At 40.5% G+C, this 54,478-nt stretch overlaps 2 protein-coding genes across 7 annotated transcripts; both read left to right on the top strand.

Moving 5' to 3' along the window:
* Positions 1-1,256: 1,256 nt before the first annotated feature.
* Positions 1,257-17,832, top strand: TMEM129 (transmembrane protein 129, E3 ubiquitin ligase). 3 transcript variants are annotated; one of them, XR_012587026.1, is made up of 7 exons: positions 1,257-1,591; positions 2,251-2,725; positions 5,194-5,353; positions 10,250-10,509; positions 14,946-15,118; positions 17,219-17,335; positions 17,791-17,832. XR_012587026.1 is itself a non-coding variant. In XM_074587364.1 (4 exons), exons 1-4 carry the CDS (start codon positions 1,387-1,389, stop codon positions 10,496-10,498), a joined length of 1,089 nt encoding a protein of 362 aa, XP_074443465.1. In that variant the 5' UTR covers positions 1,257-1,386; the 3' UTR covers positions 10,499-14,527. The 3 variants fall into 3 exon arrangements, 1 of the variants encoding a protein (XP_074443465.1); XR_012587027.1 differs by lacking the exon at positions 14,946-15,118; XM_074587364.1 differs by lacking the exons at positions 14,946-15,118; positions 17,219-17,335; positions 17,791-17,832 and having other exon boundaries at positions 10,250-14,527.
* Positions 17,833-27,211: 9,379 nt separating this feature from the next.
* On the top strand, positions 27,212-52,341 carry SLBP (stem-loop histone mRNA binding protein). 4 transcript variants are annotated; one of them, XM_074587363.1, is made up of 12 exons: positions 27,212-27,402; positions 28,287-31,512; positions 33,737-33,860; positions 34,762-34,915; positions 37,358-37,489; positions 39,986-40,090; positions 40,616-40,675; positions 40,920-41,051; positions 41,721-41,870; positions 43,225-43,309; positions 44,048-44,155; positions 51,815-52,341. In XM_074587363.1, the coding sequence occupies exons 6-12, from the start codon at positions 40,059-40,061 to the stop codon at positions 51,956-51,958; spliced, it is 711 nt and encodes a 236-aa protein (XP_074443464.1). In that variant the 5' UTR covers positions 27,212-27,402; positions 28,287-31,512; positions 33,737-33,860; positions 34,762-34,915; positions 37,358-37,489; positions 39,986-40,058; the 3' UTR covers positions 51,959-52,341. The 4 variants fall into 4 exon arrangements, with proteins under 4 accessions (XP_074443464.1, XP_074443461.1, XP_074443463.1 ...); XM_074587360.1 differs by lacking the exons at positions 27,212-27,402; positions 28,287-31,512; positions 51,815-52,341 and adding exons at positions 32,121-33,278; positions 36,358-36,424 and having other exon boundaries at positions 33,465-33,860; positions 44,048-45,043; XM_074587362.1 differs by lacking the exons at positions 27,212-27,402; positions 28,287-31,512; positions 51,815-52,341 and adding an exon at positions 32,121-33,278 and having other exon boundaries at positions 33,465-33,860; positions 34,601-36,424; positions 44,048-45,043.
* The last annotated feature ends 2,137 nt before the right edge of the window (positions 52,342-54,478 follow it).

Below are 54,478 nucleotides of genomic sequence, written 5' to 3'. Positions count from 1 at the left end.
GTTGATACCATTAGGACTCTTTAAAGGAAACGAAAGCTGCTGGTAGAGAACTTAGTGCAGAATCAGATCCAAAGCTGGCAAGCTTTTGGAAGAAGAAGGTCCACATTTAAATTCATGTTTCATTCAGAGCTCTGTGTTGCTAAATAAATCCACATGAACTTCCATGATCTTCAGGACTTTTGCATAACTGTCCCGTGTAGCTGTTGGAGCATTTTGCATCTCTTCCCCCTTCGCAACAGAAACTCATCAGTGCCCTGTAGTCCCAAATACATCCACATCTCAGTTATTCTGCTTCAACAATCTTCTGAATAAAACCACAGAAAGAAAACTTGCTGCTTCACAACCTGATTTTTATTATTGAACTCCACAGTCCATTCCGCAAATTAAAACAGTCCTTACAGTTGAGTCATTAGACAGCAACAATGAAATGATTGTTAAAAGAATAAACTTGCAAACAATGATGTCTTTTAGAATGAAATATGATGCCTGTAATCCGAGCATAATTTTACTGATGCCTCTGTCTTACTGAAGAGTCACTAAACCACCATGAATTCCTGATCTCCATCAACAACAGTGACACATCGGCCATCTGCCAGCATGAGATCTCACATTCCAGGGGCAGCATTTCCTATTTACTCAGCTCCCCATCGGTAGCCGCAGACACATTGTGCATTGCTTTTTCTGCCGCGCTTCTCCAACTGTGCGATTTCCCCTTTCTCTAAAACAGACAAATATTGCAGTTTAGGGTTATTACAGGGTGCAAACAGGTGTTTTGTTGCATTCTGAGAGAAATGGCAATTGTTGTGGCTGTTATTTGTATTTCAGTAGTAACCGGAGATCCCAGTCCGGCCTCTCTCTTTGCTGTGCTTGCGAGTGTACAAAGATATCTGATAATCTGACTCATTTTAAGGCCTTTTAAGACCATACCTCCCTGTCTTGACCATTCTTTGAAGAAAATACTACATAGAATACACCAGGAAAAACAAAGTTTTTTCAGACCCTGAAGCACCACAGGCCATTTCCCTGCTTCAGAAGGATGCCGCCCTCGCCCAACAGAGCCCTTTTAAGTTCGGAATGTTTATTTCGCCAGGCCTTCTACAAGTTTATGAAGCGTGAGGCCACGGGGAGGGTCGGTTACCGGCAGACACCAGCCCTGGCCGGCTCTGGGGAGCCAGGGGCTGAGTCAGCTATTCGGTAGCCAGCTGGAGCGCGGCGCTGGCCACCGCGGGATGGCAGGGCCGCCGCTTTGCACTGAGAGCGCCGCGCCTCCACCCCGCCGCCGGCTCCGCCCCAGCGGAACCGCCCCGCCCGGGAACTACCGCTCCCAGGGAGCCGCGGGTCGGGCCGTGCCGCGGCGGGAGCGGGCCGTGCCCGGCGGGGCGCAGCATGGAGAGCCCGGCGGTGACCTTCACGCTGGCCTACCTGGTGTTCGCCGTCTGCTTCGTCTTCCCCCCCGACGAGGTGCGCTCGGCCGGGCTGACGGTGCAGAGCCTGCTGGCCGCCTGGCTGGGCAGCGAGGACGCGGCCTTCGTGCAGTATCACCTGCGGCGCAGCACCGGCACGCTGCTGGCCCACTCCCTCCTGCCCCTGGGTGAGCCCCGGACGGCGGGAGGGCTCGCGGGGGGGAGGGTCGCCACGGGCGAGTCACCGCCGGGGGGATTGGGGGGGGATGGCAGCCCTCAGCCTGGCGGGTGTGAAAGGCAAACCCGCCGCCGGGGTGACCCTCGGCTGGGCGGGAGCAAAGGGGGTTTCTCGCCCGTGGCCGTGGGTCAGGGGTACGCAGGTGTAGGGGAATCAGGTGGTGCGATACATCTTGGAAATAGAGTGTTTTAGTATCGCTGAAGCTTCTTTGGAGCGTGCGCCCTGAGCTTTGTAACTAGTTGGCCGCATCTACAATGCATGCAATCACATGCAATTACAAAGGAAGGGCATTTTATTTAACCAGAGAATTCAAATCAGCTTCGTTCAGCCATATAATTGTGCTAAAAGCAAGTGTCATCTTACAGGTAATTTTATTTAACTTGCAATGCATATCAGCTTCATTTAGCTACATAATTCTGTTAAAAATCAGTGGCAGGTAAGAATTTACCTCAGATTGCTTAGGACAAGAGGTTTGAATTTGAGTTACCATCTGGAAGTACGATAGCTCTCCAGGAGGTGAGCTCACTACTTAGATAACTATATGAGTCAGGGGTATGTGTTTATGCATGTACTTAATTGCTTCCTGAAAGTGAGTCTTTTTCCTTGCAGGTTATTACCTTGGTATGTGCTTTGCTGCACCTGAAAAACATCTTTGTTTTTTCTACCTGGCTTCAAAAGGATGGAAAACTTTCTTCTTCTTTGCTGTTCTCTTGCCAGCAGTCACCAGTGCCCTGGCATATTACTGGTCACGGAAAGGTTGGAATAATCATCCGTTAGCCCGAACGCTTGCTCTTCATGCTCTCCCGCAGTCGGGTTGGAGGGCAGTAGCTTCTTCCATCAACATGGAATTTAGGAGAATCGACAAATTTGCTACCGGAGCCCCAGGAGCAAGGGTGATTGTTACGGACACGTGGGTGATTAAAGTGACCACCTACTGTTTACATGTTGCCCAGCAGCAGGACATTCATTTGACGGTGACAGACTCCAGACAGCATGAACTCACCCCAGACTCGAATGTGCCTGTGCAGTTCCTCACCATCCGTGTTGCCAGTATTAATCCCTACGTAAAGGCATTTGATATCCGGTAAAACAACTACCCTGTTGTGTTGTATATACTGTTTGATGATGCTAATAGAGTGCTTTTATGGCAGCTCTGAAGACTCTTTGGGTCTTGTCCCTTCCTTTTTTCTCCCTGCCTGGTGTTCAGGGATGCTGTATGCACTGTTCAGCCGTGCAGTGCAGTGGAGAAAGGTTGTTTAGAAAGATTCATACACCTACAGTATTGAATGCGCAGTGGTTAAACAGAGGGACTGCCCTCTTTGATCCATTCTTAGGAAGAAGATTGTGCTGGATGCAGAAAAAAGTAACTGGAGAAACTTAGGTGAAAGATAGAGAACAGGAATGAAAGGGAGAATCTTTGGTCTTCCAAATTTTGGGGGAGGAGAAATAGTTATTTTTCTAAAACTGGCTGTTGTTCACCCATGACTTTTTTTTTTTTTCCCCCCCGTCTTCTGCTCAAGGCTCATAATTTTGTCACTGCTCAGAAGAGTTCTCACTGAGCTACTGCAAGCTAACTGCCCTTAAACCAAGGAAGTAATTTTGGTCCATTTTTGATTTGTGTGGCTTTGTAGCAGTAAATCATAGCAAATGTGCTGTGAACTGTTAGGGCTTGTTTTCCAAGGGCCCATGCTATTTTTTTCAGCAGTCTTTCTGTGTAGCTAGGCAAAAGTACAAGTTCTGCAGAAACCTGTGACACTGATTAGAATGGTGCTAAAGTCTTTTTTGTTGTTGTGTCATTAAAAGGAGTACACAAAGCCATGCTAGTGCTTCTAAAACTGTGTATTTGAAAAGGCATTTGAGAAGGTCTATCTGCTGCACATTTGTATGTCAGCAGCATTTATTTACTAGGTAGTTAAAAGCAGGCAGATCACCATACTGGTAGGTGAGCAGAGGGGTCCTGGCAAGCATGAAGAAGGCATAGAGGTGATTGTGTTAGATATCCAGGTGAACAGAGCTTAGAACAAGAGGTTAATTAAGGTAAGCGTGACAATCCTAAGAAAAGAGGAGACTTTTATAGACAGACCTGTGAGAGTGGTGACCAAATAAGTATTAAAAAACTAATGATTTTCTTCTGTAATTGCCTCAGTGACAGAGTGATAAAACTACATCCCCAGCTGAGAAAATCATGGCTTGTTTGGGAATTCCTTTTAGGGGGAAAAAAATCCAAACCCCAAAATTTTATTTTGTGGCTAAACTGAACATCACTGAGAAGAGTTTTTAAAAGTTCTTTTAATAAGATGTGTCAGAAATAACAAATCTCTGCTAAATACAGGATTTAAGAAAAGGGCCATAGGACAAAATTCCCCTATTACCCTATTAAGGATGTAGGATCATTGTATATATCCAGAATCAGAATTATGAGTAGTTTCTGGTAGAAAAATGCTTTTGTGTAGGTAGGCCACATTTCCCTGTGTGTTGAAGGTGAATTTTTCTTCTGGATACAAAGGTTGCTGTTACTTGCACAGATAGTATCTCTTAGCAAACAGCCTTATCCTATAATAGTTAAAACAATGGAGACCACTAGGAGCTAAAGCTAAGCCAGCGTTTCATCGCACTGGGCTCCAGGAAGTCAGCAAGTGGTAGGAAGAATGAGGAATTTCAGGGCGATGTTCCCAGGGCTTCTCCATGAAAGCTGTTTAATGAGTGGAAACATCAAGCTGGGGAGCTCTGAATCTATGGTTCAGAACTGTTATGGTAGAAAGGGGTAACAGCAGTAATGTGTCACTACAGGATCTGCACAGGGTCTCATGTGCCACTTGAGGTCTGTGGGCCTGACCTAGAGAGACTTACTTTAGCAGAAACAACCTAGTGTGAAACACAGCTTGTTACAGCCTTAAATCAAAGTGTAAGTCCCATTCAGCAGCTGTTTGTAACCTTTGTGAAATCTCATGTTTTATCTAAAATTGTATCATAAAATCACAGAAATTGATACTGATTGACATTCTTCTAATATTTATATGTACTATATCACCATGTGCTACATGCCACATGATATAATTCTAATTTCTGTCCTCAGGAATTTATAAACTAGAACTTAGATATGGTGTAAGTAAATAGGCACTAAAAAGGTGGACAGAAATTGTGCATGCAGTAATTAATGTATTAAGTTATTAATTATTATGTATTACTGTATGAAGTTACTAAGTTAATGCATTATTTATGTACCTGTATTGCTTTTGTTCATGCTGATAACTTTGAAAGCATTCCATTATTTTTGTGTGATGTTTCAGCTACTCTTTGGCATATCCTGTCGTCAATCTGACACAGAAATGGAGGGCAGCGTTTTCCGTTATCTAAGTTGTGTCAAAACCAACAACAACTAAAGAGCAAAAGAAAACTAAATGCTCAGTGTGTATTTATTCTGACTAGTATGTATCAACCTAAATAAGTTCTCTGTGAATTCACTTCTCTGGTGTTAACCTCTGCAACGTGCTACCAAGGTATTTGAATGCATAATCAAGGTAACATTTTGTTCTATCTTTTCTTCTCCAGGTTGAACTCCACAGAGTATGGGGAGCTCCGAGAAAAGCTCCGTGCTCCCATCAGCAATGCAGCTAATGTTGTGATCCATCAAAGCCTTAGTGATTTATTTCTAGAAACCTTTACATCTCTGGTGGAAATTAACCAGACATATTCTGTTCCAAGCACTCAGGTAAGAATTTCTATCCACTGTAATAATTGTTTTTTCAATATAGGTGAGCCTGTGATTACTGTGTAATTGATAACTGTTCGCTTAGGGCTGTCACAGGCAAATGATTAAGAGAAGTCATCATTGCGAGGTTAACCAAAAGGTTTTATTAAACACTGATAAAACAATGATAGAATGAAGATTAACTGATAATTATTAAACAGTAAGTAAACAGTATTCAAACAGTAATTAAATGGTAATTACATGGCAGTCAAACACTCTACTACTTACTGCACTTATAATGATTAAGCTAGTTTGTATACAGTATGCTTTAGATCTAATATAAAATGTCACTTATCTCACTGTAGATAATAGATGCAGGGTGGGCACAGCCATCACACTCCACCCTGCGACTACACTTTACTTCACAGAGTGGTGGTACGGTCACCTCTTGCCTCTGTGTTATAAATAGGAGGCTGTAATGGCATCATGTTGTCTACTGCAGGATTAAATGATAAATCCAAAATTTAAAAGGTTAATTATAAGATAGTTCCACACAATGAGATATACTGATCAGGCAAAAAGCAAACTTGAATATATAAAAAGACAATAATAGCAATACAAGCTACCAGAAGGGCAAACATTATTACTACAGGATGTAACATGGCATTCAATACAGCTGTTTCTGTTGGAGACCACCCTAATAGAGTTTCCCACTAATGGTGGTCCCGATCCTTCTTCACTCTTCCTAGTGTACGGTGTATTTCTTCTCCATCGTGATGTACAGTTATTAATGTGGTTTTGCTTTGTTGTTGTACTTTTTGTAATAAGGCCCGTAAGTCTTTATGTTTCAGTAGCTTCTGAAACAGTATCGAGTTCATTCTGCTGCGGGAAGGGTGAAAGGTCTTTATATGGTTTAGACTGGATATTGGGAAAAAATTTTACACTGAAAGGGTTATTAAGCATTGGAACAGGCTGCTCAGGGAAGTGGTTGAGGCACCATCCCTGGAGGTATTTAAAGGATGGGTAGACGTAGTGCTTAGTGGTATGGTTTAGTGATGGTTTTTGTCAGTGATAGGTTGATGGTTGGACTGGATGATCTGAAAGGTCCCTTCCAACCTAGGCAATTCTATGATTCTGTGATAGGGTGTCGTTTTCCTTTAACAGTGCCTATGAGGTCACTGGAGCTCTGTAATTAAAATCTCATCCAGTAATGCTTACAAAGTTACAAACTCATACATTTGATTGATTGGACACATTATGAGTAAAACTTCTATCAACGAGTCTTCACAAAGTGTTCTTATACAGATTAGCGCACATGGACAGTTGTACCCTTTTCAGGGACCATGATGGGTTAAATATGACTGTTCTGTACCTTTAATAGCATAGGGTCCAATCACAGAAATATGTAGCTCGGTCGGTTGTGGGACTAACAGAGTAGAGAGTAGGTTGATAGGTAGTAGGAGGTAGTTGTTGGTGTAGTGTGAGGTCTGTAACCAGATGTTACTGTGACCTTTAAGGATAGTCCACTTTCACGCTCTCTCCTTTTATCTGTCCACAGGCACACTGCTTCTATAGTTGTGTCATTAAAGAGGAAACTAAGTATACAATCTGGGCGTGAGGCACAGCCTAATCTGCTTTTTCATCGAGTTTGATTTATCTTCCTGACCATCATGTAGGTGTTTGCCTTTGAATAATTTATCACATTACATTCAGGAGAGCTTCTGTCACCTGGTGTAGCAGAAGTAAGGTGACTCTTACTTGCTTTTACAATTGTGTGATTACAAGTGATGGTCATTATTAGGTTTTGTGTTGGGTCTTCCAATATTCCTGTACTTCCATCAATTTTAAACACGTGTGATGCAGAATGTATTACAGTTACTGTATTGATTAGCACAAGTAAAAGAAGTGAGGACCACCACTGTGTGCTTGGCTTGTCGAGGCGTAAATCGAATCTGGTCCATGTTTGTGATGATTACTGCTGCGAGAAGGATGAGTATTTCTCTGATGATCAATCAGAGCCGCTGCTGAAAGACCAGCAAAATAAAACCAGACCTGGTATTCCTTAAAGGAGACCAGGCTTTTGTAGTAGATATTGCAGTTAGGTGTGAGAACAAACTAACATCTCTGGTGGACGCAGCAGCTGAGAAAGTAAGTTAAAAAAAAAAAAAAAAATTGACACATTGAAGATAAAATCCAGGAACTGACAAATGCCACTTCTGTCATGTTTATAGGATTTCCTTTAGGAGCATGTGGTAAGTGGTATGAAGGCAATTATGAGTTGTTAAAACAACTAGGGCGCTCTCAGGTGCTATTTAGTTCAGTAGATACTTTACATATATTTGTTGGCCAGATACAGTCTGTTTTAAAATCCTTATGTATTAATGATTTGTAATTGTTAGAACTAACGAATTGTCAATTGATTGTGCATGAATGGATTGAACAGTAATTATTAAACAATTATTATTAACCAGTAATCGAACAGTAGTTAAACAGCAATCAAACACTCTACTACTTACTGCATTTCTAATAGCTAAGCTAGCTTGTATACGATATGCTTTATATCTGATATAAAATGTCACTTACCTCACTGCAGAAAACAGATTCCAGGTAAGGGATCTCTAGACCTTGAGGAGTAATCATGTAAGGTATCCTACCCAAGGGGAGATCACTGCCGTGCAGGAGAGCTCAACAGGCCTGGGGGGGACTAGAATATTTATAGCATAAAGTGCTTGACTCACAGTCAGACTCCCCTTTGGTGAGGGTGTGCAGCTGTAGCGGTTTTAGTTTTGCTAAGTTCTATCTCAGGCTGGCATCGTTAGCTCCTGATAAGACATAGCCTGAATTCTTTAACTTCCTGAGCAGGTATGGCTTCGCACAGTTTCTCAAGGTCTGCCCAGCAGGGGTGACTCCAGTCAGGCCTCCTCATCAGTGATGCCTGGACCAAAGTGCTGTTTGCTTAGTCAGGGTGGGCGCAGCCGTCCCAAGGGCTCACCTTCCATTTCAGTAAATACGTAATAAATGTGGTTCTGGCTGTTTCTTCTGTTTCTTCTATGAGGAAACAAACTGTATTGTGAGCATTACGTTTTTGAGACATGAGAAACAGCACAGTGGAAGAAAGTCCCCTATACTAATTTCCATAAAAAACTATGTTTGAAAACATCTGGAAATGATGAGGTTGCATTTCCAGAAAGTTTCTGGGGACCTAGAGTCACAGCTGTTGTTAGTGTTCTTTGGGCAGTTTGCTCCATTACAGCTTGCTTTTCTAGACAGCCAGGTTTTGCTGGATCTTCTGCTGAAATAAATTCATGATTCTTAATTGGGGCTTGTTTTAATTGTAAATAACACCCTGGAGTCCTTCCTTCAGTAATATTCTCAGAGACCTAGTCATTACTGTACTTGCGCTGCAATCAGAAGTGTGACTGGAGCACTGTTCAATGTACCAGAGGTAACTAATTAAACTAGTTCTGGTGACCTTGCAGTGAGTCTGTGTCAGATGTCCCAGCTAATGGGGTGAGTACTTGATATCTTTGGTAGTGTCGTGCAGCTTAGATGCTGTATTCACTGTTCGGTTACGTGAACTAGCTAAAATAAAATTGGATCAGGTAAGTCTGCATATAATGTGTTTGTGCATTCTGATTGCAGTGTATAGCAAAAATAGATGTTCAAAATAAAGAGCAGATACTGTACATTTGAGAGATTTGCTTTCTTGCAGGACTTTTATTTTGTGACATACTTAAGTGTCAGCTAAGTTACTGAATTTTGGTTTGACATTGAGTAATAAATAACACCAGAAATTATGATATGGACATTAAAAATACAACATGGGATTTTTCCCTATTCTGAAGCTCCATGAATAAGCTGAAAAAGTTAGCAAACCTTTCTGTGCTAGAATTTTTCCTGCCTAAAAACTACAATAAGCCCTAATTTCACAAGTTAAAGCTGATACAGCTTCTGAAAGAGGCAGCCCTGCTTCCTGCACTCTCCTCATCCCCTCGTTGACACAAGATTTTGTCTGTGGTGAAGCTAGTTGGCGGAAATAATCGAGGTGAAAAGAGGCAAAGAAAGATGACTAGTTTTCATCTGGATCCGCTCCACAGTCAAGCCACCAGTGTGGGTGAACAAACGCTTGAAGGGAAGAGACACTGGAGGTGGGAACTAGAGACGACCAAGCAGAGCTGCTTTCTGTCACACCGGTAGCAGTATGAATAGGATTCCGGTGTCCCAGCCTGTCCAGTGTGCTGTCTTTTGAACTTTGTCAAGCTCTTGGAGAGCTTTGGCTAGAAGACACGTGGAAAATGCTAATTATTATTAGTTGTAAAACAATTCATAGCAACACGTTCTCCCTGTATGCAACTGCAAGTTCATGTGGCATAATTAACGGTGGGGAAATACCAATTATTCCAAAGATTCCAAGAAAAATTAAGTAAATTTCTGGTCCTTCAAGATGAGTGCCCATTGTGTTCAATAGAGCCCTGATTTCCGCTGTTATTTGTGTCTCCTACTTACAAAGATAGTGTAACAAGTGGTAAGAACTGTTTGCGTTGTTTATTTTCCTTACTTTATATTGGTATGGTTTTTTGTAAAATAGTATGTCTGAATGATAAAGATGGCTGCTTGTTTACCTTGCTCTGGCTGCTGTGCTCTGCAAACGGGTGGAGCTCTTCAGACAGAGAAAGAAGGTTTATTTTCAGTCATTTTTGTTTAATCAGTCTTGTGTAGCAGTTCTGGGCTTTCTGTTTAAAGAGATACTTTGTTGTCATTCATTAGAGGGTGTTCTAATAGAATATGGCTCTGGAGATTGAAAGTATTTGCTGGCTCTGGTGGGGCAGTTCTGCCTCAAAATTTTCTAGAAGCCTTTGAAGAGCAATAACAGAAACCATTCTGTGCAGTTCATAGTTTTGACATTTTCTCCTTTAGGAGCTGGAGCCGTGCATAGGGTGTATGCAGACTATCGCTAACATCAAGCTCATCAAGAACTGCCAGGAGCCAAACGAAGGGGAGTGCCAGCAATGCTACTGTCGTCCCATGTGGTGCCTCACCTGCATGGGCAAATGGTTTGCCAGCCGACAGGATCAGCAGCACCCAGAGACCTGGCTCTCAAGCCAAGTGCCTTGTCCAACTTGCCGAGCCAAATTTTGCATTTTAGATGTTTGCATAATACGATGAATAACACTTGGGTATGTTTTAACTTTTTAAATTTGAGTGTATTTCGTAATGGGTTTGGTTAAAAGGTCTGTTCAATTCGTTTGAGACTTCACGTTCTACAGGGGTGCAAAATCCAAAGCTTTCTTTTACAGTGTTGAAAACAGATGTAAATCTTTTCAGTTCCTGTCCACTTTTACTAGTATCTTTGGCGTCTATTCACCAGATGTCAGTTTCTGGATTATTATTTTTTAATACATGTTGTGCTGTCCTATGTCTTGAATGGAATAAGTGTATCCCTCTCTATTTGCAGTACTATTCTCTTTTCAAGTTCTAACGTAGGTTAAATTTTTAAATTTAACTTGGGTTTTGATTCTTGAGTAAAGGGCTAACTAAGAAAATGACTTTGATTAGACTTCATTGATACTTTTGCTCTTCTTTAATCCATTTGTAAATTTCTTACTAATCTTTGCAAGTGTTCACCAAAAAGTAGACCAGTTGTGTTCCTTCTGCTGATCCCTTCCACTTAGAAATGGGATCAGTTTCTGTAGGCTAAGGAATTTAATACTGAAGATGTACAACTCCCATAGGGACCTTTTATTCCATTAATCTGCCTTTAGCTTATTTTTTTTATGGATGTATTTATTTCAAACAACAGAAGGATTCAGAAACATACCCCATTTACCTACACTGCTGATGCTATGCATCATTAAATCTGTTGGGTTTCCAGGACCTATGTTGCTTAGGGTTTCGATGTTCTTTAGGTGCTGGATTATTTTTTATACATTTGAAAGGAGTGCAGCAAGCATGTGAACTGTCTAAATACTCTGCAAGAATGCTCAGCCATTTCAAAGCCTGTGAGCGTTTTCTGAGGGGTAACCTTTCCCCTGACAGAGATGCCAGTATCACAGAGGTACAAGTTGCCATGTTAGAGTGATCATCATTAATGAAAGTTCTTCAGGCTTGTGATTCGAAGACTGATCATAAGCAGTATTTGCTGTTTTAATATTCATAGGGTATTGATGCACACTTCTTGACCTCATCTGCATCAGAATGATTTGTAAATTAAAGCATTTTCCATACATTTAAGAGACCTAAGTGTAGTGCTTAGTTTTCTAGGTGTCCATGACACCCTACAATGGACGATTATTTGGACTACTGCCTGGTGGAAAGCCTTGAGCTGCTGGAGAACGTATGTTTGGGTTCTTACACTGACCTGTGCAATGCAGGTGCTGAGATGTGGGTATTTGCCTGCTTGGGTTGTCCATCTTTAGAGGGGTATTAACCCCAGGCAGACAGGTGGGTCAAATAAGGAGAGAAAGGAAGATTGTAATGCTTTGATGTAGGAGAATAAAAGCTCTAATGCCTCCCACCTGTATGATCAGAAGGATCTTATCAGTAAATCACTTGCATAGATGACATGCCAATGGTTAACTGAAAATGTCTTGATTACCATGACAGGCAGAACTGCTTTGAGACAGAATAGGTGGCAGGATGTTAAAACCAGTAAAATACTGGAATCACAACCATGAAAGATTCCACTAGTCTCAGCCTAGCTACAGGTTGAGTGGTGAAAGCACTGAACTGCACATAGAGCCAGCCAGCCAGGAAATGGTTACGAATGTCACTGCAAGCCGTATTTTGGAGAGGGATATGGAACTGAGAACAGATTTGACAGCATTATTTGAGAACTAACATATATGCTACATTGTTGGTGTTGGGTTATTTGTTTGGGCTTTTTTCATAACATGCACTTACTAAAGTCCAAACTATTTGGACAAAAGTCCAAATTGCTTGAGCATATCTCAGTTGTTACATATACAACATTTACTATGCAATTATCTGTACTACCTATTAATAAGGGTGATTATTCTGTTTTTCGTTACCTATTGTCTCTTTCCCGAAGAGATCTTAAGTGGCCTGTCCCTCTTCATCTGAATAGGATTAAATTGAGTTCATGAGTTTCAGTCAGATTTGTTGACAAGTCTGAAAATTAATAAAAATTCAAGGAGCTGATCAGTGATTGAATTTAAAATATTTTCCAGTACTTCTGTGGGAAAGCTATTTGGATGTTTGAAATGGTCTCTGCAGAGTTTTTTAACCTTTGGAAGATTCTTACAGGGCTGGGTGGTGTCATCTGACATGCACCTCCTCATTACACAGCAGCCTTTACAAATAAGTATTTTGTACCATTTACTTCTGGGAAGTTTACATAATGTGGCACAGATACAAGGGATGTGGTCCCTGAAATAGTTGCAGAAGAGAGGGTAGGATTTTGGAGTTGTGGTTTTGCTACTGACAGTCATTCAACTTTTTTCCTGTTGTGAATAAAAATATTTATTGTAAAGATGTGTGAAGTTAAAATCCTAAAGGCCTTGAGAAACTTAGGTAATAGATACATGTAGTAGCAAATGGTTTTATACAAGAAAAACAGGTCAGTTGCCAATAGTATCTCATGTAATAAGAGCTTTAATTTCCTAACTGCTTGTGCAGTGGGGTTGTTATTTATCTACTTGGAATTGATTGGAAGCTTTCATTTCAGTGGAACTTTGCTGTTATTCATCTTACTTCTTTTGTCAATAAAACAGTATGACAAAGTAACAGTTATAAATGTATAATACTTTTGCATCTTTTAATGGTAGTGCTCTATGCACAGAAGTGCCTCTTAGAAAACTTAGTAATAATTACCAAAATAAAATTATGATTTATGTTAATAATAGTTTCTGGCTTAAATTCCTTAAACAACCATTTATTTTCAAAGTTTAAATTCTTAAAGTAATCTGGCATGCCTCCAAAGTTTGTAAGCTTCTTAAAGGCCGTGTTAGAGAACCAACTTGTTAAAAATCCGTATGACATATTCTTACAGACAGCAGAAGGAGAAACCATGACCTCTCCCTGCACAGTCATTTGATATCTTCTTTGTCTTGAATAAATCACTGAACATGAAAATAATAGAGTACAAAAATAGGCATTTGTCTTCGTGATAGCTTCAGGTCATCATCCGAAGAACCGCGTTCACGTATAGGGCTGTTTCTAGAGAAGATCTCTGTTTGCAGTAGAAAGAAATACATTGCCTCCCACCCAACCTTGATATGTTTCTTAAACATAAGGGTAGGGCTTAGAATCAGTCTTTTTACAGCACTTTACTTCGTTAATTTTTTTTCTTAGAAATGTGATGCGCTAAAATATTTACTTAAAGAATTTTCTTGAATTATTAGTGATTTAGTGTTACTTTTTTCAGCTGTGTGTATGCTTTTCCACATCACTCATTTCTGGGTAGGCAATGTTAGTAATCTGAGGTACATTCTTTAAGTGTAACGTCATTACAATAAGACAATCTATATGTGGGTGCACAGTGTCCGTGTAAATACTCCATAGGTATGTATGTGTGTACAACCCATATTTCCCTCTGTGCTGCATCTGAATAGTTGTTTCCGAAAACATGGGCTGTGACTATATGATTTATTTCCACGGCTGTGTTATGTCTGTAATTGTAGCATTCCAGAAAATATTGGCAAAATATGTTATCTGTTGATATTTTAGGTTAACATAGTTTGCTAACCCAAAAAAGGCATTTTATCCAAGCAGGACATATTTTGAATCCGTTATATGAATGCAGTTGTTTACCATGAGGCTCGCCATTAGCTTGAAACCAAAATACCAGGTTACTATGTGATCTCTTCAGTATGATTATTTTTATTGTGTTGAAACTTGGTAGACTGCAGCTGTGTACCATTCTAGTCAGGCTAAACCTCCGTAAGACATAACTGACTGAAGTTCTGAGGGCCATTTCTTAAGAAATGTTAACTTTGAGGTATTTGAGGAGTTGAGATATATTCAAGGTCTTACATGTGTTACAAAACATTTTCTTCCAAAGATATACCACAGGGTTTGTTATTTGTTTTTTTGTTTTTTTTTTTTTTACCTAGGTGGCTTAGCTATTTTAAAACAGTAGTATTTGGATAGCCTTTAAGGAAAAGGCTTAATGAATACATGTAGTTAATCTTAAAACTCTTTGAAGAGCTGAATAAAAATACAGTTGGTTTTATGTAAGACTTCTGGTTTTCATTTTAAAGTTGTGTTTACCAGTTAAGACTTGGCAGGGGTAGAAATCAGCCTGACTTACCCTTATACAGCGTTCTAACTGAGAACGTGTGAACACAAAGAGGGCTTAAGTTCTCCTGAAGGTGCACCTGGTAATTCCTTCTTTGATGAATTTTCCTACTCTAACCTGAATGCAGAGGGCTGCATAAATGAAAGGAGGTATGTAAAAAATATGTATGTATCGCAGGGGAAAAAACCCAAACAAGCAAACAACAACTGCTTTTCATAGCTAGCAGGGGGGAAGGAGCGACAGTGGATGTCATGAAATCAGCACGGGCGGCGACTAGAAATTTGATTTTCCAGGGGAGACATTGTAATGACGAGGTGCCCTGTATAAACCAGATTTTTTTGTTGTGGCATTGCTTAGGTATGTTCACAAGCGCAGGAAACTGAGGAAGGTCGTGCATTCCCGTAACGGTATGAAACGTGGGACACGTTCCTCTGGAGCGCACCAGCCCCCTCTGCCAAGCTAACGTCGCTCACCACGTCTCGCAGACGACGAGCTTGGCCAAGCCCGAATGAGGGAGGCTGATGCCTGAGGTAACGCTAACGCTCCCGTGCCGGGGTCGGGCTGTCGCCGGCGGAGCGGGCATGTGGCGAGGGGGAGGCCGTGAGGGCAGCCGCCCCCTGCCGCCTCACGGCAGCGCGTTCCGCAGGATGCGACGCCTTCCCCCCGCCCTCCCTCACCGGCTTTTTAGCAGGAGCGACATCTTTTACCCGCCGCCGCCATGCTAAACTAACGCTCTGGCCCCACGGTCCTCTCCCGGCGGCGGCACCATGACGCCTCCTCACGGGTCTTTCTGCGCATGCGCAGCGGCCGCGCAGAGCACCCCCCCCCGGGCAGGGACGCCGCGCATGCGCGCTGCTTCCGGTGCCGCCCCCTTCCGGGAGGAAGGGTGGTGCCTGCGCGCTGCCTGGCGCCGCACGGCGGGCGCAGCCATGTTGGGTGGCGGCGGCGGCGGAGGTGCTGGTCGCCTCAGCCATGTTGGGCGGGCAGCGGGGCCTGCCGCGCCACGGCGGCGGGCAGCGCAGGTGGGAGATGCGGCGGAGGGCCGGGGTGGCTGAGGAGAGGATGGGGTGTTGCTCCCTCTGTAGAGCTGCCGGTGCTCTGGGGTGTGTGTGGGTGGGTGGGTGGGCGGGGGGTGTGGCGCTGTCTGCCCTCGCTGAGGGCGTCTCCTTGGCGAATGAGGCGGCTCCGCTGTTTTCTGGCAGCGGGGAGTTGGCCTGGGAGTGAGAGGTACGGCGGCGGTGTGTGGGCCCGAGTGGGGTGCCGTGGGTCCGGCTGGGGGCCTAGGGCCTGCCTTGGGACTGGCGCTGGAGCGGGCGGGGAGTGCAAAGCACCGGAGGTAGCGAAACACCGCAATGTCTCTAAAAGACATAATTTTCGGTTCGCATTTTTCCCTAGACTTTCAAATAGCGTTGTACCGAAGGCATGCTAGGTGTTGTGCTTCCTTCCTCCCCCCCCCGCCACTTTTCTTTCAGATCTTTAAATTGAATAATTGTTGTTGAGAGTGGTTAGAGAAGGGTTTTATCCATTCACTGCCTTTGCGAAAAACGAATGTGTTGAAAGCATCCTTTTGCCTAGATCCGTGACTCGTAGTAAGCTATTTGTGGTGTGCGTTAGTAACTTCTAGCCCTCTGGGAGCAGGGAACTCCCAAAGCCAGTCAGGGTGGAGGAGGAAGGGAAAGAAAACATAGGTTGTTAATCCAGGATTAAAATAACAAGAACCTTCATTCCTTTTCCCTTCTTGACTTAAAAAGTGCAGAGACCTCACACATACAGAACAGTATGTTTACTGTTTACCCACACATACAGAACAGTATATTTACTCTGGATTCTGCAGTATAGCATTCTCTCAGGCAGGTTGTGGCTGAACTGCAGGTGTGGTCCTTAGCCCAGAAGCCAGGTCTGATGTTAGTAGACGCTGTGACAGTGTTTTGTTTAATAAGCTATTATTTAAGATGTCAAAGCCACCAGAACCAAGGAGGAAAATGTAGGTAACTCTTAATCCTTAAGCAGTTTCTGGCTGCCCTTCCAGCATGTTGTAAGCGCCCCACTCTGGCTCCTTTTTCCATGCTTACTTGTGAGGACTTCACTGTGTCTGGTAAAGAATTTCCTGTGTAAAAGTGTATTCCGCATAAACGTTTGACCTACTTCTCCTTAGACGTGCTGTTTTCCTGCATTGAAGTGATGTTTCTGTATTTGCCTCTTCCACGAGTTTAGTGCTGGATAGAATAGTATATAAATGTCAAGTAATGCATTGCTGACAGAGGATCTATGAGTGTTGGCACATGTCAGCAGTTCCATAAACACTGTCTTCAGTTAGTTTTTTTTATTCCTTTTTTTTGCAAATAGAGAAGGGATATACTTTTGGTTGTCTAAATATTAACAGTTTATTTTAAAATCCTGATGTCTTAATTGCATTATTCAAAGACCATTTCTCAGCAATTGTGTTGTCTACTACCTTTCTTAAGTTAGTGTTGCCTGAATGAGTAAGTTGATGCAAATCAAATGTCTATGCCAAATTGTCATTTTGTAGATATAAATGATAATACTCAGATTTTCCGTATTTGTTTTGTATAGGCAATGTTCAGTGGCTGCCAGTGACTTGATTTCTGATGAAAATTCTTGTTTTCTAGTTCTGTGCAACATCCACATTGCTGGCATCAAGAACAGGAATGCAGAAGCTGGAATGATTCGGATTCTTTGGCTTTTGACGAGTATCAGTGTAGACATTTAGACCAATGGCTGGACAGGTACGGAATAAATGTGAAGTTATTTAAATCTTCACTTTGCTCCACTCTTTTATTTCAGAATCCAAAACCTTGGATGTGATTAAATTAAATGTTTTCTAATAATGCAGTGGCACAGGGTTAGCAAATGATACCTGCATTATGCCAGAGTAGACCATTCAGTTTGTCTAACTGAAATACATGCCATAATATTAGCAAGTAGCAAGTATTCTATATGAAAGAGAGAAATGGTATATAGTGATGCAGTAGTTTAAGCCCTTTATTGATGAAATCTTCCATATTAGTATAAAACTGCATTGAAGCAATATGCTGTTAATTTTTATGCTTTGCTTACGCATCTTTGTGTGTAAGTGTGGGCAAACCGTGTTTGTCTCTTCACTTGACAGTGCACTCGGTATATTCAGCTGTAGTACAGTTTTTAGTAAATACTCTTCTTTTTTTTTTTTTTTTTTTTGTAGTCCAGTACCAAGTGCAATTTGAGATGAGATCAAATTTTATAGGTAGGTGTATTCCAGGAGTATTTTGCTTTGCTTTTGGATATCCTAGACTAAAGACCTCAGCTGGAGGAAGTGGTTGGGATTAATGTCTGCCAGGAAGTGTAAAAAGTGGTGAATGCTTGGATATGCGCAGAAAACTGTGTAGGATGTAAGTTAGAAGCGGTGAAATATTTTACTGAGGGCACGCAAAAACATTACGTATATGTTTCTGAGTATTACATTATATGAAGGGGATTGTAATTTCTGATAGGGTGTTAATATTGCTTCAGTTAATAAATGAATCTTTTGAAGATTCAGGAAAAATCTTGTATTCAGGAGTGTTTTCTATGTCTTTGATGCTATCATAAAAAATAGTAACAGTATGTTATTGTTGTGAGTCAAACTGGATGTGCTAGCAGCATTTTGTGTTTCTATTTTGCTGAGTAGATACATTTCTTTATGGTGTGGAATCTTTACGTCATGTGTTAAAATAACATTGGCAGCATGGGTAGTAGTTTTCATCTGTGGATGTGAAACTGTTTAGGGAAAGTAAGACCATAAGCTAAATCTACTTCTGTATTGCTTATGCTAAATGTTGAGGCATTAACATTGAAAGAAGTGGACAGACTGAAAGGAGAAGTTTTCAGCGCTTCAGAATATTCCAGCATTCTACAGTTTTCATTTATTATATTTTTTTAAGTTAATGAGGAACCTGGTAAGTGTTTCTTCACTCAAGAGAACATCAGTGATCCAACTGTTACTTAAGTAAGAGCTTCCTGGCTCCCTTTTTGGCTTTACACAGCAGAGTTTACATTCTTGAAATTGTATGTTGTGATATGATGGTGTCTGACAAAATATTAGTTCTGCTAATGTGGTGGACATTTTTCTATTTCTTAAGCATCTCCTCTGTCCTTTACAAAGTCCTTAGCTGATGACAAAAAGCAGTGAATAGACTGATGATTTTGATCTCAAGTAATTTGTGTTGTTTGATGGAATGGCAGTATTGAGAAGGTCCTCAAGTAGTAGAGAAAAGCATTTGAATTGGCTGAGCTGGGAGTATTTTAAGAGATGGTCAGGTCTATGTTCTGACATCTGACTGACTTCATGACCTTTTTGTTTCCCTGCAAAGTAAAACTGATAATCTTACATCGCTGCTGAAGGTGACTTGAGCTGAAATGTTTTAATTTGTTTGACTTTCAACTGAAACAGAGTAGTGACATGCCCATGGTGTTACAGTTGCGTAGCAGTTTTTGTCCACTATTGAAGTTTCTGTTCATTAAATACGCTATGAGCATCAATTGTTCATATCAAGTTCTTGTTATTTTCTAGCTCTACACCACCAGAATATTCTAGGTCTCTTTCTAGTTGCCCTGACTGGGAAGGTGGAATTGAAGAAGGCAAAACAATGAGGACATCAAATAAAAATATGATGAAGTAGGTATTGAATAATTCTTAACTATTGCTGCATTAGTTTTAGCAATAGCCATCTGATGATCTCCAACTACTTTACATGCATGAATGAAGATTTGAAACACGGCCAGGCTTTTTTATATCAAGCCTGAAGGAAGCCTTAAGGAGAGAGTAGCACTGAGAAGTCAGCTTGTATGATCTATCATTTCATATTCTTGTCTTTTTAAGCTTAAATTGCATATTCATTGCAACTTTCCATAAAAGAAAATACTAGATAGTGAAAGGAAAAATATATAGAGAGAAATGTCTGTTAGATCATTCAAGCTAGCTTCCTTTATGTTATCCATCTTCGCTTTATTGAGTTTAAGCTCTTTCATATTTATATTAGGAGGGTGTTACACATATATGCAATAATCCCGTATCATTTGATTTGCTTGCTGTACGACTAGCTATAAGCTTCTACTAAGGCAGCTCTAGCACCAGTACCCTCGGGTGTATGTTTACTTGTTACAAACCTAAGCAGTTGCATTAACTTGCAAAACCTACTCTTTTTGTTGTAGTGATTCATTTGGTTAGCACAGCTTTCACTTCTGTAAACTACTGAAGTAGGAATTGTGCTGCCTATGTAAGAACACATGCAGTTTTAGAGTATGTGTTTATATAACTTGTAAAGCCATTAAGGTTCTTTTTAACTTAATTCTAATTTTTATTTCTAAGTTCTGTTTCAAGTGCTTCTGCTAATCCAGCTGAAAGGGAAACAGATGAAGTGGTCCTGAGGAGAAGACAAAAACAGATCAATTTTGGAAAGAATACCCTTGCGTATGACAGATACATTAAAGAAGTTCCAAAGTAAGTTACGCTCTGTTCCACATTTCCAAATAAACTCTTATGTGTTCCTGACATGTCTATAGATTAGTGCACAGCTTTAGTTTTCTTAAAATTATATGAACAGTAAGTGAAGAAAACTTAAATCAATTGATTTTTATCAAAGATAGGCCAGGTATTTTCTGCATATAAAAGATTTTAGTTAGGGATAATTTAAAGCTAAATGTTCCCTTTGTGTATTGCTGTTGCTAGTAGCAAATATACTTTAGATAAATTCTGTATTAATCAGCTCCCAGTGACACTTCTGGTGACTGTGTTGCCAGGCCAGTGTGAAGTTAATTGATACCAGAAAATGACAGCTTTGAATGAGGACCGAATAAAGCCTTGCATTTAAGTATTGGTAAGGGAAACCAGTCTTCAGTGATTAATCAGTAACTAACAAATCAAAATCTGGATTTCTGGCTTCCTCTGTCGTTCTGCTTTGAGCTGCAGAGGCTGTGAATTGTGGCACTTAAATCAAGATTTCTTAGCCAGCCCTCTCTGCTTACTACAGAGCCGTCAAGATTCAGAAGCTAGTCTGTACTAATGTGTGGATGTTGGTTTTTTGTGTGTTCTTGGTTTTTTGTTTTGAGGGTTATTTTTTAGAGGTGTTTTTCTAAATATGGCTCACTACTTCTAGTTACCAGCTTTCTCTGTATTCTACCTGTAAGAGTCTGTTGTGGAAAATTGCCAGCCAAGTGCAGTGGACACTGCAAGCTTGTTGTTGAGCAAAACTTGAAAGATTAGACTAGATGACTAAAAATCAACAACAGATATAGTAATTGATCACGGATATCACACAATATCATGATCACATCTTCAGTGGCACTTTTTTCTTCAAAGAGTTTTGAATTGCTTTGTGAATTGTAATTTTGCTTGCCACTTTGTCATCAGTGGTAGGACTGCAGTGAGCCTTACAGTGGTGCCTGGGACTTGTGTAGCTGTGCTGTGATCAGTTAAATCATAGGTGGAGAATAAAAAAGGATGAGAAGAATGTTCAGAAAAAAAACATGGGATAAACTTTATAAATGAAAAAAAAGTGTTCTGGGTGGCATTTTAATTAGGTAGTTTATAATACTTAGCAGGGGTCTGTTTATCTTATAAAAAAGTGTTATGGCTTAAGTACACTGATCTGTGAAGCTGGTAGGGGGAACCACTTGAGACCAAGGTACTTTGTGTGATTTAAAACATTACTGTAATAGGCTTTCACCTCCCCAGGCTTAAAGCAGACTCCAGTATGGTAGGACTATAAACAGGATTATTTTGTACTGAAGGTACAGTTTGTGTGAGCTTTCCAGTAATCTGTGGTGGGCAGGTTCTGGATTTGGGTTACTGTCTGAGAAATGGCACTTACAGCCATTGGGTGGTCCCAGACAGCATTGTTATAGTGTCTGCCCAGTGTAGATTCGGTGAAAAGGCATATCATTTACATTTTACACAGAGAGTGGGGTTACTTCATTTTCTATACTTCCAAAAGATGAATGCTGTTTTGAATTACAGCAGTCACCATTGTAATAATGCTGGGACAACGGTGGAATGAAAGTTCACTGAAGATATTTGTGGGTTGACCCCTGCCAGCAGCCAAGTACCCACACAGCTGGGTCCCCTCTCCCTGGTGGAATGGGGAAAAAATAGCAAGAGCAAAAGTGAGCAAACTGGTGGATTGAGATAAGGGCAGTTTAGTAGGTGAAGGAAAGAAAGCCGGGGCGGAAAGCAAGTGATGCAAATGCAGTTGCTCACTAGCTTCCACAAGGAAACTGGTGGCCTGACAGTCTCTGAGCAGTGGCCACTTTGGAGGACACCTCCCCTACTTCCTCTGCCCTGTTTTTTATTGCTGAGCATGACATTATATGGTGTAGAATATGTCTTTGGGTAATTTGAGTCAGCTGTCCAACCTCAACTTAGTTCACCCTCAACTTAGTGGATGCAGGAGGGGGTGGGGCAGAGCAGGTTCAGCAACTGTTCAGCAATAGCCAGAAATTAGCGTATCATCAACACTGTTTAGCCATAAATCCAAAATACAGCACTACAGGGACTGCTATGAAGGAAGTTAACTCCATCCCAGCCAGACTCGCTGCAATACTAAATACAAAGAAACTGCACCCAGCCCAGAAAAACTGAGATAGAAGTAGCTGGAGGCTGGGATACTATTGAAGGGGTATGAGTTATGCTTCTTCTGTTTTGTATTTATCCACGGGCAGTAGGGATCTGCTTTTGGCAGCTGTAAGAGTGCTGGACTGGATAAACCTCTAGTCTTACTCAGCATGTTATTGCTAGTTGTTTCTTGTGTGGCCTGTTTTTGACAATGTTTTAGAATACATGCACTTCAGTTACTTGTTTAAAAATATGAGAATTTTATTAGGCCACTGATGCCTGTGTGATCTGAGAGACTGGGGATTTCTTTTTAAGAACAAAAATCGTGTTCTGAAATAATAAATGTTACTGCGTATTTACAGGAATCAGCGTATACCAGGAGTTCATCCTAGAACTCCCAACAAATTCAAGAAGTACAGTCGTAGATCCTGGGACCAGCAGATCAGGCTGTGGAAGATAGCACTGCATGCCTGGGATCCTCCTACTGAAGAAGCCTGGGATCTGCAGCCAGTGTGTGTATGGGTGAATTAAGCCAGCATGTCTCTTGCTTCACAGGAGGACTCTATTTCCTTTAGAGCATTCCTAACAGAGCAACAGACGTGATCAGGCTCAGAAATTCTCCTTGAATGCCTTGTTTTCCGTTTGAATTCTGTTAGTCTTCAAGTTATTCCCATTATTTAGCTTAAATTAATTTCCAATAAGGTGCTTTGGGGAGGAAGACATTTGGTCTGTCTATAGCAGTACGCTCTCTTTCCCTCTGTTTACACTGGTGAGCACAAGGTGAAATTATTTCTCTAGAAAGGGATAGGCATAAGCAGAAATTCAGTGATTACTGTGTCCCTGATAACCTTTCTGTCTTTCCTTTTTCTGATGTCAGTGGAACAACCTTTCTCCTGCAGTAACCATATGTTAGAGGGTTTGAGAAGTGTAAGAATGTGAGATTTCTGTGCTCTCTGCAGGAGAGTGGCAACTGTAGTCAAGATGGATTTTTTTTTTTTTAAATATCTTTTCAGAACTTTGAATTTCTGTAATAAAGCTAGCTCCACTAACTGACACCACCTAATACTTTATAAGGTCTGGACTAGTCAATTGGGAGGTAAAGAGTAGAAATCTACTAGCTCTTTAACTGCATTGTGTGAACAGTTTTAGCTGTGTTGTAACTGATCTATGGTGGAAGTTGCAGTTGTTTGCACTATTTGGATGTCATATGAGATGAACTATTAATTATTACTGCAGCTTAACTGTCTTCTGCTTGGAGTGGTAAGCTAGATGGGTAGTATTTTAAATCCTTTTTTTTCTTTTATTTTCTGTTTTTAGTAGTACAGAACCGTCAGGCAGTTCCCAAGAATGGTTCTGCAAAGATCAGGATGATTCTGGCTCCCTTGTGTTTGATGAAAAGCAGAAGAGAAATGAGTGCGAAGATGAATGCAGGCTGACTGACTACACGCCGGAGAGGTATGAGATAAAACGTCTCTGGCTAAGTTACTGAAATAATTCAATACACATTGATGCTGTCGGGTTTTTTTTAGGAAATGTTTAGTGAGGGAGTACAGTTAACACTCAGACTTGGAGTTTGGCACTTTTGCTGTTGAATATAATCCATTACTGGTACAGAGCATTGAATGTGGAAGAATCACCAGCATTACAGAGTCATATGATTAACAGCAGAAAAAAACAGTGTTTTTTCAGCTTCTCTGTTTATACAGTGGAGTACTGAGGTTTCTTTAACCACTGTTGGCAAGTGCTGAAAATAGGATACTTTTTTTAGAAGCATCCTTAATTAACAGTATTACTCCTGTGCAGAACAGCAGGGAGACTAACAGTGAAGCACCTCATGCACTTCCCTGTTTACTGAGGTGTCTTAATCTGGGGATATGTGTGTGGAGCTGAAAATGGTTCTGCTACCAAGTTTCTTGTGCAATTGTGCCTGGGTTTGCTTTCAAAATACAGTGGAGTTGTTACCAAAATTTGAGTCGTTTTCCTCTGTTGTGACTGAAGAATCATACCTCAAAAAGTCTTCTGTGTAGCATGGGACGTTATTTTGCAGAACTCTGATAAGCATTTAAACACAGATAAAAAATGTGTGTGTAAAATCTATGTCTTATTTTTGCAGTCCCTGTTCTCCCGATTCTTCTCCAGTCTGGAAACGCAGAAAAAGAAACAATTCTGACTCCTCTGTGGTTTCAAACAGCAAAAACCATTATGTACATATGTACCACACACTGGAAAGGTATGAAATGATTCTCCATATGGAGACTCATTGATACTGTGAATTGACTTTTGGAATATGACTGTATTTATCCCTCCATTTGTTAATAGCTTTAATTTTATATGAATCTATGTTCAATTTAGTGAGGAAAGGAAGTCATGCCAGAATAATTGTATTGTATGATAGCAAATATTTACAGTGGTCCATTGTAAAGGTGAAGAAACTTCAGTGTCAGAAGATACAACGTAAGTTATTTTTTGTGTGTAGAATTAGGCAACACTAATGTGTTGTTCTTGGTTTCTCATGGAACCTGGTTTCTGCTTCAGAGGTTGTAATTCTGAAATTATGATAGTTATTTCCCATACCTTTTACATGCCTTGCATTCTGCTTTTTGGCATACAGGATATGTGCAAGTTGATGAATTTTACGGTAAAGGAATGGAGCCCAACGTGTACTCCTAAGTCTGTCAGTGAATACTGAAACTCAGTGCCTGTTTAATTATTGCTGTGTTACATTTGCTACGGGTATTACAGAGAATATGTACTCATGAAGGGATGTGAAAGAAGCTTTGTGTATTTTGATTAAGCTTTTTCCTGCCTTATGAAGGATGGCATGGAAGAAGTTAAAAAATGGATAATAGAAGGGTAGATTTTTTCAGGCTAACACCTTCTTTATTCTAAGTTGTTCAGGAATGAAACTACTTCTCTAGCAATTGGTTTTAATCATATTTCTTTTTTTCCTCTTTCCTAGCTGCTGCATAAGAAGTCTTCCTATAAGTGGGAAATAATAGGCTATGTAGAGGAGAGCATGGTTTAACCCTATACAAAGTTTTGTCAGAATCGCAGAAAAACTGGAACAATGATTTAAGTTTTTTGGGGTTTAGTAGAATTCTCATACTAACCTTAGTAAAAATGTTTATAAAGGTGTGGCTTTTTTCTCTCTATTTAGCCCCCTTATCTTCAGAAGAATTAAGAGGAACTGTGAGACAGAAGTCCATGGTTTCAGACCTTTTCACTTTCTTTCTAGTCTTACTGAATCAGGACATCAAGAGGCATTTTCAAAGTGCTCAGAGTGGGAAGCCTTTGGTGAAAATGATGAAGTAATGACAGTACAACATGGTATAGAAATAACAAGGTAAATACCATAATGATTATGATGTTCTTTCTGTTTTTTGCTTGTGCTGTGTGTTTAATACTACTTTTTTTTTTTTTCTCCTTACACTTCCTCCAACGTGTGGTATGTTTGGTTGTTATTTTTGTTCTTTGAATTCACTTGGCTTTTCCAGTCTGACTCTCCATGTATTGCTTTTTGCTGCTTCTGCCATTAAGTAATGCTGGAAGATGCTGAGCCCCTTAAACCTTCTTTGTCTTATGGAAAGCAATGGCATTTTATAGAATTGGTCCCCGTGGTTGTCACCTCTCACTTCCTCAGCCCAGGAGCTGAAAGCTTCCTCTTCGTCTCCTGAGAAATTAAGTTGTTTTGTAGCTGATAACAATGATAGTTATTTGTTTTTATGCAGTGACCCAGTTCCAGCCAGTTGTTCTTCAGGATGGAACAATCAGAAACAGAAAAAACCCAGCTGCTTTCTGCCTGACAGCAAAACTTGGCGAGATACTGACTGCAGGCTGGAGAGGTAGGAAATGCAGCTTATCAATCAGGGGCTTTTTTTGCATGTTACATTAGAAGCATAGTTGCCTTATTACTGTATTTCAATCCAAGCTTTTATTATAAACATGGAATTTTTTTTACTATTCTTTTCAGGGATGGGTTGGCCAGTCTTTATGTTGTGTGGTAAACTTCTATCCTTACGTTCTCACGTTATAGTCTGTATTAGAGTAAATAGCAAGTTGTAGCTGTATTTAAGTATAAAAAAGTTACCGTAATAAAGCTATGTAATCTTTGGGTGTGGGTTTGTTGTTTTTTTTTTTGTAGACTTAAACTTTGTAGCAGTTTATTGGAAGGACATCAGTCAGAATACCCTGAAAGGGGATGGGGAAGTACAAGCACTGAAGGTAGAATAATGAGGAAGAAAATTTAAATACCAAGGTGAGATCATGCTGACTACTTAATTTACCAGTTCTCTTTGAGTAGCCCATATGCAATATCGTTATACAGAATCCAACTGTTCAGTTCAAGCAGATCAGTTTCTCTTTTTGCTCCTTTGTTATCTTAGTATTTTATCCCATCCTCTTGTATTTAATACAGCTCTTTAATTAAAAGTTCTAGTACTTCAGACTTAGTAAATTGAAATATTTACCTGTTCATCCAGAAAACAATGTATTTTATCTTATCACCCAAATGAAAAGTGCCATTTGTTTTTAATTATTTCAGTGGCAGCTTTTCTGCCTCATAATATTTTTGTGATAAAGCCACAACTTTGTAGCAGTAAATTTCAATGAAAATTTTCTTTTGGACTGTAGAGTCCTGTGGTACATTAATAGGATGGGTAGTATCTTGAGTCAAACAGGTTTTTTTTTAGCTAATAGTCTGTTGTGTAATTTGATTATCTTTGATCTACACTTAATGCAGGCTTGGAAACATTATGGACTGGGATCTAAATGTTTGTTTAATAGTGATCTTGTAATGTTTTGCATAATAGAACTCATTAAGAATATGGTATTAAGAATATGGCACACAGTTTTACACTCCTTAGGTTTTGAATTCTAGTTACATGAAGAAAAGGCAGGTAGAGCTTTTAAAAATTGCGCTAATGGCATTTTTTCTAATGACTTCATTGATTTTTAATTTAAATTCTTTAAGCATGAATAAGACTTAATATGGATTCACTGTTCTAAAGTGCTAATTCATTATTTGAAAATATCTAGTCTCTCTTTGTATATAGAACTATCGAAGAAGGACTTTCTCCTGTGACAGAAAATGATTTGAAGAATAGGGATATAGGCTGAGATCAGCAGATCAAGTCTTGGAAAACTGGTGCAGTCGCATAAAATCTGCACTGAAAGAGGAAGAGATTTACAGTCAGCGTATGTGCAATCAACATAAGGTGAAATGTTCAGGTAAAAGAAGCATGCTTCTGTACACCACAGTTAAGAGAGCCTTTCTGGTCTTCTATATAGTCAGTTGGTATTTAGCTGCTTTGCAGTTGTTTTTGTTGTAAATAAGGCTCTTACAAGGAGTGTGTATACTCATGGGTTCATAATCACTCATTGTAATGGAAAAACTATCTTTGGGACACATGAAATGTAGAAAGTGAGTTAAATAGCTACTCTATAAAGCAACACGTTGGTTTCCTGGTATGCAGAGATCAATATTTGAGAGAAACACTGCCTTGAACCATGTTTTTTAAGTGTGATGAGCTCTTAACTGTGGAAGGTGAATGTTGCTTGAAAACCAGATAGTGTGTTACATGGTAGAATTCCACATCACCCACCGTCTTGCTAAAAGAAAATTTCTGTCTCAAACAGGAAAAATAAACGCGGCTGTTTTGGAGCTCAGTTAAACGTCCATAAGTTTGAATGTATCTGGTTGCTTTCTAAAGGAAAAACCTTAGTCAGTAGGACACAAGATATAGCAGGAATGTGTTAATTAAAATTGAGAAGAAAATGTGTTCTATGAATTAATAATTACATTTAGGTGAAAATGATGCAAGAGATTGGGAAAGATAGGCTCAACTGCTTCATTTTGTGTTTGAAAGATACTTTAGGAATATAGGGTGTTTTCCAATAACTTACGCTCTCAAAGCGTTCATACTATCTGTAATGCTTTTTTAAGTATAGACAATATGGCTTTGTATTTTCTACTGTGCTTTGAGTTCACCATTTGCAATGCTCTGTTCCGTTTACTTCTACTGTAACACTACAGCTTAGAAGAGTAAATGTTTTGCTGTTAATGGCTAGATATATCATATTTATAAAATGCTGTTATCTGCCTTTTTGTTTAGGTTTCTCCAGATCTTTAAGGATAGATTGTTTTCTGCAAGCTCTGCCTCAAGCGTAAAACTGCAGATTTCATTAAGCCTGTGCTACAATGATGATGGATGTTCCTTAAATCTTTTGTGAGAATATTTCTGCTTTACCCACATTGACAGATGACATGTGCATTATATATTGTAAAGGCTACTTCAGTTGATGGATCCTGCTGTTGGAGATCATGCTACTTAGAGTGTGCTAATGTTACGCTGGTGAATTGGTCTGATATCCGGTCAAACTGAAGAATGCCACCCCTTAAATCAAGGAGTTAAACCCTGTTTCCTCTACTGGACCAGAATTGTACATCCAACCTGAAGAACTGCTTCAAAAGAATGTAGATAATTTCAACCTTTCTCCAGTTATTAAAGACAAACTGTTCTTAGTTTTTGAATCATCCATTTGGTATATTTACCATTCTCTGAGATAAGATATATCAAACTAGCGTTTGCCTAAGCCTAGTGAGAGAAGAGAAAGGAAAGGTAGATGGTTTATTAAAATCAGATCACTCTCTTTACGGGGATGAGTGACTGAACAGCAACACAGCCTAAGTACCTGATTTTGCTTTTATGTGTGTTGCAGCCTGACCTGAAGAGCCAACCTACTGCTTAGCAGAGGATGAGTTCAGTGCCTGCTGTTGCTACAGGAATACAAGGTTAACAGCAGTATTTACAGGTTTGGAGCTGCTCTTGGGCATAGGGTGTCCAGGCTAAGGGTTGTGACGGTGTTGAGATAGGCTCTCCTTTTTTAACTCTTAACTGTGCTGAGAAGGTCAAAGCAAGGGCTGTGGCTACAGTGGAGTTTAGACCAGATTCATGTGCCAGTTACAAGAATTTTTTACAGTCCTTGTGGCATTTTATGTAGCATGTACTGGGATACGAATGTCTCTTAGAGCTGGGAACTGTCTTTTTGCAGGAGTTTGGTTTGGCTTTTTGTGAGGCCACTGCAGAACTGTGGCAGTGCTAGGAATGACACACAGCAGCCTTGTTGTGAGGCTGGCAGTGTAGCCAAAGGCCAAAAGCCCATTGCGCTGATGATGTGGAAGTAAGCTGCGTTTCCAGAAACGACTCCCAGTCCCTTCCAAAACATTATTTCCAGGCATGCTCAGGCAGTAGTGTCGCAGCACAAGGATGGCTCAGTCAAACACCACAAGGTGTGGAGTGTGTGTATACAAGGAACACATCTGTACAGCACTTTTTTAAGAAGTAATATTTAGAACCTTGTTCCAGTGTGCATGCTTTCATGTGATTTATGATGATTGTAAATAAGGGAATGTGTTACATTTTTGGCATTTTGTCTTTATGCAGAAGAATTAAAGTCTTTAACTTTAAAAATCCCCATTAGTCTGCTTTTGCTGTTGTGTTTTCAGAGTTTCATTGCATAAGGAATATCTGGGTTCAGTAGTCCTTTTTTTTGGTTTTAGAGTGTTTTGTTTATTTTGGGGTTTTTTTAGCTAAAAAGGGGAAGGAGTACTCTTTGGAGATTAAATCAAACTCTTGAAGGGAGTTTACAACCTGGGTTGTGTCCAACCTCTCAGTTTCTATTCTGACATCTTGTCAAGAACTTGTATTTAGTGCATTGTAACCTAGTGAAAGGGAGCAGCTGAAGCCTCAGCACCCATTCTGCCAGGAGAAAGGTGTCCTCCTGGAGAGGATGGAGCTGCTAGGTGAGAGTAATAGGCTATCATTAAATACTTAAACTTAGCTGTCAGAGCCCTTAAGCTTTTGCCTATGATGGATGGGGCCTGCAGCGGATTTATGGACACAAACCCATAGGATTTGTAATTCAGCAGTCTTTAAAAGATCTTGTATTTCTCAGTTGAAGATACCTAGACTTGAAGTAGAATAACCAATCTGCTTGTGGCAATTAAATTTTGGGCAGATTTATTCTCTAAACCAGGTTCTTCTGTATGCTTTGACAAGCTTTGTTAGCACAAGGAAAGGAATGATACTGGGCAGATGAGGTTTGAGGTCTGGTAAAGTAATTTCATGCAGTGCTGCCACCGGATGGAGAACAATTGTAATGCCTCCTGATTAGTGACAGTGCCCTCATCAGTCCAGAGCCGTTAAATTGGAATGCACTCCATCCATTCACTTGTTTATCTATCCGAAGCTATTTGACATAAGAGTTTACAACTGAGGTAAGCAAAGTCTGGCACTCCACCCCCAACTTGTATTTAATAGTCCTCCATTAATTTTACCTATTTTAATTAAATCTAGTTTGCATAAATTTGTGCTCAGTTCATAATTCAGCCAAAATAAAACCTGAACTTCACCAGCCAGGTTTAATTTTCTTCCAAGAAGCGTCATGTATCTTCTCTTGGTATGCTTCCACTGGGAGAATCTCCTCACAGATGATACATTATCTGTGCTTGTAGAAACAGTCCTTCACTAGCAGTTCTGAAATGCTATTGTTTATATGTGTACTTTTGTTTTTAAAACTGCTCCTTAGAGGTCACAGTAACGAGGGTATCTCCCTCTCCCCTTAAAATTCCCACTGTAGTGTGAAAGTGCTTTTCTGAGGATTTTCTTTACTGGCAAGGACAGAAAAATGCAAGGCAGCTGTAACCCCTAAGCTCTGTTACAGCAGATAGTTCTGCTTGATAAACTGAATTTAACTTGTACGTAGCGTTTTGCTAAAAATGCTGCGTGGCTGCCAGGCTGAAGCTGTCCTCTATCAGGCTAGCTTGGGTGAGTTCAGGTAAACATGCCGTTCAAATCATCTTATCTCAGAGCAAGGCTGGAGGAAATGGAGTTTGTTTGTACGTGTTTTGAACTGATGCTGTACTTCAAGCTTATCCTTGGCTCAGGAACGCAGTTCTGTTTCCCACAGAAGCGTGTGGGAAAGGAGAAGTAGCATAGCAAACTCTCCTGCAGGAGCACAGATATTTATGCTGGTCCCACACAAGATGTGTGAGTTTGTATTTTTACAGTAAGGCCAGGCAAAAGGAAAGGAAATTCCAAGCTAAATCCATTTACACTAGTACTTTAAAACCTTAGTGGTTCACTGAGTGTAGAGCTGGACCAACTGTTATCGCCCAAAGGCAGACACTTTGGAGACATCCTACAATAGAGACCTCTGCGAAGAAAAGTACAAGACCTGTGTACAACCTTTGAGGAAAAAACAATGAGTTGATGGAAAGTGAACGCAGTTCTCCTTACTTCTTCTCAAAATACTACTGATTTCAGCCAGGAGCACTAGGTATGTAGACATTCCACCCAAAAAGCATTATTAAACAGCTAAAACACCATTTCCAAATACATACTTAGCAGGATGTCTTTGAGATACATACGTATAATGAGAATGCGGATGCAATTTGTAGATGTGAAACATTTTAATTTGGTGCATTCACAAATGGGAAAAGAAATGTACAACCATTGAAAAGTCGAGCAAAATAATGCAAAAAAAATAATAGTAAGCTAGCTGCTGTGATTTCAAACTGTTTAATTTCTAAAAGCCATTGCAAATTATGTCTGAAGACTCTTGGTCTGGCGCGGTTCCCAAGGCAGGCTGGCAGGGAGCAGTCGTCTTTCCGCTTCTGAAGCTGTTAGTTTTGCTGAGAAGTTAGTGTGAGTTGTCTGTGTGTTTTCATCCATCCATTGTCTGGCACTGCTTTGCAAAAAAAAATATAAATCAGCCAAGTGGTTGAACAGTATTTGTGCCTTTTTGGAAAAAACGGTGTGAATTTCTCCCACTTTTAACAATGAGCAATGCTATGAGCTTTGTGAGCTCACCATGAAGAGGATCCTCAACACATCTGAGCAATCCTGAGCAGGTGCTTCCTCTTGGCCTTCAAGAGTGCATATATAATACCGCAGTGATCTCTGGAAGAAAAAAATTCTGCAGTTGTTACTGTGCTGATCTGGGACCCTCCTCTGACCTCTACCTTCTTACCCTTGCTCTTATGCCCAGAGTTAAAAGCAGCTGTAGATACTGTGCTGTATGGTTTTGCACAGCCTTGAAGAAAGCCCCTTTTATATCTGCGAACTGAAAAAGGGGTAAGAAGGGCTGCCTGGTTATTTATCAGACTTCAGCTGGGGTGTTCCTATAGGCCATACTGTTCAACTCTCCAAGAAAGATTAATCAGAAAATGGGAAGAAATTAATGTGTTCCTAGAAGTACTCAAGATTTGAGTTTGGAGACCTTTTATTAATAGGAACGTGTGGTGAAGAAGAGGCAGAAAGACTAAGGTGCATATTGCAGGTGCTGTTCCTCAGACGACTGTCTTAATTACTTTAAATAATATGGATCCAAAGCAACATACTTGCTTCAGCTGCAGTTGTGCTGTTTGGACAATTCCTTCTTCCTAGCACGCAAAGGTGTGTACTGGCACCCACTGTGCCTGCTGACTGTGTCCTTTCTACTCAACTTACGGACAACAAGAGCTCCAATTCTATGTAAATGATGACCTGAAATGCAAGTCAGAATAGCAGACATCGTTCACTTTCATTTCTGTAAATAAAATAAATAAATGTAAACCATGCTTCGTTTCTACAGTAGAGATGCAAATTCTCCCTCCCAGCATACTTCATGCATAGCAAGGTTGAAGTGTATCTTCATAAAATAAATTCAAAACACCACCTGTCAATATGTGCTCAGAAAGTCTCTCCAAAAACATTGCTGGGCTTCGTTAGTTGTTTTCGTGTTAAGCTGTTCAAAATATATGTAAAAAAAAAAAATTAAAACAGCTCTAGTTTGCTACTTCTGCCATCCATCAAACATGTCTCATTGCTAATCTTGCAAGTGTTACTCACTCACTACTTACAGGAGTGAATATTAGGTTTACTTCCCCCAGGTTCATCGGAAGACATGTTTATGCTCTTTAATCTGTCAGACATTCGCTCCAGGGCTGCTTTGCACCTGCTGAGCCAACAGCTGAATTTCCCCTTGCTGCTCTTGAGGTGTCTGGTCTTCGAATGAGCCAAAGAGCAGAGATGCTTGAGAACAGCAGTGGCTGTAAGTTCAAGGTAATTGCAGCGTTTCAGATAGTCTCATATCCCTAAATATCATCAGAAGTGTTTTGGATGAAGGCCACATCTGCACTAGAAAGCTTTACCAGAAAGCTCTGGTAAAACCTGCAGAATTTTTGTATTGTTTTCAGAGCTCGGTAACTTATTTACACTAACTCCCTGCATTTATCTCGTATGATCTAGATTCGGTATGAATGCGTAACTGCGTTTCTGCCAAGAAGTAACTGGAGCCAAGGTTTGCTGGCTTTCTGCTACCTGTGAGAGAAAGATGAGGCTGCTCCAGTAAAAATGTAGACTGACATGCAAACCGCATATGATCCAGAAGAAAGCTTGCTAAAACTAAGTTAAAAATCCTATTTTCTGTATCCTGATACCATGAGTGAAATTCTGCTCTGTTTTTTTGAACTTTTGTTATCGCAACTTGTACAGTGGTAATTTTTTATTTTTTTTTTAAGAGGAGGCAGTGAAGATTTGGCTAGGGAAAAGAAGTTAATTGCATGCTGCAGGCAGGAACCAAATGCCCGCAATGGAGAGGCCAGCTGGGCCAGTGCAGCGGATGATTCACTTCATGATGCACAGGTGAGACGTGGTTAGAAGAAACTGCGTTATTAGAATTAATGCAAAATTGTGCCAGTTTCTATGGCAAGCAAGAGCTACAGTGGCTGTAGGTGACAATAGCTCTTACAAAGCCTGAAATTCTTGAGAACTTACCTTTTGACAGCAGAAAATTTATGACCAGAAAGTACAGGATGAATATTACCTCAATGTGTTGAGAATAAATGGATTTAATGAAATCGGCTGGGGCTCTTGTTAGAGAGGAAAAAAAAGGATGGATATCCCAACTGTGGGCTTTCTCCTCCCATGTGCTTCTGTGAACTGAAGCAGAAGGAGGCACTTTCTTGTAATTTTTAAGGTTTCAGTTGAGGCATCATGACAGGGATTGTTGTAGGATACTGAAAACAGACTATTTCCTGTAGAGCTGAATGAGAATATGCAGACTGCATCTGAACAAGCAGAAATGCAATACATAATTAAACACTCTGCATACCTTAGAAACTGAATTCTAGGACAGAAAAAGAAATTCTCCTTTAAGAACAATGTTATTTCCTGTGCTTTATCTCTTACTAATTTCAATAACTTTTATTAAATTAAGAATATTGTATCTCTTATGGTTTAGTGATGGTTTTTGTCAGTGATAGGTTGATGGTCGGACTGGATGATCTGAAAGGTCCCTTCCAACCTAGGCAATTCTGTGATTCTTTGCTGACTGTTTTAACCTTATTCCGACAACCGTTGACATGTTTGCTTATCTGAGAAAGGAAGAAAACCCCAACCTGGTTCTACAAAGGAAGAAACATCCCATTCTTGTTGCTACCAAATCACACGTTGAATACCAGACCTGCAAGAATCTGAATAATCTAATGCCTTTTTGAAATATGAATGCTTCCTTGCTTGCTGGAGATAAAATCTCTTTACCTAGAGGTAACTGTACCAGCGGTGCCATTGTGACTGTGGTAGCTACGTCCCGTGTCCCAAGAAGCAGCACCAAGGCCAGAAGAAGCCAATGCTGCCCGGTTTGTGTATGCCTTGCTGTGAAGCATCCCACCAGCTGTCAGCCCATGAGGGCCACAAAGGTATTTTTATTTAAAGCTGTGCTTGTGTTCTGCTGTAGGAGTCCTTCAGGTTGTTTCTAAATTACTGTTGTAAGATGGCAGCACGTACCACACCTCACCAATCGGTAGGACCTCATGCCATCCATTTGCAATTAAAAACACCTGAAAACTCTACTTAGTAAAGCATAGCGGCCTCACGGCATTACCTGACCTTATTCCATAGTGATATGAAATGTTATTTAATGCCATGTCACTTCATAGAATCCAAGTTTATGTCCTAACAGTCTGCTATAGGGCTTGAACTGGCCATTGAAGTACCACATGCTCCTCACGGGTTGAAGAGCCATGCTGATTACTGCAACCCTTCATCTTTAAATCTCAGTAATCAGTGGCTAGCAGGACTATGGAAGTGATTGCCCCCCTGTACTGGGCACTGGTGAGGCCCCATCTCGAGTGCTGTGTCCAGTTTTGGGACCCTCACCACAAAAAAGACATTGAGGTGCTGGAGCGGGCCCAGAGAAGGGCAACAAAGCTGGTGAGGGGTCTGGAGAACAAGTCTTATGAGGAGCATCTGAGGGAACTGGGGTTGTTTAGCCTGGAGAAAAGGAGGCTGAGGGGAGACCTTATCGCTCTCTATGACTACCTGAAAGGAGGTTGTAGTGAGGTGGGGGTCAGTCTCTTCTCCCAATGAACAAGTGATAGGACAAGAGGAAACAGCCTCAAGTTGCGCAAGGGGAGGTTTAGACCGGATATTAGGAACCGTTTCTTCACCAAAAGGTTTGTCAAGCATTGTAACAGGCTGCCCAGGGAAGTGAGTGAATCACCATCGCTGGAGGTCTTTAAGAGACGGGTGGACGTGGTGCCGAGGGACATGGTTTAGTGGTGGCTTTGGCACTGTTAGGTAAATGGTTGGACTCAGTGATCTGAAAGGTCCCTTCCAACCACGGCAATTCTATGATTCTATAATTATCCTTTTGTTCCGGCTATTTTTCTGCCTGACGCGGGTTCGCCGTGCTGTGGGGCCCGGCCCGCCCCCCCGCCAGCGCGCGCCAAAACCGCGCGCCGCCGCGCTCCATTCTCCCGCCAACACGCCCCGGGGCGGGGCCTGCGGGAGCGGGCTAAACCATTATACCGGCCCGGGGGACACACACGCGCACATAAATTTTCTCGGGGCCGGGGGCGCCGCGGCGGGGAGCACGCTTGCTTCGCACCCACCAGCGGCCTGGGCTGGCGGGGAGAGGACGCGGGTTGGTGGCTGCGTTTTCCCTTTTCTCCCCCCCCCCCGCCTCCCCCGCATACCTGTCCCCATGGAGGGGCCCGCGGGGAGGCGGGGCGGGCGGTGTCAGTCAGCGCCGGCGGGAGATGCGAAAGGGCTGAGCGGGAAGGTAGGTTGCTGCTGCTCTCCCTCACCGCCCGCCGCTCGCTCCCGCTCCGGTCTCCGCGCCGCCCGGCTCTCCCTCCAGCCCTCCCGAGGTCACCCTCTGCCATGTCCTTCCGCCAGAGGAGCCCGCACGGCGGCACCGAGAGCAGGTAGGTATGCCCCGGTATGAGGTGAGGGGTGCCGGCGCTCATCGCTCCCCTTTTCCCCGCTCTCCAGTGGCGGAGCGACGGACGATGGCGAGCCGCCCGCCCTCCCAGTCCCTCAGGCGGAGTAGGGTCGAGCCGCGGCCCGCACGCACCTGCGCGTGACCTCCCCGCCCCAACGGCCGCCGGGCGGGGTCCGCCATGTTCCCTCAGCTGAGGTGCGGGTCCCCTGGCGGGTTCCCCCCGGCCGCCTGGGGGGAAGTGGGGCTGAAGGTCCTGCCGGAGGGGAAGAGGTGTAAATGGCCAGGTCTCCCGTTGCCCGTGTCGCCTGCGAGGGCGGGCGGTGGGGGGCAGGGTGTGGGGCCGTTGATCGCAGTGTTTCTCTCCGGGGGGTAGCCCCCTTCTGAGGACTCTTAAGGGCCACGCCTGGTTGTGGTCGCTAAGCTCGACTTGTTGAAGTAAAATGAGTAAATAAACTGTGGTGTCTCCATGGGGTGATGTTTGTTGTTCAGCCAGGAGAAGACTCCAGGGAGACCTTATTGCAGCCTTCCAGTAGCTAAAGCAAGTGTATAGGAGGGATGGGGAGGGACTCTTTATCGGGGAGTGTGGTGATAGAACGAGGGGTAATGATTTTAAACTGAAAGAGGAGAAATTTACATTAGATGTTAGGAAGAAATTCTTTACTGTGAGGGTGGTGAGGCACTGGAACAGGTTCCCCAGGGACGTTGTGGATGCCCCATCCCTGGAAGTGTTCAAGGCCAGGCTGGATGGGGCTTTGAGCAGCCTGGTCTAGTGGGAGGTGTCCCTGCCCATGGCAGGGGGGTTGGAACTAGATGATCTTTAAGGTCCCTTCCAGCCTGAACCATACTATGATTCAAAGAGGTTGATAAAATAAAGCCACCTAACATGTTCACGTTGTCTTTGCTTGTCTGCTGCCAGCCCACAGCCTCCACCTCGCTGGTCCCAAGGAAGGAAACGTGGTGCAGATGGAAAGCGGAGAAAGCAGAATGAATTCGATTCATCCGTTTTTGATGAAAACAAGTACAGACCTTCTGACAACAGGCTGGACAGGTACACAGTGCTTGCCATAGAGATAACTCTGCTCTTTTGTTCACCAGGAGCTGTTGAATTGACTATTGTACTTGTTTTTTCAAGCCCTGCTTATTTTATAAATCACTCATCGACCATAAATAGCTGATCTTAAAGGAGGGAAAAGAACTTAATGCAGTGTTCTTATCTTGAAGCCACTTCTTAAGAGTAACCATTTTTCATTCTTATGTCTTTAATTGTGTTTTTCATCATCTTCTGTCCTACTTCATGCTTCCTGCCATTTATTATGAAGCAATAACTGCACCAAGCCAGTTATGTTTGTTTGTGGAAACAGGCTGTACATACTTGTGTATGTTGTGGTAAAATTAAACAAGATGACAAATTAAAAATTCAAGTCTTAAAAGTCATCTGTCTTCGTATTTCTGAAGGCAGCACAGACCATCTTGAAAAGTTGTATCTAAACATGTCAGCACATGTGTGATGGAGTCCACTTCTGAGGTCACTCACTCTGTTCATACTGCTGCTCGCTTACCTTCCTTACCATTTCCCAGCACAAGTAAACTTCAGTTTAGTAAAAGTATTTTATATCCCTGTCTACATCTGAGCCATTCATGCCACAGTCCCTTTTATCAGTGGATGGGAGTTGTCCTCTGCAGCCCAGTTGATTGAATGTAGATTTCTTATCTAGAGTAAGATGGGTTGTGCCCTGTAACTACCTGTTTTTCTTTGCTGATAATAATTGGGGAAGACGTTGGTCAGTGGCTCAAGTTACAATATCCAGAAATTAATTTCAGGAAGCATGTTTGAACAGGAGTACCAAGACAAAATTTTACAAATGGCTTCATCAGTTTCAACCTAATTAAGCAGTGCTTTTTTTGTGTCTTCCAGTATTGAATTGAACAGGCGTTCTTTCTGGTTTAGTTTGGATTCAGCTCTGACTGAAGTTGTTCTCTTCCTGCAGTAAAACTACTCTTTGTTTATGCCAACTCAACATTGTCAAAATAAAACTTTAAAATGGGAAGAGGATCAGGATGGAGGCCGGGTCGTGCAACAGATTCAGTTGGCGGGAGGGGGCAGTTACAGCCTTGCTTTTCTGCACCTCTGGCAGAGTTTGAGTGCCATGTGCAGTCCTAGCACAGCGCTATAGCTTCTCATCAACTGCGAAATGGCACGTGGGAATGAGTGCCTGAAGAAGGACAGCTGAGCTTAGTATGTCAGCAGTACTGTCACAGAGCAAATTAATCAAGAGAAAAAGCTGTAGACTGTCCAAGGTTGTCCCTAATTCTATGTATACACAGCACAGATACAGAATCAAACAAGTACAAAAAGGTATGACACAGCGTTGAAGAGAAAGTTCAGATGGTGGGACTAACCAGGTACTTCCGGGATTGAGCTGTTCTCTACCATGGGAGAGCAATAGTTGAATGTGGCCTGCACTTTCAGCAAAGTTAAAAATCAATATAAGCAAATGCTAAAAATCCTTGGAGGCTGAAAAGATAACTTGCAGAGGGACTTCTACTGTTTGCTATGGATTTTTATTTTTTCTGAGTTGGTAACTGGGTTTCGTCTAAAAAGAAGTTTTAGTTTCAATTTAACAAAAACTTTTAAGTAGCGCAAACTAATTTCTGAGCTGGGAGCAGGGAGGGAGTTGGAACTGGTTTTAGCACAGCTGGATCTAATTCCCTGACTTCAAGGGACTTCTTTGTGCGGAACCCTGGTAAGTCTCCAGAGCATTTCCAGATCCACTGAAAAAGCTCTGGTCTGTAGGATATGGTTTTGAGTTTGTACTTTAGGAAAATCAGTTATCAGGAGTACAGGAACTGGAAAACACATTCAGTAATCTTGATGTAGGCAACTGTTGTTGGCTGGGAAGTGATATGAGCTTATTCCTTTGCAGTAGTCTGAATCTGTTACATAACAGTTTGCAAAGTCATAGCAAATCTCAGTTTAGTAGTTAAAAATTGACTGGTTTTTTTGTCCCCTTGCCTTCCCTACTAGGTATATTTTCACATGGAGAAACTCCTGGTGCTATTGTGTAATTTTAAGTAATTAACTGTACAATTTAGTTCTGTGTTCTAACTGTTGTCTCCCATATAGCTAATGACTCTGCAATCCTGAAAGAATAAATATTTGTTAACTCATTTAGTGGAGTGAAAATAAGTGAGTAAATGCGTGAAGTTGGTATTTAGCATAATGTTTGCTGAAGGACACCAGCTCAAAGTTATTGAAAGTGTAGGCTAGGTTACATGCTGCAGTGGTATGTTTCTACAGATATCTACATAAAGTTTTCAAGAAAAAACAAAAACAAATCCCAAACCATACAACCTCAAGCTGGAACTCTCAACTGATGCTTAATTTTACAATGATGACATTTTATTAGAACAATACAAGCCATTGTGAGTACTGTAAAGGAATATATTAAATGGCTATCAAGCTGTGAATGGGGAAGATGCCGGGGGTTTCTGGTAATACAATAAAATACAATTTTTAATGAAGAGGCTTTTTTTTTTCCAATAGTTTTACAACACCAGAAGGCCCAGGACCTGTTTCCCGGTGTTCAGATTGGGGAACTGCAGTGGAAGAAGATGAAATGAGGACCAGTGTTAACAAAGAAATTGCAAGGTACCCCTGGGTGTTTAATATGAAGCGGGGAAATGGTAGTCTTGTAGAATCTGTACTGACTTCTATTTTTAACTTTACCATCGCAGTAAAATCTGACCAACCTTGGCTGCTTGTCTGCTGCTTTTAGGTCAGCTTTGGCTTAAGTCCTACAGGAATGACAAAGTATACTATCTGTAGAATTGATGTGTATCACTAAATATCTCCCTTTTGGCAGAATCCTTTCCCGAATCTCTTAGATTTGAATTACTTTAAATGTCCTCTCACTATTTACTGGTTTTGCATATCATTGCTATAAAAAGATTTTTAGGGAAAAGACTTAGGAAAAGAAATTCCTCAGATTTTATTTTTTTCAGGGGAAAACTGAAACATCCATTCCATAGTGTCAAGGTGTTTATAGTGTGTGGATTGACTTCTTCAAGACTGCTTCTTAGCCGAGAAGTAACATCAACTGTGAGCTGTGACAGTGCAGCCTTACATGTTCTCTTTGTGGATGCATGTTATTAATACTGATTTGAACTCTTACAGATACAGAAGAAAACTCCTGATCAATGAATTTGCAAGAGAAAGGAAGTCATCCTCTGGAAGGTAGGTTAAATTTCTAGCTTAGCTGAGGAAAATCCTAACGATACGTCTGAATTTTCCCATGTACTGTGTTGCTTCTGGAAATGCTTAGTTTGAAATAGTTCATCTTAAGTCTGCTCCAACAATCCCAAGCATTCATCTGAAAAGTTTAAACATCTCTCTTCATAATCTTCTACATGTGGGTTTGTTCTTGTGTATTGCTTGTTTTCTTCTAGCAGTCCCAAATCTACAATGTTTTTTTCTTTAGTTCTGATTCAAAGGAGTCCACTGTGACAGTAGAACTTGAGACAGATGAAGTGGTTTTGATGAGAAGACAGAAACAGATAAACTATGGAAAAAACACAATTGCGTATGATAGATACATTAAAGAAGTTCCTAGGTAAGCTGCTTTTGTTTCTGGTAAACTAAATGTTCAGTTGTAAGTTATACCTGTTCTTTGTAGGCATATTAATATACTAAGCTTGGTATTTGAGGCATTCAAATAGAAGGTATCTACAAATTATACCTTCTAAGCCAATTTTTTAACAGATAAGTGACACAATCAAATGAGACATGGATTTTATTTTTTTTTTTTTTACTAGTTGGTACATGAGGAATATCCCTTCGAACTTTCTCATGCTGCAGAAATGAAAGTGAAAGTTTTCTTGGTTATGCTTGTTAACTAGAAGAAATGAAACTCCTTTTTGCAGTCAATTTTCTCAGTAGTAAACGAAAAGACAAAATGGACTGTCATTGCTTTTAAGTTTGGAATATGTTAGATGCAGAGATTTCATGCTGAAGTTTTCAGACCTAAGATTGAGAATCCATTTTTGTTTCATTTGACTTGAAGACAGAAAAACTAAAATGTTCATGTGGAGATGACAGCTTTTCACTTGAGTGCTGAATTTCGCAGTCGTCTTTTCTCATAAATAATATAATTAGGCTCATTACAACCCAGCAAATTCTGTGTAGCAGGCAATCAGTCTAACATAAATCAGTCTTAACAAAGCTATACGATATGTCTGTGTGAAAAGCGTTAACAGATTTTTCATGTCTAATATCTGAATAGATGCCATCGTATACCAGGGGTTCATCCCAGAACTCCAAATAAATTTAAGAAGTACAGCCGTAGGTCATGGGACCAGCAAATTAAACTGTGGAAAGTTGCATTGCATTCCTGGGATCCACCTACTGAAGAAGGATGTGATCTGCAAGAAATGTATGTATAGAATATTTGAGATACCTTTATAGAAATTCATATATAAAATCTCATAGTAAAAAAAAAAAAAAAAAGGGCAAAAACCTCACCTAAAACAGCATAGCACTTTTTGAGACAAGTCAGTGATTGCTGAATGTTTTTATTAGCTACTTGCCACTCTTAGTGCTATCTAGTTCCTTCTTGGTCAAAATATGTAATAGCTTTCTGGACCTAGTTGCTATGACTGGACTTACCTGCTGTCCTTGCAAGGGCATGCGGAGATATCCCTCACTTGTGTAACATATGTCCAGTGGGTGAAACCAGAGCTCGTTCTGCATTGCTGTATAAAAGAAAATATCACACCATTGAAGCAAGCTGGTTCTTTCAGAGCAGTCTGTACATTAATCTGGGATATAAGCAGTGCTGGAGAGCTCTCACTAATTGACAGATGTCATGAATATTGAGCTTGGACCAATAGAATGTACAAGAACCTGCCTCATAGCCTTCTTGCTTGCTAGTTCAAGAACAACGGTAAATATTCTTGTTTCTTGAGCAGAGAGGAGGAAAGAAGTATTTGTAAAATCATCTCAAGGTGCCATTAAATTAAAAGCACGGCCGCAAGCATTCACAGTCCAAGCTACTGTGGTATTCTGCTCTACAAGATGTCGAATGATGTAACTAGTTACTTTCCTCCATAGAAAGCAATAAAGCTTATCAGGGAACATCCAAACTAAAGCTGTGGGACTACGCAGTGAAGGTACACAGATGTAACTAATTACGCAGGAAAGTTTAGTGGTAATAAACTACTGTTTTTACCTAACAGTGGTGCTGATTTTAAAACCAGTATGGAGCAATGGGATCTAAAAGCTAAGGCTTACTTTTAGCATCCTTTTACTTGCAATCGTGAGGGGAATTGGTATTTCAGCCTGACGCCTATGGTATAAGTCAGTGTTGAAATACTAGTCTATCTTCAAACGCTGGGGTCTAGTTCTGTGTATATTGGATATTAAATCTTATGTTGCAAAACAAATTGATGAAACCTTTTCTGGGTAAAAAAAAAATAATTCCTTGCTCTTGCATAACATTTGTTCTCATTTGTACTGAGGCATTGTTTGAGTGTTGGGTATTTGGCTTTGACAAATTGCCATATTCAATTTCAAGACTTCAATTTAGTCCTTGTCCATTTTGGCTGTATTCAGGTGACCTGCTATTCTGTTTGGTCTCTGCAGTTTGCCACCACTGTCCATATAATCTCTGTCGGTCTCTCTTCTTTTGTTTGGCAATCGTTTTCAGAACCGCACCTACCTACAAAGTGCAACTTACTACTAAAAAACTGAATTTGTTTTTAAGCTGTTGCTTGTTAATTATTTTACAGGAGTCCTGTTGACCTTGGTGAGATGGAGACAGAATCTGTTGGAAGTAATTCTACTGAATCTCAAACAAGCTGTCAAGATAATGATGTAAGCATATCTCTTACTTGCATAAATATTTATTAATAATTAGTCTGTTACTTGGAATTAGATCCAGAGCAGCCTGAATACATGAGAAATTCCATAATCGGCTGCGTTTAGGGACTGTTTATAAAGCAATTTTTAAATTCAGACATTTTCCCAGCTGTAGCCAATATCAGTTTGTAGTCTGAGTTCAGAGGGTTAGAACTTAAGTGACCATCTCAAATGACGGATATCTCTCTTATTCATGGCCTGCAAAAGAAAATTTATCTGTTCAAAGCATCTCAGTTATGAAGTGTGGTGTACAGTGGCAATACTACTTTAGATTGCAATATCTAATGTTAAAATAGGATGTAATTTTCTTGGCATGCTCAGACTTTTTGAAGTAATCTCTTTTTATATCCAGAAAGCTTTTAGTACAGCTGAGCAGTAACCTTCAGTAAAGATCTAGTAATGTTTTTTTTTATTACTGGATTTGTTTCTCTGGTGAATATTGAATCCGTGTACTGTTTCAATGTACGCATATAGAGATCCTTAAAACATTTGCAAGAAATCTTAGAATGTGGTTGAATGGGCAGAAGCCTTCATTTAAATTTCTTCAATCTTGAGACTAGCCTTGGGATTTTGTATGGCCTTTAAAGTGTTTGTAAGCCTCTGTTATAGGGTGGTCTAAATGAATTACGGAAGTTAAATGAATTATTGCATAACTAAACCTGTATTTAATTATTAACTGACTTTGAATTCCAGGATACCTGTTCTGGCACTCCCACCAAACTTAGACACATTGACTGTCAAGCAGAAGGCGAATTCAATTTGGAAGTGTGTTTGAGTGAACCACTCAAAGATTTCGATACTGTGAGTTAAATAGTCTCGTGCAAATTGTTTTAGAGGAAGTTTCTTTTAAATTTGAGAGGTTAGTTTGATTCATAAACTGTTAATAGTAAGAAAGCTTAAGCAAAGTTGAAGACTATTCTCTAAGTTCAGGTTGGTCTACATATTCTCTGGACCAAACTTGTGTAAAAATACAATTCAGTTGTGTGACTTATTTTTAACTTTTAATTTATGTATATCAGATTTTTTTTTATAAAACCTTTCAATAGAAAAAAATAGCCAAAGGCAATGCTACCTTAAGTAATGATAAATTGTTCAGCAAGATCTTACTGATTCTGGCCTCCCCCGTCCCATAATTTCAGTTATCCACCTGTAGACTGAGAGCAAAGTAGGGAAATGTTTTTGAGCCTCCGTTTATTACCTTGCTTTTCCATCTGTCTTTACTACAAGGATATGACTTGAAGCAATATAGGTGGTAGTTGAATCGTACTGCTGATTAGTACTAGTAAACTCATCTACTGCAGTTCTTTACTATAAAATTAAATTGCCTTACCCCTTGATTGGTTGGTTTTTTTTTTAAAAAACACAGATTGGTTTTTATTTGCAAAAGTGTTTCTGAAACAATTGGAAATTAAATACTGTGAAGAAATTGGAGGTCAGTATGGTAAATCACAGGCAATAATGCTTTAAGAAGCAGTAGCCTGAATTTGAAATTTGTAAATAGTCATGAGTCATTTGTTTATAAAGCCAAGAAAACAATGTGTAGGTAAAGTGATTCATTTTTTTAATTTTCTGGTTTTAAATGTAAAACTGTTGTAAATGATAACACTGTACAGACTTTCTGCTGAAAGCAGTTAATGTTTCTATTGCTTTTGTATGGGATGTTGCTGGAAAATAAATGGAATTGCATTTACTTATGACTCTTCAACTTCATTTCCTACTAGTGATGTTCTGTGGATAACAAAATGCAGGAAAATACTGAAAGCCATGTATTTGAGACTGGTATTGATACTAGGCTAGGATATGCGTGTGTTAGAACCATCCTCTGACTTTGAGGGAGACCTTAAAAACTATTTATTTGTGTGCAGGCCAGTGGAGTGAATTTAAGACTTGGTTATAATGGGTAAGCCTGTTGTTGACCTCTTGCAGATTCCTTAGAAGCAGTTCACATTAGATGTCCCCTAGCTGTTTGCCAAGTTCTGTTCCCTAGAACAACTGCTAGAAGAGCTAGAGTGGACACTTAAATCTTGTTTATTGTACAGGAGACTTTTTGTTTAGTCACCTCACCTGTTTTTATCTCTAAAATTTCTGTGTGTTGGTGTTCTAACACGGTCAGGTTCAGTGGTGACACTTAAACTTTTCAACTCTCAAGTTGAAAAGTTCGAGCTATAAGCGATACTACTAGCTATCTAATTTGTTAGGCACTCTTAAAATCTAGTAGCTTGATCTGATGGGGAAACTTCCAAGAGGAAGCTATGGCGTGGGGATAAAGATGGAGCTATGATCTGGTGTTAAGGAGACAGCCTCCCTAGAATGTCTTTTTTTCCAGAGAAGGCATCAAAGTGATAGTTCGTCTTGCTTACTACCTGGAGTAAGCTCTCTCTGCCCTCCCCAGATTGTTTTCCTTATGGCACGTTTTCTGGCCACGCTGTCCGTGGTTGTTCTCAAGCATTTTAGTTGTTGAATACTGAATTGTAGCTTGAGCTGCAATTTGCTTTGGAATTTCTTCCTGTATACCCTTCAGTAAAAGTGGACTTAAGGTCAAGCCAAACTTTTCCATATCTAGCTAGAATTATTTGATGCCTTTACTTGAGGCTTCTACATAATGCCTAAAAGGTGTTTAAACTAGACTTCCCAGGCCGCATAGCAACTGTTCTGAGTGTCTCAGTTTTTAACTTTGATGATAGGCCTGACAGACAGCACATGAAGCTACTTAGGAACACTATTTCAAGTTGTGGCTACTTCCTATTAGGTTTTTTAATAGTTAATGCATCTAATTTGAGTCAGCCATTTAAAGCTTAGTGCGGTTCTGTCTCTGGGCCACTACTGTTAGTATCTGATGGTACTAAACTATTTTCATAAGAGTGTTTTTTTTGAGAATACATGTGTTACTTCTGAATGTTTTAAAGGTTAGTCATGAGTAACGGGAAGCCAAGAACAAAACCATTCATGTCTTAAATAAGCTACCAATAGTTCACACAGTTGAATATTAGTGTAGAATGAAGTATTATTGCTAAATGATGTGGTGTTTTTACCCAGCGTTAAATGAGTAAGCCAAGATTTCTGTAGAAAAACAGGTATTGCAGACCTGGAAACTAGTATTCTGTGTCAAGTTGATGCTGTCTTCACAACCTGGAAGTGTAGTTTAGTAGTTGACACTTAGATGTGTCACAGTTTGCATGGTATCAGGAGACACCAGGTGCTCGTGCTGCTTATACGCTTGCTGTAGCAAGTAGTAAGTAATACTCAAGCTGTCTAGTTTGGTGTTGTACTGGAATGGCTATGCAGTGAATTAGCTGATCACTGAACTAGCTTCTATTCATGCTATTCTTAACCTCAGAGTATATCTAAATTTTGCACAAATAAAGTGGCAGAATTTTTCAAGGGTAAACCCAGGCTGTTCAGGATATCTTAAATGAACTTAAAGTCTTGAGGTACTAACAGATATATGTAATCTGATCTCCTGAGTAACACAGGACATAAAATACCACCTTAACTTATCCTGGAATGAATCACTAACTTTAATACTTTATGTGGAGAACAAGAATGGAGCAGTATCAGAGTCCCTATGCTAGAAGAGAAACAATTAGATGAGATTTTTAAGAGGGGACGGGGCAGTCGTGTGTTAATCTGTACCTGAGTATCAGAACAGGCAGTTGAATGATTTTTATTTTTTTAATAAGCTTTTCTACACCACTGTAGCTAAGCTGAACATGTTGGATCAGTGGAATATTCATGCTTTTGTTTAGAGGCTTCCAAAGGGTAAGGTTACTTACACCTCATTTCTAAGTAAGAATACTGAACCTAATAATTCTCTACTGAGATAGCTACAGGAGATACATATATTTCAGAGCTTATTGTAGAAAAATTTGTTACTCTACTAGCCTGAAAAATGTCGGTGTCGCGGAAAAGCAGTTTTTATTAAGCTTCTTCCATAACTTCACAAAACATATTAATTCCAGAAAGAATGTAGGTATGGCATCTGAGACTGTCCTTAGTGAGAAGATAATATATGAACAAATACTATTAAAACAAAAAAATTAAAAATCCAACACCAACAACCCCCTGCCACAAAAAAAAAAAGCTCCAAAACAACAATCTTTTTCAGTAATTTGAGTTCTCTGTGACAGTCCTTATGATTTTGTGACTTGTGTTCTTTGGAATCTGTACTGGAGGAGGAAACGTAGGAGTCGTTCTTTGACTAGAAGATTCAGGTATGGGGGAATGTGGGGAAAACATCGTGAAGAACCATAATATCTATGCAGAGTAGAAAGATACCAGACAAACACCTGAGGCTAGTACTTTTTTATTATAATGTAATGTACAACAAATACTTCTACTTTGGCAAATGTCTTGACATGCTTTTAAATTTCTGCAAAGTAACTTCTCAGTGGTTAGTCCATAAACTTAAATATAATTTGAGACAAAGCCAACTAACATGCTACTACTCGGCCAAGGTTTTCCGCATAGGCCCTGGGGTATGATCATCTTGCTCTCAGCATTGCATGCAGCCTGCCCTCTGAGCGTTGCACTTGCATACACAACTGCCTGCCCTGTTGAGATGAGTGTTGCTTTTCACTCTGCTGCGCTCCGTCAGTTCTGTCCATGTTCCACCCTTTCACTTTTCAGAGCTGTGCTGTGTCGCTTCTGCTTCAGGCTGTAAGGTCCTATGTTACTGTTCCTTTTTCTGTGCTAACTTATCCCATGTTTTCTTTTCCTCTAATGTGCTTCGGCTAACTTACAGATAATTTAATTCTGCTGGCTTCATTAAAAGCAAACCTTGGGTGCTGTTCAACTGTCCAAGTCTGTGCTGTTCAGCATGCATGGTCACCCAGGAACCGGGTGTGTGTTGGTAAAACATTTCAGCCTAGAAATGTAGCTGTTTGTGAAACAGGCTTAGAGTTTTTAATCTATCCTGAAACAGCTGGACATCCATTGTAGTGTCTTTTTTCCTACAAGTTACTCCCCTTTGCTTCAGTTACTTAGAGGACTCCGTTTTATGTATCGTATTTAAAAAGGGCACTCACGTTGTCTGAGTTTGAATTTTTTTCAAAGCTGCTGAACACTGAATTGAAAACAACTTTTTATTTTTTTTTTTTTTCCAATAGAATAAAGCCCTCCAGTGGTTAAATGTTGGATAACCTCATCCATTTAGGTTAATATGTGGTAATCTTATGGAAAAATAACATCCATATGTTCAGTTGGGCATAGTTGCATACACTGGGGTTTGCTTCAGATGGAGAATTGGCAAGTACTGCTGTCAAACTGTAGACCTACTAGGTTAAATTCCTTTAAAAATAAAAATTAACAGGTTGTTATGTAGGCAGCAGAACCTGTCAACCCTGCTTTTTATAGATTTGTGCCTTCTGTTTTATGTTTCTCTTACTCCCTTCACACCAAGTCTTGTCCTCTTTCAGCATCCTTCATGCCATGCCTGGATAACTGACAGCAGTAGCTACGGCTGATTTAAAGCTCCATCTGTTGTGACTGGATAGTTGGTATATGTGTGCTGATGGGATGGCAAGCAGAACGTTTAAAAGCTAAGCTGTTTCCCAACTTTTCCTTCACTTGGGCATTAATTGTGTCTTCCTTCATTACTTGACTGTTGTCACTTAAAGTTTAAAGGAACATATGTACCTTTTTGCTAAATACCTGGAAATCTAGCTTAAAAATTAGAGGAGGCAGGACAGATGTTTTGAAAAAGACTCAACAGTACAACGATTTAAGCCTCTTTAAGGAAGCCAAGCTAAAACCATCTTTGTTTCATGAATCCATTTTTAAGTCAAAAATACCATTCAAACAATGTTTTGTTTATGTGTGTATTAACTAAAGTTACTTTCAGGATTATCTGCTTTGTCGTGTTGCTAACGCAGATAAAAACCCCTGGTGTAGAGGCAAAGTATACATATGGCAGCTATGTACGCTTGAGCATGGATCTGTGTGGAAGTCTGCTGGGGGTCAGGCATTTCTTTATCAAAACTGGACTGCTAAAAGAGCCTTTTTGAAAGAATTTTGAACTTACTGGAAATTCTTACTCTTCTGTGTTTTCTTCTATATCGTTTCTCAAAATGCGTTCAAGAATAAATTTTTTTAGTGCATCCTGAAAAATAGGGATGATTTTGGCAAAATATTATATAAATAGGTAGGAGATTGATGTTATCTTGGGAAGTGTCAAAATTCCATTATATTTTCGAAGAAAACAGTGTAGTTAAGATGTAATGTATAGACTTAAATTGATTAGGAGAGAAAGCAATATTGCTGAGCAGAATTTATTCTATACGTGTGGTATTTAATTTTGTGGTATCTGGGTAGTACCTAAATACAAAACATGCAAGGAGACACAATCTAGCATATCACACAATCAACCATCTCTCACTTCTCACCACCACTGTATTTTTGGATTACCGGTGCTATTTATTCTTTGGGTTTGCCACTTACCTCCCTTGGATTGTGTTTAAGCACAAGAGCAAACTAATTTATCCAAAAATTGCTGATTCATACACTTGTGAAATAACTTAGTTTTAAGTGGAAGGTTGGAACTTGCTTTGTGGGTTAAACTGGGGTTCAGCTGTCTATGCTGGGAGCTTTCTCTCTATTCAAAGTTTCTATTGATAAAGTTCCTGGGAGGTACTGGAAGGGCTCTAATCATTAGCAAAAACAACGTTCCCTTTTGTGTTTCTTTAGAAAGGGGCTATTCCATTTCTTCTGAAAAACTCTTCGTTTTCAGAAATATGAGTGCAATATAGAGATGAAGATTTGTGCTCAGCTTTCATGTGCAAGAATCAAAGTCACTTTGCAGTACTGCAGAGGGCAGTAAAAGTGCATGTTTAATTACATGCACACAAAAGAGATCTCAGAGTTGCTTTACATTTGTTGTAAATGCCAGGAATCTAATTATACTTACTGATTCTGACCTTAGGAGCAACCCATAGTTCCAATAAAACTGCTTCAAGTCTGTCATCTTTCACTGTTCTTTCCATTTCCAGTTTCACTTGATCTTAAGCCCATTATTACAGGGAATGGAAGATAATAGTAATTTAACAGCACACAGAGGAAAAATGGACTTTGGGGGGGGAAGAGTCCTCCTGACAGATAGTACTAGCCTGCTTGCATTTAAAATCCTTAGCGCTATACAGTGGAAGTATCTGAAAATGCTTATTTAAATTGCTTCATGAAGACACCTTTTTTTTCCACTTCTGCAAAGAATAGAGAAAACTAATTTTTTTTTCCTGAGGGTTTGAGGTTTCCAAGGGAAAATTAATTTCAGGATTTTATCCACAGCTAACTATTTTCAGAATATTCTTGAGTGTTGAATCAATATTCTTTGACATTTATTGGAATGTGTTGGTCTTCTATACCTACTAAACTGTCAGTGCTCTAAAAGCATTGCCATTTGAATTAAGATTATACATTATAGTTGGAGTGTTGGATGTGAAATCAAAGCAGGGAATTAGCAGCAACTGAAAAGAATATGTTGGTAAGGCTATCACATGCAGTGCAGAGAGGAAAGAACACTAGAAAAAGTAATCGAAAGAGAGTCAGTCCAATCTAGAGACTGCTCGTAGCCCAGGAAGCTGAACATTGTATGCAAGGACATGGCAAAGCTAGAATTAATAGAGGTATAAGGAATAAAATGAAATTCTGGTGGTCCCTGGCACTTGAGCACTTATCTGGAATGAAAAAAGAAGAAATTTTAAGCCAGACAGGCTTATCTGGAAGCAGACTTTATGTCTCAATATGCTGCTAGAATTTCTGGAGCAATGTACTCCAAAGATAAGACTACTAAGAAAATATACAGTAGTGACTAACAATGAACAGTCTGAAGATGCTTAAAAGCGTTTGCTATTAAGTCTAGCGAACTGTCAATTTACGAACATAATCAGCTACAACTTTTCTGACGTTTGACCATAAAAGTCCTTCCCCTTGTTCTTATTGGACAAACTAAATTGGCAGGAATAATCTTTGTGCTAGACCAAGTATGTCATGAAGTGTAAAGTACAGAGGTGAGGCTTCACCTGATTCTTCATCTATTTTCAATGGCATTCTGGCCATTCTTTAGAATACTTAAAAAGAAGCATTCTGACTTGGTCAGTTTCTCCTCCCAATAGGAAATATAGATACATTCATTACTGTGATGAAAGTCTTTTTTATGTATGTAATATTTTAAAAATCTACTGAAATGTTGACATAAGTGCTTCCAGTATTAGTGGATGCCATTATTTCTCTGAATAATAATCATGCCATAGATTAAGTGAGACCTAATGCAGTTTTATTGTTGGGAACTAAATAAAGGATGGCTGGATGGAATTACAGGGTTTGCAAATCATAATCTGGGCTGGTTGAAGTAGTTGTATTCAAGCAGGTGGTGAGCTCTTCAGAAAGCATCTAGAACTAGGCAGGGACAGGCTTCTCATGATGTGAAAAATTTCCGTATGCTAAACTTTTGTTTTTAATTTAAAAAAGCGAAGATGTCACTCTGGGGAATTTGGATTCAGATCCTTGCTATGTCTGCTGTGGAGAAGGCACTTAAACCAAGGACTGACATCCCTGCAGGCTCTCAACTGTTCTGAAGTGAGGGACCAGGCAATCCTTGTGGTGAGGAAATGAATTAATTTTGGATGATGCTAAGATATTCCCTTCAAAAACTCCCAAGCAAATCTAACATGAATTTTCAAGCTATAATTCTTAGAGGTGAAGTGGATTTGGGTAGCATGGAGTAAGATATACTTCCAGTACCAATCTGGTTTCACTATAACCACAAGTAGAATTTAGGCCTTTTGCTGGAATTCAGCATAAAGATTTTTTTTTTTTTACATTAGTGCAGCATTTTAAAAAGTTATGAAAACCCAATGTATGTGTCTAAGAACACAGAGACCTGAAAATGTGACTTCTTTCACCGAAGAATGCAGTTTTTCTTGCTTTCATAGCCTCTCTCGGTTTTGTTATGATGCAGTCATAAAGAAAAACAAACAAACTTTGTAAAGATGTGTTTTACAAATTAAAATGGGTATTGATGGGGGAAACCCCACATTTTTGTGGGTCGAGTAAGTATGTCTGACTATTAACAGCAAAGCAGACCTCCTGCATGAACTTTGTTGTAAATCAACTAATGATATATTGAAGCGTAGTTTGCTTTCAGAGTCTCATTGCCGCGAGTTCTACTTTTCACAAGGATGCAGATGAACAAGGGACGATCCCTTTAAGAGCTTGATAGGTTAAGTCGGGAAACTCATATCTCACACACCAGGCAAAAATATGCTAGCAACTGCTGGGAAAATGACAACTGCAGTGTCTGATCGCTTGTCAAATCAATGAGGCTTTTCTCTCCTTTTGGTGAGAATTTATTTGCAGGGGTTGGTGAGCTGAGAAAATAAGATTCCTGACCTAATGGTCACCCCCATTGGTATCTCATTGTGGAAAATACTCTCTGCTGCAGTCCATTCAAGTGATTGGCAATGACAGCTTGGATGGATATTGTCAGTTGACAGGGCTTTGCACTCTCTCCGTTTTAAAAATGATGCGAAAGATCCCTTCCCCAGTGTGCAGTGCCACAAGTTGAGTTTATGAATGAATGGATGAATGCATGCTTCTCTCCTGTCATCCGCAACAACAACGAAAAAAAATATTCCAATCCTATCCCCGAAATGATATGCTAAGTAAATTCACACACATGCATTTAACACTCAAACGGTGCCTGAAGGCAAGCTGAGCAAGGCCTTCCAAACACTGGGGCTGTATTTTTTTTGTAGTCATTAGGAATTTCATGGAAAATGTAAAACTGCCCATTTGATATGGAAAATCTCCATGAAAAATGTGAAATTCCAGTGTTTCCAGCAAGGTTTTGCTGACAGCTCATGCATGGAGAATAGCCTGAAAGACATGCATGCAATTAAGGGATCCATATAGCAGAGCTGGAGAGAACAACGCAGGCAGTGGGGGATGTGGCCTTTGCTAGGGCCAGCTGGTGTCTGCTCCTGGACTCTCTGAGGGCACTAGACCATTGAGAGAAGTGGGGTGAAAGGGGGGGGGGGAGAAAACACAGAAGCTTCAGAGAAAATGAACTAAGTCTATCTGAGAAAATCCTGAAGCTCCTAGGTAACACTTTGCCTCCCCCTTTCTGGATGCTATTAGATGCAGTTTCCAGTGTGACAGAAGTTTCTTGTTTTCGCAAACCTGAGAGTAATGATGCAAATACGAGTGTGCAGAGGTGCTGGGGAGCTTAGCCGGGGAGCCAGGTGCTTGGCTAAGAAGATGAGAATGAATGGTTTGGGAGGGAGAGCGTTTAAATTTTACTCTATAATCACGTCAGGCATGTCACACCACTGCTTGTTAGAGGCGCTAGCGGTTGAGGAGATACTTCTGAGCTGCCTCATCGTTTCTTCGCTATATTTCTGAATGGTTTAGCCCTATCAGGAAAGGCTCAACTAGTGCATTTCTTCTAGGAGAGTGACTTCTGCACGTCGGCTTGAAAAGCCTTCAGGGGTAAAACTGAAAAAAAGAGCTGCAAAACCTCCCCTGCCTCCCCCCACCCTCCATTGCCATTGCAATAAAACAGCGTAACACTGCAGGTAGCCGATTCCTTGCCGCGCCTGTGGTCATTTATCTGGGAAACCGCAGTCCACTGACACCAGCCTGGCCCCGTAGCACTCTTGTGTTTGTCACCTTAGCTACTGATTTAACCAACCTTAGAGGGAAAGGGTTGAATGGTTTGTGAGCAAGGGGTTGCAGCTTCACGGAAGCAGACAGGACTGCCCTGCAGCGTGTTTTGTTCTGGAAACGTGCCCTGTAAAGTCACTTGCTGCCATTGTTCCTATTTGACAGGGCAGGTAGGGAGATACCTACTCCGTGCAGAGGCGCGGTGTAGACATGTTGAAGTTAGCAGTGATCTGCGCACTTGGACGAGTCATTCAGCATCGCGCCAGTGGATTCCCAGGCATAACGCCCTGACTCATCCTTCTCATTTACGGGCTATCGTGCAGTTTTCTCACAAAGCAGGTACGGCTCATTCGTACTTTTTTTGTTCGCGCTGTTTAGGAAATACTTCCTGTATGCAAAGTTTGGGAGAGAAGGTGGGAAAGAGATGGGGTCACAGGAAAGGGGGAAAATGAAGCATCAGTTGGTGTGGTG

The sequence above is a fragment of the Larus michahellis genome, chromosome 5 (genome assembly GCF_964199755.1).
Source record: "Larus michahellis chromosome 5, bLarMic1.1, whole genome shotgun sequence".
Taxonomy (NCBI): Eukaryota; Metazoa; Chordata; class Aves; order Charadriiformes; family Laridae; genus Larus; species Larus michahellis.
Note: the sequence above shows the minus strand (reverse complement) of the source record. Positions and strands in the feature narration are given on the sequence as shown.

What these genes read in the sequence shown, in the direction of transcription:
- SLBP (XM_074587361.1), top strand. Translation starts at nt 36,381, where the DNA reads ATGTCCTTCCGCCAGAGGAGCCCGCACGGCGGCACCGAGAGCAG. An exon ending in AGGAAGTCATCCTCTGGAAG is followed by an intron (nt 40,676 to 40,919) that starts GTAGGTTAAATT and finishes TTTTTTCTTTAG; the next exon opens with TTCTGATTCAAAGGAGTCCA. An exon ending in GGATGTGATCTGCAAGAAAT is followed by an intron (nt 41,871 to 43,224) that starts GTATGTATAGAA and finishes ATTATTTTACAG; the next exon opens with GAGTCCTGTTGACCTTGGTG.
- TMEM129 (XM_074587364.1), top strand. Translation starts at nt 1,387, where the DNA reads ATGGAGAGCCCGGCGGTGACCTTCACGCTGGCCTACCTGGTGTTCGCC. An exon ending in CCACTCCCTCCTGCCCCTGG is followed by an intron (nt 1,592 to 2,250) that starts GTGAGCCCCGGA and finishes TTTTCCTTGCAG; the next exon opens with GTTATTACCTTGGTATGTGC. An exon ending in GTAAAGGCATTTGATATCCG is followed by an intron (nt 2,726 to 5,193) that starts GTAAAACAACTA and finishes TTTCTTCTCCAG; the next exon opens with GTTGAACTCCACAGAGTATG.